Source organism: Eschscholzia californica, unplaced genomic scaffold (assembly GCF_041429995.1).
Source record: "Eschscholzia californica isolate CP2 unplaced genomic scaffold, dmEscCali1.0.p SCAF_6, whole genome shotgun sequence".
In the NCBI taxonomy this organism is placed as follows: Eukaryota; Viridiplantae; Streptophyta; class Magnoliopsida; order Ranunculales; family Papaveraceae; genus Eschscholzia; species Eschscholzia californica.
This window is the reverse complement of record NW_028238483.1, coordinates 25,166,243-25,218,040: the sequence shown is the minus strand read 5'-3', so window position 1 is coordinate 25,218,040 and position 51,798 is coordinate 25,166,243. Positions and strand designations below refer to the sequence as shown.

The 51,798-nt window shown below is 36.9% G+C and overlaps 4 protein-coding genes and 1 long non-coding RNA gene across 11 annotated transcripts; 3 read left to right on the top strand and 2 right to left on the bottom strand.

The window, feature by feature from the left end:
- Positions 1-2,287: 2,287 nt before the first annotated feature.
- LOC147532847 (QWRF motif-containing protein 2-like) lies at positions 2,288-10,437 on the top strand. The gene is made up of 6 exons (XM_086650837.1): positions 2,288-4,221; positions 7,386-7,505; positions 8,279-8,395; positions 8,499-8,588; positions 9,799-9,906; positions 9,989-10,437. Exons 1-6 carry the CDS (start codon positions 2,731-2,733, stop codon positions 10,064-10,066), a joined length of 2,004 nt encoding a protein of 667 aa, XP_086506963.1. The 5' UTR covers positions 2,288-2,730; the 3' UTR covers positions 10,067-10,437.
- Positions 10,438-11,755: 1,318 nt separating this feature from the next.
- On the bottom strand, positions 11,756-21,558 carry LOC147532845 (uncharacterized). The gene is made up of 2 exons (XR_015228343.1): positions 20,659-21,558; positions 11,756-15,432 (listed from the first exon to the last, which is right to left on the bottom strand). It is a non-coding gene; the product is annotated as an uncharacterized LOC147532845 (long non-coding RNA).
- LOC147532846 (uncharacterized) lies at positions 15,795-17,191 on the top strand. Its single transcript, XM_086646913.1, has 2 exons — positions 15,795-16,857; positions 17,157-17,191. The coding sequence occupies exons 1-2, from the start codon at positions 15,795-15,797 to the stop codon at positions 17,189-17,191; spliced, it is 1,098 nt and encodes a 365-aa protein (XP_086503039.1).
- Positions 21,559-22,735: 1,177 nt separating the features above from the next.
- On the bottom strand, positions 22,736-24,134 carry LOC147532844 (LOB domain-containing protein 37-like). Its single transcript, XM_086650836.1, has 2 exons — positions 23,617-24,134; positions 22,736-23,525 (listed from the first exon to the last, which is right to left on the bottom strand). The coding sequence occupies exons 1-2, from the start codon at positions 23,798-23,800 to the stop codon at positions 23,062-23,064; spliced, it is 648 nt and encodes a 215-aa protein (XP_086506962.1). The 5' UTR covers positions 23,801-24,134; the 3' UTR covers positions 22,736-23,061.
- A 17,241-nt stretch (positions 24,135-41,375) lies between these two features.
- On the top strand, positions 41,376-47,275 carry LOC147532843 (phototropic-responsive NPH3 family protein NPY4-like). Of its 7 annotated transcripts, none has more exons than XM_086650835.1 (5): positions 41,376-41,620; positions 43,301-43,395; positions 43,807-43,876; positions 44,388-45,554; positions 46,478-47,275. In XM_086650835.1, exons 1-5 carry the CDS (start codon positions 41,546-41,548, stop codon positions 47,054-47,056), a joined length of 1,986 nt encoding a protein of 661 aa, XP_086506961.1. In that variant the 5' UTR covers positions 41,376-41,545; the 3' UTR covers positions 47,057-47,275. The 7 variants fall into 7 exon arrangements, with proteins under 7 accessions (XP_086506961.1, XP_086506960.1, XP_086506956.1 ...); XM_086650834.1 differs by having other exon boundaries at positions 41,445-42,012; XM_086650830.1 differs by having other exon boundaries at positions 41,445-42,012; positions 42,726-43,395.
- Positions 47,276-51,798: the final 4,523 nt, after the last annotated feature.

Sequence of the window (51,798 nt, the reverse complement as noted above, 5' to 3'; positions counted from 1 at the left end):
TTATATTCTTGGTTGCTAGTTACCCATTCTCCCATGTGGGACTATTCTCACACGGATTTCTGGTTGTGGAAGGAGAAAAGGAAAGAAAAATTTATGGTGATCGGTTGTCAGCGAGGTGTCGTTTGGCTCCCGCTGACGACCCTTCTCCGACGACGGAGAGATAAAAAAGAAATATCGTTGATTTTTCAAAGGAGGGGTAAATAGAGAAGAATTAGTCAACTGTTAAAGTTGACTGAGTTAGAGAAGAAAAGATGAGAGTAAAATGCTCTGACTCAATATTGGATGCCCTAATTTGTGGATTCTCTCCTCTATCTATAGTGTTAGAAGGGCCTACTCAGGTTTGACCCAAATTAAGTCGGACTTCAAGGACATCTAGTCTAAACGAATATTTGCCATACAGACACAATCTTCTCTACCATCTCCATATTTCATCTCAGTCCCAGTTTCTATCTCAAACCAAGTCCAAACAAACTTCCCACCATCATCGTGATTCACAACAACCTTCAAACCCTAGTTCGTATTATTGACCTAGTTGGTCATACACTCATACTACTATTATTTAGGATGAATCTTCAAGGCCGATCTTTTTCGTATATGTTTTTCAATTTAATGTTAAACATGATTGCAGGGCATATGTATTTTTTTTCGTATCTCGTAGATCCACAAAATCATGACATTTCTTAGTTTAACGTTCATAATTGATGATGACTTTGTATTGAAGATAAAGATCTCTATCAGTATTTAATGGATAGGGTTTGATGTTCAATCTTTATTTTCTTGTCGTTCTTTTTCAATTTTTTTGATGGATGACCTGATACTTGGGTCATATGAAGCCTTGTTTGCTCTTCACGAGCTAATACACATGACGAACTTTGTGGAAAAAATTCTTTACTTTTGCCTGGCCTAAGCCAGTCTGCCAAGTCTAATGACGTCTGATATATTGTACCTGAACTCGAACCAATTGGAGATATCTATGGGTGGCCGAGCCCGGCACCATCCCACTCCTAGTTGGGGGTGTAGGTGTGCAACACTTTTTTTTTTTTTTTTTTTTGTTGAGAAAGGTGTGCAACACTTAATATACAATGTAAATAAACTAATGTCCAATGGTTAGGACAATATTCATTGTCCACTCCACATGGAATAAAATTAATTACACTCGAAGAGTGAGTAAAATTAGTAAAGTACTACCTTTTGGTTAGTACTAAGGTGCTGTTTGTTTTTTCAATTTTTCAGATCTGAAATCTGAATTGGACTCCAATTCAGATTTCAGATGTTTGATTTTTTATTTAAGAAATTCTGAAATCTTTGCTGAATAATTTGAACATCTGAATAGGCTGAATAAAGGCCCCCTCATTTCAGACTTGTTTCCAAGTCTGAAATGAGAGCCAACATCTGAAATTAAGCAAATGACAATTGCACCCCTGCTAAATTGAATTTTCTATTTTTCATATTTTAACACCGACCAGCCACCACCCTCACCGACCAGAACCACCAGCAATGCCACCGGCATCGACCAGAACCACTTCCAATGCCACCGGCACCGACCAGAACCACCTCCAATGCCACCGGCACCAACCAGAACCACCTCCAATGCTACCGGCACCGACCAGAACCACCACCACCTTCTCTCTATGTAGCTACAAGTATATCAAGACCAGATCTTTAACTGTTACACCTTAGAAATCTATCTTTTCTTCAATTGTTAGACCTTAGTAATCTCAAAAACTTGAAAGAAACCCCAAAGAACTTGGGAAGTTATCACATCTAACCCATATTTTTCTTCATTCAGATCAACTTGGGAAGTTATCACATTATACTGTCGCCGGATCTGGTTATGCTCCAAACCCTCGCTGGATCTAGCGAGGGTTAGCTTATAATCTTCGAGTGTAGAGATAGAGATGGAGAGAGAGAGAGATGAATCCCTACCAGGCAGCCATTGTTGAGGAGAGAGAGCAGGAAAGAGGAGAAACTTATTAGGGTTTTGTTTAAAGATAATTAGGGTTTCCTTTTTATTTGTTCACAAGACCCATAAGGGTATAAGTGTCAAATTTGTAATTCAGATTTAATGATTCAGATCAAGAAAACAAACATCTAATTTTTGAAATAATTGAGTATTTCAGATTCAGCCAATTAAGATTTAGCCAATTAAGATTCAGCCAATTAAGATTCAGACACCAGAAAAAAAACAAACAGCACCTAAGTAAGATTAACACAGATTCTCCTGAAAATGACGAAAATATCCATTACAGATCTTCATAAAAACTACTGAAATCAGAAGGGCAGTCCTGACTTTTTTTCGGGATCCTTAAAAACTGAACTTAGCGTAACGTCTCTCCAAAGATACACAAAACCCAACTCTCTCTCTCTCTCTAAAATCTAACATCTCTCCCTAATATTCGAGTAAGTTTAATTTTCCCTCATTTATGCCTTCTACCTTCGTCTAACCAACAATTCATTTTTTGCTACATTTATCCCCAAAAATCTTCCTCTCTCTCTCTAAAATCTCGCATCTCAAACCCTCTGAATATTGTTGTTTCTATCAACAGCAGCAGAATCTCCATTTGATTAACCAATCTAGAAGAGGTTTGTTTATTTTTCAACAATGTTGTTCTTGTTGTTGTGATTTGTAGGTTTTGGTGAAAATGGAGAAGCAAGAAAGAGGGGAAATGTGAGGGGTTTTAGAGAGAGAAAGTAAAATAGAGAGAGAGAAGAAGAGATCAGAAGCTCTCTATGATAATGGTGGCTGCCATTTCTACAACAGTTTCAAATACTCGTTCTTTAAACCCTAAAGATGAAACAACAACAACTTCAAATCGACATCAAACACCAACAAGAGCTCCTCTTTTACCTTCTGAAAGAGACAATGGACTTACTTCTAGAAGACCTAAATCTAAAGAAATTACTTCTAGGTATATGTCATATGCTAATTCTTCATCTTCTTCTTCTTCATCTTCATCTTCATCAAGAAGGTTTCCATCTCCTCTAACTTCTTCTTCTTCATCTACTACTACAACTACTACCACAACGCCATTACCAGTTATTAGAAGGTCTCAATCTGTTGAAAAACGAAGAACTATAACACCTAGACCTACTACGCCTCTTCCTTTCTCAAGACCTACTAACAATGTTGCTCAAGTTTCAGCTCCTTCCAAAAATTCATTCACTTCAACGAGGAGTTTAACTGTGTCATTTCAAGGAGAATCGTTTTCTCTTCCGATTAGTAAAACTAAAGCAACTCCACCGCCGATTTTGAGTAATGCCAGAAAATCTACGCCGGAGAGAAGAAGAACAGTAACGCCGATGAGAGAGAAAGTTGGAGGAGAGAGAGATCAGGTGGAAAACTCAAAACCTAGTGATCAACATCGATGGCCGGCTAGAACACGGGTGCAACAAAATCCTTTAACTAGGAGTATGGATTGTACCGTTGAGAAGAATAAAATCTTCGGATCTGGAGCTCTGATTCAAGGTTTGAATCAATCTTTGATGATTGATGATAGTAGAAGGGCTTCTTTTGACGGTAGATTGCATACGAATTCAAGCAATGCTGAGTTATTAAAATCAGTTCAAGTTGCTATTGATGATTCAAATTCAGCTCATGGATTGGGTATCACTTCTGATCTGACTGCTTCTACTTCTGATTCTGATAGTGTTTCTTCTGGTAGTAATTCAGGAACTCAAGAGTATGGGGGAATTGTTAAAGGAAGTCGTTTGTCTCGTGGAGTTAGTGTTCCAGCTAGGTTTTGGCAAGAGACAAATAGTAGATTGCGTAGACTACAGAACCCTGGTTCACCTTTATCATCAACATCTACCGGTTCTGGGGCAATGGCGCAACCGAAGCTTATTCCAGCTCGAAAACCTCTAACAGATAGTCCTATTTCATCCCCAAGTACCCTCCCAAGTAGAACATTATCATCACCATTACGAGGTCCTGCTCGGGCTGCTTCACCAAGTAGGATGATGACTCCAACGACATCATCTCCGTCCAGGGGGATGCTTAGTCCTATACGGATGAGAAATTCAGTTGGAGGAAATATGAGTAATCAATCAATTAACTCGCCTTCTATTCTTTGTTTTGCTGCTGATGTTAGGAGAGGAAAGGTAGGAGAGGCACGAGTTGTTGATGCACATTTGTCTAGGCTTTTGTATAATAGAAACTTGCAATGGCGGTTCGTGAATGCAAGAACTGATTATTCCTTATGGGTGCAGAGAATTACAACAGAGGTATGTTCTTTTACGTTCGTTTTCATTTTTTCTTCAAGTAATGAAATGAGGACCCCATCTTTGAGAAATTTGTGCAGTGTAACCATCATAATACTCAATAATGACTCGCATATAGTTATACCTTTAGTTGCTCCTATACACTTTATTAGAAGATCTCTTTATTGTTCACTGTTTATGCATTGTTATATAGACTGTAGTGCCAAAAGAATCAATTACCTTATTCAATTGTGAGTAGTTTGTCTTGCTGAACTCCGTGTGAAATATTTACACCGCAAAAGTGGGTATTAGGACTCTATGAGTTAGGAACTGTTAATTTTTCTTTATACGATTTATCAGAGATACGAGTATGAATAAAATTCGCTAAACTAATTGTGGAGTACAAACTTTTGGCAGAAGAATACATATCCATTCTGCTGCTTGTATAGGAGGTATAGATTAGAACTTTCAGTTAGTGAAAGAGCAATCTTAAAGGAGTAGCACGCCTCAAGATTGTTTTGCATAGTAAAGTATGTTCTCGTTGAACATCAATCAAGTAAATCACCACATGCTCTCTGCGTAACATTTAATATTCAGCACCATCTTTAAGTAATAAAATTCCTAAGCTGTGCCACTTAGACCTTGCAGTTTTGTGTTTGAGAAAATGTGAACGAGAACATAAGAAACAAAGTAGATTACTTGAATGAACTTTGTTAAACCTGAAAGAGAGCATCAACTGAAATGAACCTTTGGTAAACAAAGGATTGTTTAAACTTCAACCTCTTCCCTACTGTTCGGCTGGAGCATCTATAGCTAGAGCCTAGAGGACGGCATTCCCTTCTCCTACTTAGTTTCTAATTACTCTTTCTAATCTAAAAAGGAAGCCTGGTTTCAAAAGGAAACTTTCTTTCTTAGCTTAATCATGCACAACAAAATAGCAAATAAGGTAACAAAAAAGTAAGTAGACCAATAGCTCAAGTAAGGGTTGCTTGACTGGAAGCAAATCTCGAGTAGGCTCTGTACGGGCTTCTGTAGCTCGATTTGCATCACCCTCCCCTACTTGAGGATAGCTCATTCTCAAATTTAACGTGTAGTCGTGTAGGAAAATCTATGTTTGTCATACAAAAAACCTTGTCCTTGTTCTGTTATTAAAGGTGTTTCCACTGCTGTTGGAGCCTCAATTGCTGCAGCTATTGCTGTTTTCATAATCAGCAGAGTTGCTGCTCCTACTTTTACACCTTTTCCTGCTGCTTATGTAGTTATTAGTGCCCCTGTTGCTGCTGAAACAGCCATGGGACCTATTTAGGAGGTGAATCATCCTCTAATGCGCCTCAAGAGTGGGGTTCAAGGAGGCAGATGAGAACATGGGCTATTACTAACCCTTGCATCATTGTTGCTAAACCCCCATCTGCTGCATGGTATCTTCATGCTTTGTGAGATCATCCTTAAGGTTGTTGACGGAGGCTTTACATTCACTTAAACATCCCTTAGATATTACTTGTTTTTCCTTATATCCACTTGATTTAAGCCAATTTGAGGAAAAAAAGTAATTAGTGTTAATATCATTAAGAACACTTCGACCAGACCTTAAGGAAATAAAATTAAATAACCTGAATAACTTGCTAAACATGAAAAGAGCTCGGAATAGACCATAAACGGAAGAAACCTTCTATATATATGAAAACAAAATGATAATTACTTTGAAGTCAATCTTGTATCTTCACCGTATGATTTAGCTGGAGAGCATTCGTATTCCTACTTAGTTTCTAATCACTCTTTCTAATTAAAAGTGAAACCTTGTTGCAAAAGGAAGCTTGTAATTCTTATCCTAGAATTCGTGATGAATGTAGTAAATGGTAAATAAACAAATATCTAAATTAAATAGTAAAAGTAAATAAATTCTAACTGGGATCCTTAACTGGACCTAACGTCGAGTTGGCTTGAGCTTTTATAGCTCGATTTGATTCAAGCTGCTGCTAAGTGTTTCAATCTCAATTGTAATTGGTAGAAGTGTATGTTGGCTAATGGCTATCACAAGCGAAGGCCTCGACTAGGTTAGCAAGCTTAGTGCATCACAATGGCTAATGGCTATCACAAGCGAAGGCCTCGACTAGGTTAGCAAGCTTAGTGCATCACAATGGCAAGTTACGAGATTTGTATGTAGAGTAGAAAGTCATCACCTTACAGGGTACATGCAGATGGACTCAGCTTGATGGGCATCTCTCTGTCTTATGATGCCGCTAGTCGCGTAAATGATATTTTAACTATGGTCAATCTTGCATGCTGCTTGGTTGCTAAACAGGTACATATTACGTGCAAAACAACAATTTGCAATAAAGGAATCTAAACGGGTATATATTACGTGCAAAACAACAATTTGCAATAAAGGAACCTGAATGAGTTCAATTCATACACATCTAAGTGCAACGACATACGAAAGCATATGATGCCTATTAGTAGTATTTTCTGAGAAGTCCTATAAAGATCTAGAATGTAACTCTTGTTGTCATCACTCCCCTTTAACAAATTTGCAAGATGCAATTGGACCATTAACATGAAGTTGAGATCCAAATCATCATGCAATAAATATCCGAATAGGTACCCTGCTCACACCCTGGGAATGGGTTTCACCCAAAAGCATCTTGCGGTGATTGCACGTAACTTGTATCATGTATGTAATATTTTTGAATCATGTCTGATTATCCAAGCACTAGGAATTGGATTTGAATCATGTTTAGTGCTTATTATCTAGACCAGTAGCTAGCAACTATCCTTCACAGTACAAACACCGGTCCCACACAAGCCGTTTTCCAGCTTTGGCTTGGCTTACTACTCTTTATTTAACTAAGGAAATACATTTTTAGGACCGACAATACGACATCACATGCCTCAGCTACTCTGACTTCATCTCTTGCTTCATTATACTTGTGCGTAGTTATGTTAGAACCTGGACACTGTTTTAGGTCAATGGCTTATTTTTAGTTATGTAACAATATTAAAGCTTAAAGAACAAATCAAATTTAAATGCAGTACGAAATGACTGAATTCTCATAGCTTTTGCTTTTTCCGGCTCGCTGTCAGATACCAAAAAATATAAACTTATCGTGTTACATTTCTACCTGCTCATCTGATTTAATACGATTCAGCTACTTCCTCATCTTAATTTCTACTACTATTCACTGTGCCAGAAAAATCTTTATAATGCATGGGTAACTATGTCAGAGTTGCGTGATACTGTCACAGTTAAAAGGATCAAGCTACAATTGCGGAGGCAGAATTTGAAGCTAACATCTATTCTTAAGGGACAGGTCTGATTTATTGTTTTATTCTGCTTATATTTCCTATGTAAACCTGTTAAATTGCTATTTTAACTCTTTGCATACGACTTGGGTATTCACAGACGGTTCTTTTTCCTAGTGTTTCACTTTTCTTTATATGATAAAGTATTAACTTTTAACCTATTTTATAACCCTCGCGGTAGCCTGAGGTAACTTACTGTCTTACTCGACTATGGCACCTTGACCCCCTCTTTTTCATGTATTCCTTTGCATCTACATTTTCTTTTATTTTCTATATGGAACCTCGTATGGTAGTAAACAATTGTATTTTGTCCGCAAGAAATATGGCATTCTTTTATATTTTATATAGTATTATTATTGGTGTTTATCACTGTGTATGCATATATATATATATATATATATATATATACATTAACTGCATAGTCGAGTGACTCCTGACTGGTTCTCGGGGCCCAGCCTGGCGAGCCATGTCTGATCATGCATATTTGATTTGCACAAACAGTTGCAAATAATTTCTGCAAAGAAACACCCGCTCGAGTTCATTGCAAGTAATGAATACATTAAATAGAACTCACTTGCTGAAGCATATGTACTGGGTATTTATATGGAACAACTGAAAATCATTGAAGAACATTGAAATCTATTTCATTAGTCATTATTGCACAAGGTGGGCATGCATGTTACTTATAACATGGATATTCTGAACTCGATCTAATATACCTTAAGTTTGTTAATCGTATAGGTATCTTTTCACTAATATGTTATCCCACTACTGAATGCAGATGACCCACTTAGAAGAATGGGCTCTTTTGGATAGAGATCACGCTAGTTCTTTATCAGGAGCTATTGAAGCCTTGCAGTCTAGCACTCTCCGTCTTCCAGTTGTTGCTGGAGCAAGGGTATGTGAATTCTGACTTATAAAGTTGAGACTGAAATACAAAATATCAGCACATTGACTTAATGGAGTCTTATAGAACTTTCAATTACTCTTCCCTTCAACAGGCTGATATCCAAAATGTGAAGGATGCGGTTGGTTCAGCAGTTGATGTGATGCAAGCTATGGCAACTTCAATATGCTATTTACTATCAAAGGTGAAGTAACTGCCACACTTTTGTGACGAAAACTGTTCTTATGTCCTTCATTAATTTGTACTCGTTTCAAATTCATTGACAAAAAAAATGACTTGGTTCTTCCGTAAACATATCTAGTTATTAGAATTATATATCCAAAGCACCAATGCTATAGGGTTATGTATGGTGGTTGCATATCTATTAACCTGATAGCCACAAAATTAGTTAGTGGAGAATTGTCAAATACCAACACTTTGATGAAGCCACGCAATCAGTATAAAAGCAAAACTTCCATAAACATTGTTATGCAATCAATGCAAAAAGAATGTCTCAGAAAAAGGGTTGGCTAGCAACTCTTATTTTGTGGATTTTTTAGTGCAATTTGAATATGCTTCTGTACATTGAGAAGTCAGTTCTCAGTACTCTAAATATTCTAGTATAATTTCATGACAAAGATCTATTTTGTCAACTGACCTTTATGCATTGTGCCAAACCCAAAGTGTTAATGTAACTTTAAATGATTGAATTAGTTGTTAAGTTTGTGGTCATCCAACTCAAAACCAATTGGCAATGAGTGGAGAGGACCTAGACGTTATATTCTTGGTTGCTATATACCCATTCTCCTAGTTGGGGCTATTCTCACACGCCCCCTCACGTGTGGCATTTTTTGAGCTTAGCACGTGTTTTTTTCTTTTCTTTTCGGGTGACGTGGAGCACGCGTGGCTTTTAAGCCTATCACGCGCGGGCCTAGCTCTGACACCATGTTAAATTTGTGGCCATCCAACTCAAAACCAATTCGCAATGAGTGGAGAGGACCTATACATTATATTCTTGGTTGCTAGATACCCATTCTCCCATGCGGGACTATTCTCACAATCCACATTTGGATGTGAGATTATGGTTGGTCTGTCTTTTCTCTTGTTTCTTTTTACAGTCATGCAAAGTAGCATGTGCCCGTCCATATTGTATTTACTCTGTGGTTACAGCAAACACTATTCCTTATGCGTAATGTACAACCTAAGTAGTTGGGATCAACCAGTCCAATCCCATGCTTAACTCCCGAAATATTTGTTGTTTTTGAAACTTTGAACTGTTGGAATTAGTAAAGTAAAGTTGGGGGCCTGTGTATAAAAAAAAACACGCATATATTCACCAACCTGGCTTTTCGCCTAATAATCTGAAGTCGCTAACTTACTCGTGTCTGAGCATCTGCTGCATTTCTTGTATCCAGGTGGAGGAAATGAATTCATTGGTAGCTGAATTGGCAAAAATAACTTCACAAGAGCGTGGTTTGCTTGATCAATGCAAAGATCTCTTGTCTACATTAGCAGCGATGCAGGTCATTCTACCTCTCTATTTAATTTCCTTCTTCTATACCATTTTCCTCTGATCGATATTAACCGAATTTAGATCAAAAACAGGTGAAGGATTGTAGCCTGAAAACTCATTTATTACAATTAAAACGTATATCAGCAACAACCCTAACAACTCCAGTATAGTACTGATCGCAATTGACTACTCAGATTCGAAACCCTAACGTGACACTGAAACTCTCTTTTTAGTCATCCGAAGATAATAAGGGAGTAACTATATGGTTGGTAAGAGCAAGAAGCTGATTCGGAGTTGCCTTTTGAAACCCGTCAAGATTTTGACTCTGTTCATGTGTTTCTGTTCTATAGGTGAAGAAAGTAAAGCTGGTGTATATATCTGTATGATGTTTTAGATTTTCTCCAATTTCTCTAGTTTTTTTTTCTCAGCTAATTTCTTAATTTTTCTCATCTTATCTGTAGTTCTAATTATTAGTGTCAGTTTTTTTTTCCTTCTAAAATCAGTGTAATGGTGATAGTATATATAAAAGATGAACTTGGATCTTCATTTTTACTCATTGAGATTGAACAGAGATGGATTCAGCTTCTTTTGGTGGGTTCACAGGTGACTAGATGCTTTAATGGCAGATCTCAAACCATTTCCGTTTGGAAAGCAATGCAGGAAAAGGGTTCTTTTGTTGAACCATTTCATCTTTTACCACCCAGACTCTCGAAGTGCCTGCTTTCGAGATTTCTTCGCCACTTCGAAAGTCTGGGTAGCATTATGCCTGCTTTTGGGACATCTTCGGCACTTTGAGAGTCTGTGTAGCATTATCCTCCGTTTGTTACTTGCTGAAAAGGTAAGAATCCCTACCTATAATGGCATAGAAATCTATTAGTACCCGCAATGTCTTTATAACTACCTATGGGAGTTTTTTATAACTACCTATGGGAGTTTCGACTAAGGAACGGTTTTAGAGAGAGAGGGAGAAGGAGAGGTAGACATAGGAGAGACAAACGGAGAGGAGAGAACGGGTGGTGGTGGCCGGACATGTGTAAAAGACAAGAACGAAAAAGTTTTGTGACACTTGAAACTTTGAGAAAACTGAAAATTTCCTATTTAAAGTTTTGTAACTCTAATTTTTTTTATTTTAAAGTCATAGATAGGTTTTTATTGTTGCAAATTGTATATAGGTAGTTACTGAGGAAGGCTTTATTTTTTAGCTGTAGTCCTATTATTAGTGTGGATAAGAACGTAGACTAGTTTATGCATAAGAGAGTAAAAGTACAAAAAGTAATGGCCCATTTCTTCTCCCCAATTCCAACCCCACGTTTTTAAGCACCCAATGGGACGAAACGAATATATCCAACGTAATCGAGAAAAGATACACACAGTTTTTTTCAACAAAATATATAGATAGTTAAAAGAAAGAGAAAGTAGAGAGAGAGATAGGAAGTGGATGACCAGAGCCCAGAGGTGAGAGAAAGTTCTGTGGGGTCCAATTCACCACTACCCACCCGGCCACCCCAAATTGGGACGAGGCGTCTCGAGACACAAGCATTAGAGAGCCCAATATCCAGGAAAGAATCCGATTGGATCTTTCCAGCACAGTGAAAACTTGATGGGGAATTAGATATGAGAGAACGAAGTTGGTTTCTCAAGTTCCTTGTAAAGAACAGTTGAATTCTAGGGAAATTCACTGTGGATATTGCAAAGCAATATCTAATTCACGAGTAACGGGGCGCTTTAAGTTTTCTGAACAATGAGTAAAGCTCGTGCCTTTGTTCCATCATCTTTGTCTCTTCATCTACTGCAGGTCCATATCTCTACTCGTTGTTTTGCTGGTTCATAACAAGACCCTAAGAAAGATAAGATATATATTTTATTTTCAGCTCATTGCTCAATTTAATACTGTCCTTTATTTTGTTGTTTTTCTATTACTATTTTGATAACAACTTATTTCTCTAGATTGCATTCAGTCAGGACATTCTCCCATTTTTTGTGTATTTTTCAACCCCATCCCCAAACTCTCGTACCAAACCACCAACGCATGACATGTAGGTAGCTCTCTCAAGATGACCCACTCGCCTCACACCTTACAACTATAACAAAGTTTTGTCGGTAAAAGCATAAGATTTTCATTTCTACTTTGTGTCAACTAAGATATACTTGGTAAAACTTACTTGCTAACCAGCGCGGAACACACACCAAAAGTCCAATACAAGGGGAGAGACGGAGAATAGAAAACAATCGTATCTGGCGCTCACATGCGCTACACTCTTCTCTTTCTTTTTATTCTTTTTCTTCTCCTTCTGTCTGGTCTGCCCACCACAACTTGTTTTCTTTTGTACAAAGACAATTATATTAGGTTTTTCAAGTTGGGTGGAAGATGAGAGTAGCAATATTGTTTGTACTTTGTACTATATATTTATGGTGGATGGGGATAGGAATAGGGATGGGGTCCAATATAGATGGTTCCCTCTTTACCACCATCCATCTTCTGATTCCTTTCTCTATTTCAACACGCCCCTTTACATCCTCCTAGAGCCGCTTTTTTCCCCGGCACCAATCCACCAACAATATACTATGATCCGCCATCCTACATATATGAACTATATTATTTTAAAAAGACACTGTAGAATATATATTAATATACCTAAAATCTTATCCAGTTTCTTTTTTGTTGAAAATCTTATCGAGTTAACTTTCAAATTACTCTTCGATTTTAATACAAATTTGATCTTTTAGGAACTCATTCGACCTCTGTCCAGTAGGACCAATACATCAAAAAACAGGCTCACTGATAGAAAAAAAAAACCTAATTAGCTTGTTCAGGAATATAAAGATAAAAGATCTGAAAGTAAAAGCAGAGACACAAAGATTATTTAACGTGACAAATAACCTAATCAAGTAAACCCTCCTTAATTAGCTTGTTCAGAAATATAAGGAGGGACCCCACCACTTACTTCTTAATTTTATTCAAGTAGACCCTCATTTATGAGTTACCAAATCAAATAAAACGAGAAACAAAAAACTTGCTTGCCTCTTCTTTAAGACTACGTTTCCGTCGTGTCCGTAGGACGCGGCAAATGCCTCTTAGCTAACGCCGTAACATTCTCAATTTTTCGTATAGATTAACATCTTCAATAATAATTGTAGAGAAGAGAGAATTGAAGAGAGAAGAGACAGATAAATACAATCGTATATCCCTGATTGAGGGCAAGTGATTTAGTGGGAACTGAGAAGATTTGTAGGGGAAATCGTGAGAGAAGAAAGTGGGGTAGTTATTTTAGGGATATCCCAAACGTATTTATAATAAATTAATTAACGACACTATTACCCTTCCTTTTGAGTCTATTTACATAAAGAGAGATTTATACAGTCGTTGTATGTGATCTCTATTAAACACCCAACAAAAATGGATGGCTAGACTTATTCCTCCCCTAACCGACTGAGCTGTTTTATTATAATTGATGGTTATGAGTTTGTCGCATCTTGGTTTTGTTTTTAGGGCTTCTAGTTCAGAGCATCTCCAATGCAATACTCAACAAAAATTCAATGAATCCAATGTATCAAGCATGAATTGATACCCTCTTTCCTAGGTGACACTATTAAGATCCTCATTTGAAAAATGCAACACTAAAAAAACTCAACATTTACTTCAAAACTACTCTTTTATTTTTATGTTAATATATAAAAAAAATGATGTAGGTCAATTGAGATACAACAATAAGTGTTGAAATACTCAAAAAAAGAAAATTCAACAATTGAGTTTTCATTTTAATATCTCAACATTTATTGTTGCCACATCATACTGAGATTCAAGTTGAGTGTTAGAGTGGAGAGTGTTTTTTGTTAAAAATTCAAGAGCATCTCCAATGCAAAACTCAATCTTAGAAACTCGAGTGCCACATAGGATTTACTGAGTTTTTCTTAAAAAATCATCTCCAATGCAAAACTCAACTAAGATCTCAAAGATGATGTGTCGAGAGTGGAATAGAGATATCTCAAGAGGACACTCTATTTTCAAAGTGTCTTTTTGAGATATCTCTAATTGTCCAACTCATCAATATTTAAATTTCAACCAATAGAAATCAAGTCTTCGTGTATTTCCAAAATAATTAATAACCATGATACGTAAGTAAAATAAAAGAGTTTATAGTGTTGCATTGGAGACATACAAGAATTAAGGATCTCTATTTTCGACGCCCAAGAGTGAGAAGCTCAATTAGAACTTGACAAATAGGACGAATAGATATTTTTTTGAGTTTTGCATTGGAGATGCTCTAATTCTAGGTGTCAGTTTGAGTTTTTCAAGTCGAATGTTGCATCAGACACGCTCTGAGGGGGAAGTGATGCTCGCTGAAAGGTGATGAAATAATCCTACAATTGAAGAATGCCAAGTTGAGTGATAATAGAATCGATCAAAGAAGAACAAATGATAGTAGTCGATGTCAATTGAACCGTAGTCATGTTGATAATATTAATTTTTAGGTTCCTAACAAACATCTATAAAATATAAAATCCATAATATTAGATGAATAATTCATCTAACATTAACATCTAACATTACGTATATTTGACTTGGAAAGATGTAACAACTAGGTTTATCTATCTAAATAAAATTATGTTTCTGAAAGGTGATATATGTAATCGTGTCTCCAAATTTACTTGGTAATCACTCGAGTTAAGAGCACAAAAAAGGATAATTTTTGGAGACACAAAAATATAATAAGAGCAAATCTAATATAGAGGCTCGAGTTCTCAATTTTGAAAGTCCCTGAATTTTTTTAACTCCAATGTTGGGTTCCGAAATATATATTATGTACATGCATGATGTACATGTGTGAGATTTTGCTTTCAATTTTCAACCATTAAAATATTAGCTCTACAAATTTAAATTCCAATTTTGGAGGGAATTTTGAAATTCGAATTTGACTCAATTTTAGGAAGGAGTGGAATTGAAATTCGAAATTTCTTACTTTTGTTCATCTACATCTTCTCTCTATATTCTATACATTTTTTCTTTAGTTATCTTCAATGAATAATAATTATGAGTTAATGAATATGATCATTCAAGGTGACTTACTTGCTTAAGAAGATGTTGCAATTTTATATGAAATGTGTCAAGCAGAGATGAGGGATCAACCACTGCATACCCGTTATGTTTGTTCGACTTCGGGTCATCGAACTATAAATCATAACAGAGAAGGTGGTTATGAACATAGTTTCCAGATTCGGTCATCTAGAGAGCGAATCCCAATCTGGTTCGATGGTACCCTTTCAGAGTGGGTACGCGAACCAGATCAACAAATCTGGCATACCCATTGCAGGACAAATAAAGCTGAAAAACATGATATTTTTAATAAAACTCAAAGTAATGTTTACAAGAGAAGAAAGTCAGAGAAATCAGAACCTAAAACATATCTTTAAAGCACCAAATTCTTGGTGTCTTCAAAACTAGAGAAGATGTTTTTCTTTATTAGTGATTTGCTTTTTGTCGTTTTGAATTCTGAAATAAATAATTTCGGATTAAAATTTTAAGTTTTACGTCATACTATTATGGGTCTCTCACCCACACACCCGACACAAGCACCAGTCCGGCGACATCAAGGCCGACCCATACAACCCATGCAAACAAGATCTCCTCCATGATCTTAACTAACTTAGATTTGATAAATATCTTTTGTATCTCTAGTTGTACTTATCTTTAATAACCTATATATAGTATCAATTGTAACCCTAAATATACATAGAGAAATATCATTGAGTTTACTCATTTGTTTGTCTTCTCTTCCTCCTTCTCTCTCTGTCGACCGATCACTCTCTCTCTCTCTCCATTTCTCACGGTTCTATCATAATCAAAGTGAGTTCATTCACTTCACATGGTATAAGAGCCACTTTTCTTATTTTTTTTCAATGACAACTCCAAAAGATACCACCTCTGAAACAACTATGCAAGCTCCAAACCGAGTTCTATCTCCTTATGATGTTCATCCTTCCGACTCACCAACTACGGTGATGATAACGCCTCTACTTAGTGGAGATAACTATCCGTCTTGGTCTCGAGGCATGACCAAGGCCTTACGAGCTAAAGACAAGCTCGGCTTTGTCAATGGAACCATTCCAAAACCAACCAATCCAAACGACCTCCACTCGTGGGAACGTTGTAATGATTTGGTGGTTAGTTGGATCACAAATTCCATTGATCCCGATCTCCGTCAATCTGTCCTTTATGATGATGTTGCCTCAGACATATGGAAAAATTTATACGATAGGTTTTATCAAACGAACGCTCCGAAAGTGTTTCAACTTAAAAGAGCGATTTCGTCGCTTAAACAAGAAACTTCCGATGTCTCTTCCTATTTTACTCGTCTTAAGTCTCTTCAAGACGAGTTATTGTCTTTAATGGCTATTGATCCTTGCATTTGTGGTCATGGCAAATCGATCCTTGATCGAACTAATCAGGATCGTGCCATGGAATTCCTCCAAGGTCTTCACGATCGGTTCTCGGCTATTCGAAGCCAGATATTACTTATGGATCCTTTTCCATCACTTTTAAAGATCCACTCTCTTGTTAAACAAGAAGAGATTCAACAAAACATTGTGAACTCTTCCGTAATTGATGTTGAAGCGGCGTCTCTAGCCGTCTGCCATAACAATTCTCGGTTTGGAAACCGAGTGGATTCATTTGACAAACCTCGTCCGAAACGACCTCGTCCATTCTGTGATTTTTGTAAGCTTCATGGTCACCTCCAACAAACTTGTTACAAGTTACATGGTTACCCACCAAAGAACAAAACAGGTCCATTGGCAGCCACGGTTTCTTCTATTGCTCCTGACACAGGGGTGCCTACAGCAACAACTATGTCACTTGATCAATACAAGTATCTATTGACACTCCTGGACCAGAAAAGGAATACCCAAATGTCACTGTCTACAGGCGCCTCCACTATGCAAGACCCGGCGGTCAACATGACAGGTACTTCTTCTCCTTCGTTCGCCACTTGGGTCGTTGACTCGGGGGCGGCTAAAAATATTTGTTCCGATCTTTCTTATTTTTCGTCTTACTCATTGGCTCCCGACAACTATTTTGTTCGTCGTCCCGATGGTACTCGAGTGAGAGTTCACAATATAGGTTCGATTAAATTCACCCCTACATTGTTTCTTCGTAATGTTCTTCATATACCCTCTTTTAAATTTAACCTCATCTCCGTTTCCGAAACTACAAAATCACTTAATTGTGAAGTAATTTTTCGATCTTCTCATTGTGTCTTTCAGGACCTACGGAGAACAAGGACGATTGGACTTGGTGAATGTCATGAAGGACTTTACTTGCTTCGCACGGAACCTAGGATCTTTTCAATTTCTAGTTCTATTAGTAATAATCTTGTTAGTTCTTTTGATTTATGGCATTGGAGGTTAGGTCACCCTTCGGTTTCTCGTTATAAGTATTTTATTTCTCGTATTCCTTGTATGCGTTCTAGTATTATCAATAAAAATAAAGTTCCGTGTGTAATTTGTCCACAATCTAAACAAACCCGATTACCCTTCCCAATTAGCACATCTAAATCTACTCACCCCTTTCAACTTATCCACGCGGATGTGTGGGGACCATTTTCAACTCCCTCCACGTCCGGGTGTCTCTATTTCCTCACCTTAATCGATGATTTTTCTCGATGTACGTGGATATATTTAATGCATAATAAATCAGACACTACAAATTGGATCATTCATTTTTTTAACTATGTAACGACCCAATTCAATAAAAAAATCCACTCTATTTCTTCGGGAAATGGTAATACTCTTTTCCCTCAAATTCAAATATTTCGTTCCGATAATGGAACGGAATTTATGAACAAGGAGCTACAAAATTGGTTTTCCACTCAAGGAATATTACACCAACGTAGTTGCACTTACACTCCGCAACAAAATGGTGTCGTTGAGCGTAAGCACCGACACATTTTGGAAGTTGCTTGATCCCTCCGACTTCAAGCAAGCCTTCCATTATCTTTTTGGGGTGAATGCGTATTAACGGCAATCTACCTAATTAATAAGTTACCAACACCCGTTCTTCATGGTCTTTCTCCACATGAGAAACTACTTGGCTCACCACCTACCTTCTCCCACTTTCGTGTATTTGGTTGTTTGTGTTTTGTACGAACACCAAAACCCATTACCAAAATGGATCCTCGTGCTAATCCGGCAATATTTTTAGGTTACCCACATGGACAAAAAGGTTTCAAATTGTTTGATTTACGTTCCCGCCGAATTATCATTTCTCGTGATGTGGTCTTTCACGAATCCACGTTTCCCATGTCATCTAATTCTTCTATCACACCAGCATTACCACATCCCTTCATCTCTATCGAAGATGATGGCACATTCATCTTCCCACCAGTTGACCCTTCGGCCATACCAGCCACTGGGGTGCCCACAGAATGTTCTTCGTTGGCACGCCCACCTACTGGTGTGCCGATAGTACCTGACCAAACCTCGGGGCCTTCATCACCTGTTGTGCCCTCAGCCACTCTAGCTGACTCAGGCGGATCTTCTACAGGCACCGCAAGCCCGGTCTCCCCTTCACTTCCATCTGATTCTATAGGCACCTCTGCCAATTCTCCACATCATGCTTCCAAACCGATCAGCAACTCGTCTGCGATTTCAATTTCTGACCACTCTTTGGTCAATCCTTACTCAATCCCAGTCACCGAGGGACTAGTCCCAACTCGCCCTTCCAGAATTCGGCGTCCACCTTCCCACTTGGACGATTATATATGTGTCACTCCGAATTTCCCATTCTCTGATTCAAACTCCGATATTCCTTATCCATTATCACATTCTCTTTCCGATAAATTCTTATCTTCGGACCACAAAATCTTTCTTGCTTCAGTCCTTTCGAAAAATGAACCTTCATCATTTTCTCAGGCCTTGAAATTTCCACATTGGAAAGAGGCCATAGCCAAAGAAATTCAGGCTTTGGAATCAAACAACACATGGTCACTTGTTCCTCTTCCTATGAACAAACGTCCCATAGGTTGTAAATGGGTTTATAAAATAAAATTTAAACCCGATGGCTCGATCGAACGTTACAAAGCCCGGCTAGTCGCCAAAGGCTATACGCAAATAGAAGGGCTGGATTATCATGACACGTTCGCCCCAGTCGCTAAATTGGTGACTGTTCGTGTCCTTCTCTCTATTGCAGCCATCAAAAATTGGTCTCTTCATCAATTAGATGTAAATAACGCCTTTCTTCAAGGTGACTTAAATGAGGAAGTATACATGAAATTACCTCCAGGTTATTCCAACAAGGGGGAGACACGTGTTTGTCGCCTTCATAAATCAATATACGGCCTCAAACAAGAATCTAGACAATGATTCTCGAAATTTTCTTCAGTTCTCTTACAAAAAGGATTCAAACAATCCTTATCAGACTATTCCCTTTTTTCTTACTTCAAAGCCGATATTATTATTCATGTACTGGTCTATGTGGACGACATTATAATCACAGGAAATAATGAATCGGCCATTTCAAAGCTCAAATCTTTTCTTGGGGATACGTTTTCTCTTAAAAATCTTGGTTTCCTTAAGTATTTTTTAGGAATAGAGGTTTCCCGCTCTTCTTCAGGTATTTTTCTTTGTCAAAGAAAATATGCGCTTGATATTCTTCAGGATTCGGGTCTCACTGCAGCCCGGCCTTCACCATTTCCCATGGAACAGAAACTCCGTCTCACATCAACGGACGGAATCAATATTCCGGATCCGACTCCATATAGAAGATTGATGGGTCGCTTAATTTATCTTACAGTTACACGACCTGATATCTCGTTTGCGGTCAATAACTTAAGTCAATTTATGCAGCAACCAACCACTGCTCATTTAGAAGCTGCTAACCGTATTCTACGTTACATTAAAGGAACCTTATATCACGGTATTTTTCTCTCTGCAACCAGTTCTCTCCACATTTCTGGCTATTGTGATTCAGATTGGGCTGGTTGTCCTTCCTCCCGTCGATCAACGACAGGATATTTCACGATGCTTGGATCAAGTCCATTATCGTGGAAATCAAAGAAACAACACACTATAGCACGCTCCTCCGCAGAAGCAGAATATCGAGCATTGGCAACCCTTACTTGTGAGTTACAATGACTCAAATATCTCCTTACGGACATCGGAGTTGATCATCCTTCTCCTATGACGGTACACTGTGACAATCGCGCAGCTCTTCACATCGCTGACAATCCGGTATTCCACGAACGGACGAAACACATTGAAATAGATTGTCACCTGGTACGGGAAAAGCTTCAAACAAACCTCATTACAACTAAGTTTACACCGACAACGGATCAACTTGCAGATATATTCACCAAACCTTTAGGAGCTGATGCGTTTTCGAAGATTATTGGCAAGTTGGGCGTTCTTTCTATTTCCGCTCCAACTTTAGGGGGAGTATTATGGGTCTCTCACCCACACACCCGACACAAGCACCAGCCCGGCGACATCAAGGCCGACCCATGCAACCCATACAAACAAGATCTCCTCCATGATCTTAACTAACTTAGATTTGATAAATATCTTTTGTATCTCTAGTTGTACTTATCTTTAATAACCTATATATAGTATCAATTGTAACCCTAAATATACATAGAGAAATATCATTGAGTTTACTCATTTGTTTGTCTTCTCTTCCTCCTTCTCTCTCTGTCGACCGATCACTTTCTCTCTCTCTCCATTTCTCACGGTTCTATCATAATCAAAGTGAGTTCATTCACTTCACACATACATATATATTGCATAAATTTTTCAAATAATTATACCCCTAGCGAATCGGAAACGTCTAATTAACGTACCCCGTATCCTTACCGGAGCATACCACGTTTAGGTAACATTGGTTATGAACAACTTATGCGTGACCGTTTTGACGAGAATCCACTTTATGATGGTGATACATTCTGAAAGCCATGTCGGATGAGACGTATCCTCAATATGGTAGTTGCCCATAATCCCTATTTTGGAACAAACGAAAGACACCTTCGGCCGGAAAGGTTTATCGTCGTGACAAAGATGACTGCATTGTTGAGAATGCTTGCTAATGGCGATCCAACAGACGAATACGTTTGAATCTCTAAGAGAATTTGTATTAATAATCATAAATGTGTTTGTTCTGCAATACTTAAGGGCTCGGAATGAATCTGCTATTTGTAGGCTTTTAGCATTTATTGAAAAACAAGGATTTCTAGGAATGCTCGGGAGTATAGATTGCAAGCATTGGGAGTGGAAAAACTGTCCACCCGCACAGCAGAAACATTATACCGGTCATTGTCGTAGTCCAACAATTGTACTAGAAGTTGTTCCATATTTGACATGCATATTTCGGGTTGCCTGGATCATGTATCAACACCAATGTGCTGGAACACATTCAAATATTCGATGCAATCATGACAGGGTAGCCCTCCATCTGTTAATTTTGAAATTAATGGTAATCTACATAATATGGGTTATTATTTCGCTGATTTACTTTGGAATACCAAATATCGCAACTACTGAAGAATCTTTTGTCGTTACTTTACTTGTGGTTTATTGTATTTCAGTGCATAATGCACTTGAATTTAAAATCTATTTTTGTTTTTCTGGAATTTGAAGTTTTAAAAAAATTCAATAAAAACTAAATAAATAAATAAAAGTAAAATGGGGTGGATACCACAAACTAGCGTTAGAGACTCCAAACAGTAACATAAAAATGATTAGAGCTGAGCTCCCAAATTTAACTTTGGGAGCCCAACCCCCAACATTGGACATGCTCTAGGAGAACACCAAAATTTCAAGACCTTTTATTACAACCTCAGTTCAAATTTGGGAGCCCAGTCCCCAACATTCTACGTGTTCTAAGAGAAAACTAAAACTCAGACTTTTAATTTAAGCCTCATTTCAAATTTGAGGTCCGGTCCCCCCAACGTTGGGCATGCTCTTAAAGAACCCTGAAATTTCGAGACTTTTTATTTAAGCCTGATTTGTTTAAGTTTTTACCTTTTGCCCCACTCTTTAAAGATTATACTTTTTTGTGTAAGTTCAGCTTTTTAAATCAAGTGGAGATTGTTTTCTTTAGGGTTATTTCTGGCCCCCTACTTTGTGACCAGCTTCCCGCCTGGCCCCCTACTTTACGAGAAATACCCATATGGCCCCCTAAAACCGTTAACTTTAACTTTCCGTCACTCTCTCTCCTCCATCTCTTTTTCTCTCTCTGCCATGTCACGCCACCTCATCTATTAGGCCACCTCATCACCTTCTCCGACAAGGTCGCCGGCCGGCCAAATTTCCGGCCGGCGACCTTCAAATTAAATTTTTTTTTTTTTTTTTTTCTCTCCTCTCTCTCTCTCTCTAAGAACTCCGGCGAAGGGTTCCTTCGCCGGAGTTCTTAGAGAGAGAGAGAGGAGAGAGATAAAAAAAAAGTTTTTTTTTTTTTTTTTTAGTTTGAAGGTCGCCGGCCGGAAGTTTGGCCGGCCGGCGACCTCTGCCGGAGAAGGTGATGAGGTGGCCTAATAGATGAGGTGGCGTGACATGGCAGAGAGAGAAAAAGAGATGGAGGAGAGAGAGTGACGGAAAGTTAAAGTTAACAGTTTTAGGGGGCCATATGGGTATTTCTCGTAAAGTAGGGGGCCAGGCGGGAAGCTGGTCACAAAGTAGGGGGTCAGGCGGGAAGCTGGTCACAAAGTAGGGGGCCATTAGGGAAATAACCCTTTTCTTTATGGAATAGGCACCCCACTTTGTCCATTTCTAACACAAAAAAGAATGAAAACATTTTCCCTTCGGAATTCATCACGTAAATACCACCTCCTTTCCCATCCTTGCATCTCTCACCGTTCATTATAATAACATATCATTAATCAACGGCTCCTATTACACCCAAAAAATAAAAAATTTTCCAATAATCGAAAATTTTACAACATCCAAAAGAAAGGTTTTCCCCGGTAGAATTCATTTTCCCGTTCGGTAAAACGGAAATCCTTCCCCGGACCTTTTTGAAAACAAAATCTCTCACCAGATTTCAATCTAACTGGATTAAAAAGGAGAAAAATTAAATCATAATCAAGAAACTAAGAAGAAGCTATAATCAGAGAACTTCGATTCTCAGTAATTTTTAAGAGCTTCTATTTCTGGATCTAAACTTTCTCTCTCTCTAAAACTTTTACAGAAACAGATGAAGAAGTTTTTGTTCTTTAATTTGTCCTTGATGATCTCCTCCACTGTCAATAGTAGTAGTAACCGATTCTTCTGAATTCATCGAAGGTGAACCTAATCGTCGTTTATCCGACCGATTCATAATAATATCAGTACCTGAACTTGTCGTCAAACAAAGATCAAGATCATTTCTACCTTGATTATTAAATCCTTTCCTCTTTCTAATTGATCTTGAATACGGATCATTAATCATGTCCGTACAAATCAGTGATTGAGAATTTGAAACATCATCCGAAGAAGATTGACCTGTTAATAAAACTCCATTAATAGGTTTAAGAGTACCTCCTCTTAGAACAGTTTCCACAGCTTTTTGACATAATTGCCAATTACCAGTCCAAAGAAGACCTACAGCTCCATTAATAGGGTTTACAGTTCGTCCACAAGCTTCAAATAGTAAAGATTGAAACAGAGCTGAAAACAACAAATTAAAACATTCTTATCAGATCAGAATATCAGATCTCATTAGAAATTGACAGAAATCATTATAATTAATTAGGGTTACCAGGTCTGTGATTTAGAGGAACAGAAGAAATGAAAGACATAAGACCGGCACGACCGAAGAATTTGGCTACAAAAACAGTAGCATGACCTTGAGATTCAGGGGTTTCAATCCATTCTAAACAACCTCTAAGAATGCAATTTTCACTACATCCTTTTCTAAGTACTCTACATCCATTACAACTCATTTCTTCTTCTTCTTCTTCTCCTTAATTTGAGATCAATCTTTTAAAGATCATAAAAGAAACAAATTGACAGAAGATCAAAGAAATCTCTTAGGTTTTTAGAGAGAGAAAGTGTAGTAGTAGACTAGTAGTAATAGAGATTAGAGAGAGAAAGAGAAATTGCAGAGAATTCTTGAAGAAGAAGTTGGGAAGGAGAGTAGCTAGATATAGAGGTAGGTTGGAATTGGATGTGATGGAAATAAACTTAACCATGGTTAAAGTGGTTTGAGTTAAGAAGATTGGGTTCCAAAGTCCTGGGCAGGAACGGCTCCGTGTTTCCACGAAAGGTTGGTTGTTCATTTGCTGTTGGTTTTTTAACGTGGATATTTACTTACAAAGTGACCTTTCATTTTATTTAAGTGCCCCTTCCGTACTATCGTTTTAGATCTAATTTTATTTTGGACCCTAAGTATGACCAACCCGTCAAAATGACCATCTATGTCTTCGTATTCAACTCCTCTATATCTCTTCATCCTCTCACTTTCCCCCCCATCATAGAAAAAACTCCTTTGAAACCATATTCATCTAGTTTACGAATGGTCTAGTTTAGGGAAGAAGACTTTGAGTGGTTTGGATTTTGATCTCAAAATCAAATTTTGCCGAGTCGAATTAATATTGATCAACCTTAACTAGTCAAGAAGTCAACCGATTGACTTGGGCGGCACGTGTTGGATCTCTGAGTATGCATAATCGAGATTCTGACGAAACCAAAATACAAGTGGACCAAATGAACCCTGTCACTTGAGCCCTAACAGGGGAGGTCAGCATCAATTTCTCCTAAGCACCTTAAGTTCATTCATGACTTGAAAGTAATCAAAACGATGGATCCGAGTCAGCTCTTTAAACCTGAGCACTAGAAACAGGAGGTCTGCAATAGTATGCTCGACACGTCGAGCTCTGCCCCCGAGAAAAATGTCGGGTACGCGGAAGACCAAATAGCACCAAATATCTGCTTGTCTTATCTCGAGATACGATCATATCCGCTATGATAAAAAAGAATCGTCGCGATTCTCCACTATCGTGCAAGCCTATATAAACAACACAAATTTGTCCTGAAAAATTCTGATCTTTACCATTTGATTATTGACTTACAACCTACAACACTAAGTTTAATCTTGTCGAATATAGAGTCTTCACTCGCCAAACTAACCAATAGGAGTGGCATACCTTAGTTACTATTTCTTATTCAACTAAAGTCAAAGTAACTAAGTGGCAGTTCATTTGGTTCGATTGGGTCCGCGTTTGCTTGATTTAGCGTTGTTGAGCCATATAAGCAATTCCAAAATATTACATTTATTACATAATTTGATTTAAATTAATTTCATGTAGAATCCATATAAGCATGGTCAAATTGCATGTTTAAATCTTTCGACATAGAATAGATAATTTTTTTATATGGACTTACGAGTCATTACATCATCATATGACACTGATACATCATGAATATATTGCATCGTGAGTTGAATTAGCCCAATTGATAAGTGCATCTATCCGCAATGCGGAGGTCCCAGGTTCGATCTCATAGAAGTGTAAATCTAAAATATTGAACTTGAGTATAAATTAACTAGTTTTTATGGGTTTTAGACCATTTAATTTCGTCTGGTTTTTAGACCATTTAATTTCGTCGGACTTTTGGCCAGTAATAATTCAGCAATTATCGTGCTTATCACATTTATCGATGTACCAATGCTTTTGTAGCCAATAATAAAGAAAGACATTTTGGGTTTTAAGGACCATATAAAGACCCTTAAGGTCATCTTATGGGGCATGAGAACCCATTTATTCCTACATCTACCTTATTTATACTCCAGTTTTATAAATTATGGATTTTCACTTCCACGAGAATCGAACTTAGTACTTCCCTTATCCAGAGTGAGTGTCCAACCACCATATAAAGTGATGATTGACACAACAAATAGATGTCATCCTATACACAATCACGTGACAATTTTACTTCTTACCAACTTATTTTATCACAATCTTACATAATATAAGACGACAGGGCCGGCCCTCGGCCTAGACGATCCAGACGGTCGCCTAGGACCCCCAAATTTAGAGGCCTCCAATTTATAAAACATTATATATATTGATAGTGTTGTTATATTATTATATTATGCACTTATGTGTCAAATTTGTTTGGGTAGTAGAGTTGGTAGAGTAGTTGATCCTTGAAACCTAAGGTCAAGGGTTCGACTCCTATAACTTACACTGAAATTAGGTTTAAAAGAAAAAAAGTCATAACATTTAATTAACTACTCATGCAAGTCTAAAAGGCACATTAAATCTTCAATTAAATATATATTTTTATAATTTAGTTTTTTCCCTAATTTCTCTTCAATCTCACATTTCTATTTCATTTTCTAGAATCTCCACAAGGGTTTATCACACATTTATACCTGAAGAATCATTTCAAGTCAACTACTTTTTGCATATTGTTGATCAATCTATTTCATATATTAAATTTATGTTTGAACAATTTCAAGTATATGCCAAACATTTTTTGTTTTTAATTGATTTAAAGAAGTTAGATAATGAGAGTTTAAAGGTCACCAATTTAGAAAGCTTTCATAAGGATGAACAACACGTCGACATTGATGAAGATGATTTGCATTCTGAACAGAAAGTTTTAAAGAGGGTTTTGCCAGACAATGTTAAAAGACCAATTGAAGTGTTAGAATATTTGAAATTGATGGAAGGATGTCCGAATGCGTGAATCGCTTATAGAATTCTTTTGACCATTCCGGTTACTCTGTGGCTTCTGTTGAGAGAAGTTTTTCACGGTTGAAGTTAATCAAGTCTTACTTGCGATCTACCATCTCTCAAGAAAGAGTAAATGTATTAGCTTTGTTATCTATTGAACATGAATTAGCTGGGAATATTGACTACACAAATCCGATTAGTGATTTTGCATTGAAAAATGCAAGAAGAGCGGTGTTTAAGTAGTATTTATTACATGCATAAATTTAATAACTACTATAAATTTTATAAAAAATGTCAAATTGTATATTTTTTCGATTTACTGTGTAGGGGTCCCCGTCGATACGTTCGCCTAGGGCCCCCCGAAAGTCAGGGCTGGTACTGTAAGTTGGTTCCCTTTGGTCAGTTTTCAAATAAGTCGACGACAACAGACCAAACCTACTTGACTTGGTTTAGTTTAGCCAACAAATCATCAATTTAATTTGGTTGGGATGGTTTTTCTCCACCAAAAACTAACCAAGGAATTCATATTTCTCCCAATTCTCGATTTTGCCATACGCCTACTTTGGAGTCCTTCATCCCCATAAACCACAAACATTTTCTTCTTAAGGTTATAAAGTGTAATAGGCCTGCGCTGTTTGGGATGAGAAAGTTATGAGCATGAGCTATAAACGTGCGCTCAAATTTAGTAAGAGTCGAAATTTTTAAGTGGACTTGTGAAACTTTCGTCAAGAACAAAACTCCATACTCGTAGTGTAAGGGTTTGGGTCTAAAACTGCAGAATATTGATAATCTGCTAAGGCTTAAGACTTTACAACGAGGACGCTCATCTCCAAGGATGGAGATGTAATAGTCTCACATCATTTGGGATAACATTAGGAGTTGCCCGAGCTATAGATGCGTACTCTAGCTTAAAAACTATCATGGCTTTTTGGTTGAGCTTTGAAATCTTTCCAAAGATCAAAATCCCGTCTGTTGCACACGAGACTGCTATAAAAAACTGGAACAATATCAATAACTGTTATGGCTTGGGACGCTGCATGTACTGACTACCGTATGTTTTTTTTGGTTGAAAGCATGTGTTGTTATTCCTAGCATTTTTTTTTACATATTTATCAAAATCATACATAATTGTCCCTCTCCTCAATACACTCATATAGTTGACACTCCCCTAAAAGACATAGAAAGAACTCTCAAGGCCATCTTAAGAGACCTTGAAGTCTTAAGTCTATGTAGACTTCATCTACTCTATTAAGTGCTTCCATTATATATATATATATATTAATCTTTTCACAAAACGTAGTGATGACATGATGGGGGACCATCTTGTGGTATGGGGCAGGCAACCTAATCAGGGTCTCTGTTGTTTCACTTTAGGATGCAACCATATTAGGTAATAGGTATCAAAGGAATATTTTCTATTTATGAGTTTGATATAGTCTAGCATAACTCTACAAGTAGAGGGCTTTCACTTCTTGTTATTTCGCATATTAGATATATGAATTAAATCATTGGTTGTTTTTATGTCTTTCCGTAGTGCAATTTCTCCGTATTTATGTTTTTTTTGTTGAACTGTGAAATATTATTAAGTAACCGAAGTACCATTACAATACGTAGTAACTAAAAAGTACGGTACATTAGTCCAAATCTTAGATCTATTCTTCTTGCGGGTCCATTTAGCTAGTTTGTTTGCCTGGATATTTAGCATTCTCTTGGCATCGCTGAATTTGACGCTTTCAAGACGGTTCCTGATTTCTTTGATTCTTATAATGTGGATCATCGATTGCCATTGAATTTTATGTCTTGGGTTTTTCAGGTGCTTGATGAGGTTGATATTATAGCTTTGATCAATTATTGTGTTGTGTTGGTTTTCCTCTGCCCAGGTAAGCGCCTAGAGAATAGCAACTGTCTCACTTTCTTCACTGTTTCTAGCTCGAGTCGATGTTACCTTTGCTTCCATGAATTTTGAATGATCATTGTGAACTAAAAGTCTGGTATCGACATTAGAGTTAATATTTGTAAAAGATGCATCAACATTAATTTTCAAGTAAGGTGACATCGGGGGTTGCCATTTTTCCACCCGACTGGAAGCCCGTTGTATTATAGCTTTGCTGGTTTTAGAAAAAGCCAAAATCAATTTTATAACTGCACTAGTGTTATTGATTGTATGCTGAAAACAATGATCACATCGAGTTTTCCATATATGCCATAGGATAGTAGCGAAATAAATATTGTTAGATGTATAACTGTTTTCATTCTGATCCTGCCATGAAAAAATCCAATCGATTAACGAAGTAATGTTAGACGAAAGTATATTAAAATAAAACCTAATATTTTTCGCTAATGATCAATGTAAAAGTGCATGTTTTATGGTTTCTGTATCCGTGCAATTCGGGCATGCAAGATTGTTATCTATTTACTTACCGCTTCACTCCCTGACTGGGAGTGCTTTAGTGCAAATTTTCCAGATAAAAAGTTGCATTCTTGGGATAGTAGGAATAGACCAAATAAAATTCCATTTAAACGACTGAGGTGGTTGAGGAGGGTGCATATTATTGTTGATATTTTTTTTGTTGAAAGATTATTGTTGATACTCAAGTGTTTTTACATTATGTTAAAATTTGAAGTAGTTCTGAAATAGTCTCGATATTTTATATTTTGGACAATACACTGTTAAGTTTAGCTATCTAACTAGTTGTTTTTCGGTGGCAATTAGGCCATCTAAAATTTCATAACTCTATCCAAATATATTTCCATCTTCACCATCATCTCTAAAAAGATACAATTCTTAAATATTTTTCACAATTGCGGTTTCTTGTTCTAAATCTTCAACATATGTGCACTCATTGGCCTTTTATGTCTTGCTAGCCGTCTTTCTAAATGTGTCAAAAGAAGATGTAAACAATCGACAATTAAGTGGCGGGCAACCTTGTTGATGAGGCTGGAGTTGCCAAGATTTAGATGGAATAAAAATTCAAAACATGAGCTCCGAGAAAAGTCTGGTACTGGGATATCCAAGAAAAACTAATATATTTGGTTCGAGGACTAGTGAAAAGCGCCTATTAGTTGTTGCAATATCAATAGCACTAGTAATCCAAAAATGATCAAATGGACAAATAAGAGAGGTCCCAAAATCTTCATCAAAAAAAAAAAAAAAAAAAAAAAGAGAGGTCCCAAAATTTATGGAGGAAAAAGTAATTTTATAGTAGCCTCACAATGTGGACCAATTTATACTTTTGCTTATCATTGATGATGTATTGTCCTTATCTATTAAAAGGAACGAATTGCATATCTAGTTGTAAACGATAATTTCATAAAGGATGTCCCTGTGAACTAGTAGGTGGAATATTTTATTTTATTTTGTTGAAAGAACTAGTAGGTGGAATAGGGTTGTGTAACATCAAACATCTACTCTATTTTTAAGAAAAATGTCTTTTGTTTTCCTGGGTTTATTAAGATCAATGATTTGAGACCATCTAAGAAGAAATCTAAATCCTTCATCAAAAAAAAAAAAGGAAGAAATCTAAATTGGTCCATTATAAATTAATTCCACCTTGTTTTAAAGTTACAATGTTCAAAGAAAATCCCTAATTGCCGAAAAATGCAGTCCAAATTAGCTTTTGTGGCTTTCCTAAAAGATTGTGAACGAATAGTTTACTATTAATTATGTACACAAGTATCACTTTAGACCATCTCTAATGCAAACTTAAATATAGTATCTCAAATAGTCTTGTTGTTAAGTCTAGAGTGTCTCATATTTAGTCATATAATCAATTTGGTTAAGTTCTCCAATACAAAACTTTAAAACTCAAGTTTTGTTGCAACGTACCATAAACCAATTTCATAGTTAAAATATTAATTCAAATGTTAGATTTTCTTCAATTTTACGCGAAAAAACTAGTAATTTTTTGTCTACCTCTAATGTAACAATTAAGATAAGAAGCTTCAATATGGCTGGTTAAGAATTTATGGCTAAAACAAGGTGATGTTTTTTATAGTTAATTACAAGTCTTGAGGAAATTGTAAAAGTAATTACGAGATCTATTTGTCTCTAACCTTCGCCCTTGTCTTGAGGAATAACACATGGTTTACTGATTGATACAAAAAGTAGGATTTAAAAGAAAAATTTAGAAAAGAGAGTAGAGGTCATTTTAAATGCACTCACCATTACTGCTATATGCACTCCCATCAAAAGTATTTTTTGTTCAAATTAGAATAGATGTCAGTGTCCTTCATCAAAAAAAAAAAAAAAAATAGATGTCAGTGCATATAACAAAAATGGCAAATGTATTTAACAGTTCTCTATTTCGGGAAAATTTATGGAATAGATAACGACAGACGCCAAGCGGCACAAATAGCGGGCCTACCGCAGACCAAAAGCCAATGAGGCGGGTTCCCATTGGACATTCGTGTGGAGAGAGAAATGGCCCGTCCATTGGATCCGCTACGTCGGCTTTTGGCATGTACTCTTTTGAGGCCGTTTAGCATGGTTGATATATAATTAGGTCATAAAGATCATCGAGTGCTGAAATAGGAGAAAAAAATTGGTAAACTAATAGAGAGTTGGCAACTCATAACATTTAAATGTTTCTGCAAGAGTAACTTTTTTACCATTATGTAGAAAAAGCCCTTGGAGTTGCTCTTACTAAGCCACATAGAGTTGGGTGACTTGGGTCTAATAAATTAGGAGTGCCAATAGACTTTTGTCAGGTATGGAAGTTCTTTCGTGGGCCTAGCACTCTTAGGTTTTCAGCCTTATATACACACTGTTTTTGTTTAGGGAAATTTTAAATGCACTCACCGTTTGTGTTATATACACTCACATCTAAGGTAACTTTTGTTGAAGTCAAAGGACCCATTTCCTCTCTCTCTCTCTCTCTCTCTCTCTCTCTCTCTCTCTCTCTCTCTCACAGATCTGAGTTTTTTTTTCCGGCGAAGGGTCCTCCTTCGCTGGAACCCTTTTACCTTTCTTTAGTAGTTTGTTATCCCTCCAGGACCCTTCGCTGGAACCCTTTTACCTTTCATTAGTAGTTTGTTATCCCTCCATAAATAGGTTCTTGGGTCCCAGGTCGGTGTGGTAGTCGTTGTGTTCTTGATGAGGTGGTGGTTAGATTTATGGTTTATGATGGTGGCGAAGGATTGAACGGAAGGAAGGGTGGTCTGCTTGGCGTGGTATGGTGGTAGCGGGGATTGAACGAAAGTGATAGTGATGGTTTGAGTTGCTGGTTTTGTGGTGGTGGTGCATTGAATAAAAGAGATGGTGGTGGCTTGAGTTAGGGTTCTTGGTGGTTTTCCAGTGGTTTTGTGGTATGATATGGTGGTGGGTTTCAATGGGGATGGTGGAAGTCTGTTTTTGTGGTATGCTATATTGATGGTTTTGTGGTTTGGATCATGGTGGTTTGCGGTAGTGACGATGGTTTTTCTCGTAATGACGACGGCTCTTCAGTGGCGGCGACACTTTCCCGTTAATGGCGGCGGTGGTTCTCTCGGCTTGGGGCACCTTTAATCTTTGTACAATAACTTTGTCGACCTTTAGGGTCTTTTCATTCTCGATCTCGAAGATCTTTTTCTTTGTTCAACCTTTAGGGTTTTTTCTTTTTAGTTGTGTCTTCTTATTCCTTTCCCTTCATGGGGCACTTTACGTTCGAAAGTTCTGCGAAAAACTTTACTTCGCAGAACTTTACTTATGTAACTCTCATTTAGTTCTTAGAGGAATTAACAATCGAATACCATGTAATGATGTGGATCAATTCACTTATGAATGTAATTCTGGTTTTAAGCAAAAAAACAAAAAGGAGATGCGAGTGTGGCAGGTAAAAATGGTAAGTGTATATAACATTTCTCTTTTTGTTATATACACCTACCTCTCCTTTTAACTTGAGCAAAAAATACATTTGATGAGTGTAGATAACAAAAAATGATAAGTGCATTTAACATTTCCCATTCTCTTCTCCTTCCTTCAAACTCATTCCTAATGGAGAGTTCTGAAGGCGCTTCCTCCTGTTTTTGGCTACGGGGGAAGGAGAAGATTTCAACCCTAGTTTCTCAAACCACATCGACACATATATTACCATTCCACCAAAGTGAGTTCAACTTAGAGCATCTCTAATGCAAAACTCATAAAAATCTCTATTCATCCCATGTGTAGTGTTCCAATTGAGATTCTCACTTCTAGGTGGCCTTAATAGAGACTCAATTTTTTTTTTTTTTTTGTCCCCAATGCAAAACTCTTAAACTTATCTTATTTACTTATGTGGCATAGTTATTTTTGTCAATAAATAATTAGTTATTTTAGAAAATATAGAAGACTCGATTTCTATTGGTTAAAAATCAAATATTGATGAATTGGACAATTAAAGATATCTCAAGAGGACACTCTGGAAATAGAGTATCCTCTTGAGATATCTCTATTCCACCCTCGACATGTCATCTTAGAGATCCAAATAGAGCGTTGCATTGGAGAGGAGTTTTAAAAAAAAACTCTAAAAATCCTAGGTGGCACTCAGAGTTTCTAAGATTGAGTGTTGCATTGGAGATGCTCTAATCTTTTACAAAATACTTTGGCCAACGCTTTGGGGAAAGCAAAATAGTTTCCGGGGTGTAAAGACTTGGTCAAAAATTGATCAATTTTGTTTGACAATTTTATTTAGGGGAAAGCAAAATAACTTCTCCACCTCAGCTCCCTCTCTCTCCACCTCACTTCTCTTTCTCCACCTCATCTTCTCTCTCCCCACCACTCTCTCTCTTCTTCGACAAGATCGGCGGCCGGAAAATATTCCGGCCGGCCACCATTAAAAAAAATAAAAAAATTTCACTCTCTTTCCTCCTCTCTCTCTCTCTAACAAATTTTTTTTTTTTTTTTTTTTTTTTTTTCTTCTCTCTCTCTCTAGAACAATTTCTAGAGAGAGAGAGAGAGATCTGTTGAAGGTCCCGAACAGGACCTTCAACAGATCTGTTGAAGGCCCGTTCGGGACCTTCAACCTGATCTGTTGAAGGTCCTGTTCGGGACCTTCAACCAGATCTGTTGAAGGTCCCGAACAGGACCTTCAACAGATCTGTTGAAGGTCCGTTCGGGACCTTCAACATATCTGATGAAGGTCCCGAACGGACCTTCAACCGATCTGTTGAAGGTCCTGTTCGGGACCTTCAACAGATCTTCTCTCTCTCTAGATTTGTTCTAGAGAGAGAGAGAAGGAAAAAAAAAAAAAAAAAAAAAAAAAAAAAAAAAAAAAAAATTGTTAGAGAGAGAGAGAGAGGAGGGAAAGAGAGTGAAATTTTTTTATTTTTTTTTAATGGGCGCCGGCCGGAATATTTTCCGGCCGGCGATCTTGTCGGAGAAGAGAGAGAGGTGAGGTGGTGAGAGAGAGGTGAGGTGGAGAGAGAGAGAGGTGAGGTGGAGAGAGAGTGAGGTGAGGTGGAGTGTTTTTTTTTATTTCCCCTTAAAATTTATTTCCCCGGAAAATTTCTAAAATTTTACATATTCCCTTTAAAATTTCACACCCCGGAAACTATTTAGCTTTCCCCAAAGCGCTGGCCAATACTTTTTAACTGCAATTTCGGAAGTGTGTACAAAATCTTAATTACTCATTTCAAATTTCACTAACTAATTATTACGCCTCTTTCATTTTGAAGCCAACTATGAAATAGATCTATCTAGCAAATCCAGCGGACTAAATGAAATTTATCACCATGAAATTTCATCTCACATTTTTCACCGTCCAATTGAAAGTTCAAAGACTATGTGAATTGTTTTCTATGTGGAAATTAAATTTTAAGAACCAAGAGATTCATCATAACTTTGTACTCATTACTTACTTTCTAAAAAGCATATCAAAAGAAGAATTGACTGAAGATCTTAAACTATATCAACAAAAAAGAAAAAAAAAAAAGCTTAAACAAGAGAAAAGTAATAAAACAAACTGGATTCCAAGACTTTGGACCAAAAACATTTTTAGGGTAAAGGCAATCATACAATATCATCATAAAAAAATATGAAATTCATACAGAATCATTACATGGCTGCACAACACTACATTACTCCTTAGCTTTTCTTATTTACTTTTAAAAGGCTGTGAGCCTGCAAATGCAATAGGAATAATAGAGAGACAAAGAAGAACCAATAATACAAATCAAAAGTAGCTTTATTAAACTTTTTCATGAGTATATATAATAATTTAAATTAGGGTTTACAAGAGATTACAAATACGAGAAACACAATAAAATAGAAACACAAGAGTTTAGGAAACAAAAAATTCTCTCTGTCTCTTCTTTCTCTTTGAACCGGTTGGTGGAGGGTGCCCATAGACTCTGCCCCCTTCTAATTAGAAACCCTCCGCAAGTTAGAGCAGAGGAAGAAATATGAGCAAGCTCAACTTCGATAGCCACAAGTGAAACTAGTCAGAGTCAAGCGGTTTGGTGAAAAGGTTAGCTACTTGATCATCATACTTGAGATGGCAAGTTTGAATAAAACTTGAAGCAAGTTTCTCATGAACGAAGTGACAATCAATTCAATATGTTTAGTTCATGAACGGAAAACTGTATTGGCACCAACATGTGAAGTTGCCTGATTGTCTCAGGACACCTTAAAAGGTCCTCGAATGTCAACTCATAGATCGAGAACCAAGTATTGCAACCAATGAAGCCCTGCAATAAGAAAACAATGATACAATATTCTGCCTCGACAAAAGACCAGGTTATAGTCGGGTGTTTCTTGGAACGCCAAAACAACGGACTCACACAAAGCATGGTAAAATACCCAATGGTGGAATGACAGTAATGGGACAATTGGCCCAGTCAGAGTCAGTAAAACTTGACATAATCGGAGAACTAGAAGAATAAAGAATGATCCCATGATCGAGAGTCCTTTTGGATAACGTAGTACCCATATTGCTGCATCCATATGATTTAAGCGAGGATGCTCCATGAAATGACTTAGATAAATAACAGAGATACCTATATCAAGACGTGTAACAGTCATATAAACAAGTTGACCAATGAGGCGACGGAAAGACGTTAGATCATCTAGTGGAGAACCATCCGTCGGTAACAATTTTAGACGTTATTCTAGAGGAGAGATACATGGTTTTGAACCGAGTATACCAAAATTCTGAAGAATGTCTAAGGTATATAATCGTTGTCAGAGAAATATGCCCTTAGGAGACCAAAAAACCTTAAGGCCAAGAAAGTATTGGAGATGCCCGATATTATTTACAGAAACGTTTTTCGAGACATCGCCGAAGATAGTGTATTTCAATATCACCATTGCTTGTGGTGACGATATCGTCAACATAGACAAGAACGTAAATTGGCGTCGAACCTAAGAATGTTGAGAAGGGAATAATCAGAAGTGGACTTAGTAAAACCTTCATCCAGTAAGTCAAATGAAAATTTGGTATCGAGAAGCCTATTTCATTATGTATAACGATTTGTTTAACCAACAAACTCGATGTTCTCTTGATTTGTCAAAACCAGGAGGGATAGTCATATATAGCTCTTCATCCAAGTTTCTTTAACGAAAGTATTATTAGCAACTTATTGATGTAAAGTCCAACCTAGTCAAAACAAGGAAGAGAAAAGCACACACTGTAATTAACTTAGCAACGGGAGCAAAAGTGTACTGATATTTGATGCCTTTTGATTGGGTATAATCCTTTGCAGCTGGCGTTCGATAGAACCATCTGTGCTATAATTTTTTCTGAAATGATTTGTAATCAATCGGTTTCTTGTCCAAAGCCAGAGAAGTCAAAGTCTAAGTATTATTTGTCTGTAGGACTGCAAACTTCTGTGCCATGGGCACCCACCAGGTGGGAGAAGTAGAAGCAGTCTTATAAAACGTGGATTCATCTGTAGTTAAAATAAAAGTGGGAAAAGCCCTCTAAGAGGGGCTAAAATTGTCGACCAGTGGATAAAGAGTCAGAAGACCAAATGATGTCGCACAAGAATGTAATTAGTTAAGTAAGCAGGCCAGTTCCATTCCGAACGGGTTCAGATGGGAGCACGAGCAGAAACAGGTGAGTAATTAGCTAGAAAATGCTAGAAACAGACGAGAAAAAAACAGAAGTGTCAGGATGCGTATCGTCCAATGAGGTAGAGGAAATACCAAATCCCCAGAAGATGAGACGGTTGGGTTCTGTCTTCGGTGATGCAAACTAGGTGACAAATAATGAAGCCACCTTTAGACGGTAAGATTCCAACTCTAATTTTGTAGTGGGAGGTTTTTCTGTTTGGACCCCCTTTTGTATAATTGACTTGTTTTTTGGATTCTCTTTTTTCAGTGTTGCACTTTGGAGTTTGGACTCTCTTTTCACGGAATCACAAGGGAATATTCCGTCTCTAAAGTTATATTTTAAAAAAAATCCGACTTTATCCTTATACAATCAATATTGAACTTAATTTGAACCCCCCCCCCCCCCCCCCCCCCCCCCCCCCCAAAATTTATTTAACTCAAGATGACTGTTGGGACATGTTTGAACCGACTCAACCCGGATTCTTCTTCTATTGAACTCATCTTTCATCTTCTTACTTGGTTACAAAAATGTCAACAAGAGGTAATAAGTCAATTCAGTCCAGAAAGATGGTGTTTTTTAAATCTGAATTCTTCGTTGGCACCTCAATCAAACTCAATATATATTTAACTACTAAAACAAGATTATGAATAAAAGTTTTTTTTTTGAAGTTTCATGAATAAAAGTTAGAGAGGGAATGTATGTTTGTCTCATGGCAAGTGCCAATAAACGGGGATAAAATCAGTTCACAAATTAATTAACTTCAAACTCAGAAGAATAACAATCGAAACTTCTAAAGATGTAGTGGCATTAATAGGCTTTGTGAATGAATGGGGATAAAATCAGTTCACAAATTCCTATGAAAAACCCTCAAACTCTCTTTCCAAATCACGCACACAACGAACTCAATACATTTGGACCACCAAAACTTGACGAGATCGGAACTAGAAACTAGTTATGAAAACGTGTAAGAAATGGTGGCAGGGTGAAATGAAAACGTTGGGTTTGCTTCCTCATCAGGATTTTTCTCTCTCTTCTGATAAATTCCTTACTTAGAAATCAAGAACAACAATCAAACATAAGAACTGACAAAATATGTTAGATCTGAAAGAGAAACCCTAAACTATCGACATGGGAGAACTGAATCTTTCTCAATCCTAAGTCGCATCCAATCTCCCAATTGAAGAAGAAGAAGAGGAAGAAGCTACCGGGTTAGCTCGCGGGGTTACTACTTGGGTTTAGTTAACTCGTGAGTTAACTACTTAGGTTGGATGAGATTACGTAGAGGGTAAAATAATATTTTCATCTCCTATTTATTTTTAAACTGTTATATTTAGTTTTTATTCTGAAAAAGGGAGTCCAAAATGGAACACTGCAAAAAATGAGTCTAAGCAGCAAGTCAATTATATGAAAGGGGGTCTAAACAGCACATCTCCCTTTTGTAGTTAAAGAGACCTGTGTTATCATTCAACCAAAATACTTTTCTATTACCCTTTTTCAAGAGTTTACTAAATTTATTTACGTACTCTTTTTTAATTTTTCATAAACTAATTTTATGTCTTTTGCATTTAGAAGTTAGGGAAATGCTAGAGTTACAAAAGATTTTAATAAAAGAAAGTTCTCATGTGGCGGTTGTGATATTCATCTCTGAAGGGTCTAGATTTGGTCAAAGTTTCAAACCTGACTATCGAGCAAATCCTGCGGACTAAATGACATTTTTCATATGAAATTTCATCTTCCACCCCTACTGAAAATTAGAAGATTATCAGAAAAGTTTTCTATGTGGAAATTATACTACAAGAACTAAGAGATTCATTAGTTACTCTCTGAAAAGCATATCAAAAAAAGAATTGAGTACTGGAGAGCAATAAACTAGAGCAAAATAAAAGAACAAGCTTATGATTCCAAGACTTTGGGACAAAGACTTTTTTAGGGTTTAAAGGAGATAATTCATCATCACCAAAAATATGAGATTCATGTAGAATCAATACATGCCTACCCAATACAATATTAGTACTTGGTTTTTTCTATCCTCTATTTACTTTTAAAAGGCTGCCTTGAAGTATGAACTTCATGTGGAATCATTCATTGTATGACGATACAAATTACAATACAATATTTTAGTACTTGGTTTTTCTCATTGCTTTTATTCTATCTTTTTCCAAGATATCTAATAGAATCTCAATCTCTAGTACGATTTCCTTGCCACGGTCTAAACCTACGTTGACAAACACATGTTCATTCGTGATATACAAACGGCCCCATAGTTGATCGTCTGACTCTTGCTAACGTGTCATCGTTTCATTACTAATATTTTATGGTAAATTAAAATCAAAAGGTAAAATAAGAATATGAAGAGATTAGCATCGTTCTTGGATTCCAAGGAATATACCTTATTCTTCATCAAAAAAAAAAAAAGGAATATACCTTATGAAACAATTCTCTTTCTCTCAAGTAAACCATGAAACTCATGGGATATATATCCACCACCAGATTAGATCTGTGCACTCTAATATTTGAAGAAAATCGACTCTCAATAGGTTATGTTTCAAACACCGAGAATGCTTCAGACGGGCTTCGAGTGAAGAACGTAATCCAAGTGTGTTTACAATAATTCTTTTACACAAATGTCAATACTGGTTTGAAATGCAAGTACCCTATTTGCAATAGCTAATTCTGATTTAATCTTATCAAATTGTTTGCGAACGGATAAAGAGTTACAATGCAAGTATGATGTTGTAAATATGATCCCAATAGTTGGGTATCCCTACTGATGGAGACCATCAAGATGGGCCTCACGGCCGAACTAGTTAGAGGGCCTCATGGCCGAGTCCATTAGGGTTAGAGTTTAGGAGTTTCCATATTTTAGTATTTCCTACTAAGTCTAGGTTTAGAAGTTTCTATATTTGAGTATCTTTGATATTTAGGAATCCTAATTTGAGTCTATCTAGAAGTTTCTAAGTTCCTATAAAAGGAAGTCAGGTATGTCCTTGTTATTCAGATCAGAGAATATTATCAACCAAGTTTATTATCAATCAAGTTTATTGTTTATCGTTATTTTATCAGTTTTATTTCGTTAGTTTAGTTTATTAACAATGGTGGATTCCATTACTTTTACGCTTCCGCAACAATCTACATCAGCTGGTATTCAGAGCTTTAAGAATCTGGGAACAGATAACTTTTTTTTAAATACTTCTCATCTTGAATGTTGGAATAATCTTCCGCGTTTAGGTTGGGATCCTTTAAGAGATGCACAACAACTCTATGTTGATCGAAAAGATCAAAACAAAATTAATGTCGATTCCAAAATTCCTATGTTTGATTATCAATATCATATAGATTTTTTGATTCAACAGATGGAAGATTGGTTTATAAACCAAGAAGTCCATGACGAAGATAAGGTTTTTGTCATCTAACAACACTTGTCTAAAAGAGTCTATGAAAAATTCAACGAGATGCAATGGAGACTCATTGATCAAGGAAAAAAATTCGTCGACGATTGGACTACATTGAAAAGCATCTTTAGGTATGTTTTTCTTCCTTTAGATGAATATTTTTCATATGTGGAGACAAAGATTGAATCCAGTAGACAGTTCTCGAATGTTACTTCGGTCACCATGTTCGATGGTATTGAAGAAGTTCTTGACAAAAAAAATAAAATTTTCTCAATGACGGAGGAACAAGAAGAACAAAGTGAAGTATCCTCTTTTAGCTTGAAAAGGTCAGTTCATTCTAGTTTAGATTTGATTAAGCCATATTCGAGTTTGGTTTATAAGCAACACGAAGATGAACGCGGGAAGATCGTTCAAGTGAAGAAATTCAAGGTTGATTTTTCCATAAAATATTATGTGGTGTTTGTGGTCTTCTTCATCAAATTAAAAGATGACGGGAGATGTTGCAATTTGTTGGAAGTTTCTTTCCTACATTTATTTTTGCAAGATTCTTTGCACTATGAGATTGAAGCTAATGATTTCGTCCAAGTGGGTGTCCTTTGACCCCAATGCACCGTTCGCTCGAAGTGGGAATTAAGGATTGCATTGTTGAGTCTCACTTGAGGGCAAGTTCGTTCTCGGTCGGGGAGTATGATGGAGACCATCAAGATGGGCCTCACGGCCGAACTAGTTAGAGGGCCTCATGGCCGAGTCCATTAGGGTTAGAGTTTAGGAGTTTCCATGTTTTAGTATTTCCTACTAAGTCTAGGTTTAGAAGTTTCTATATTTGAGTATCTTTGATATTTAGGAATCCTAATTTGAGTCTATCTAGAAGTTTCTAAGTTCCTATAAAAGGAAGTCAGGTCTGTCCTTGTTATTCAGATCAGAGAATATTATCAACCAAGTTTATTATCAATCAAGTTTATTGTTTATCGTTATTTTATCAGTTTTCTTTCGTTAGTTTAGTTTATTAACAATGGTGGATTCCATTACTTTTACGCTTCCGCAACAATCTACATCACCTACCCACCATGTCCTCCAAAAAAGGGAATCCTCAATATTAGCTATGTTTGGATTGGAATGGGATTACAAAAACAACTTTGTTATGTAAACTCTTCATAATCGTAACCTTACTGTTTTGTTTGGTTTGGTGCAGTGTCCGTAGATTATTTAATTGATGATTCTAAAAGAAGTGAATTGCAAACTCATAACCTTTGTGTTCAGGAAAAGATGAATAGTAATCTTCCTGTGCATTTTGACATACCAAACACCATTGTGGAATGTCATTCATGATTTCGCATTTCAACATGTGTGCGCCCAAGTGGATTAAACCGTTTCAACAAAAAAAAAATGTGGATTAGACCAAAAATCCAAATAGAAAACACCCCATAGTATTTCATTAACATTGGATACCATTTATGCCAAAAAAGTGTGGTAATTAAACTTATACATAGAATAGTAATGGGTATTTGTGATAACTGAGAAGAAGGTCGACGTTATGGGGAGCAAGTATAGTTTAGATGTCAGCTTGGCGTGCATAACATTAGAATGAGAGAGAGGAAGTAGTGGGCTGGTTGATGAATGAAACACTTCACTCTCTGTCTTTAACTATAAAGAAGAGAAATGAAGTAATTAAAGAAATAAAGAAAAAGGTGGACTTTTCTGTTTGTTTTGTTTTCTTGTTTCTAAAAAGATTGAATTCTCCATATCTACAAAAAAGAAGAGAAACTACAAAAAAAAAAAAAAAGTGACAGAACAGGGGACTAGTACTAGTGGTGGTGGACCTAGGTTTTGTTATTTGTTGTGGGGGATGGTGCTGGTGATTCTAACCAGACCTTGAAACATTCTCAGATTTGCTTTTTCTTTTATGTTTGATTGTTGGGTTGGATTAAATTGATGAAAAAGTAAAAAAAAAAAAAAAAAAAACAATCTTCAATAAAATGGGTGGGTTGGGTTTAATAATTATTGTTTATAAGGATTAATGGTTTGCAGAGAGGGGGGAAGGTGGTTTGTCAGGACAAAATAATGATCATGAATCAATGAGGTACGGTTGTTATTATTATGGGCAATAACTTTTGTTTCATAAAACCCTTTCTTTGCATTTAGAGGAACAAATAGACTGTCACTCACTATTAACATATCAACAACAAGACTCTAGATTTTTACTTCCACTCCCAAGAACAAGTTTGTAAGGTTATTTCAGTATTTTTTTTATGGGTTTATAGTTCATATTATTTATTCTTCATTGTTATGAAACTCATTTTTCTAGCATGGGTTTTGGGTAATTTGAGGTGGGTTTTTTTACAAATTTTTTTTACAAAAATTTGGTTAATTTTAAATATAATTGTTGATTTGAAATCAATTTTGGGTTGTTTTCTTTTAGGGATTTTGGTTCATTTCTAGATGATTTATTATTATTAATCTTGTTCTCTAAATGGGTTTGATTAGTTTGTTGTTTTTCTTATGAAGTATAAGAAATAATCTAGTACTTTTAGGCTAGTTTTTTGCCCTAGCTCATTGTTATGGTTATTTTGTGTATGAAAAAAAATGTTATAGACAGTATTTCTTGGAGATTGTCTAGTTCAATGGCTGCAATTTTTAAGTTGATTCTGCTTGACCCAAGTTTGATTTTCTTCTTCTTCTTTTTTCATTCACTTGTTTTGTTTTTCCCTAAGTGGTATTTTCTTCTTATTTTTGTTACATCATTATTATGATTTCTATTATCAACTCTAACCCCAATATTGTTTTCTATTGCAGGTGAAAGATAATTAAATTAGAAATGAAGGAGTTTTGATTCTAGGGTTTATAGGAACTTGAACTTATTAAACCTTTTCAAAATAGATAAAAGAAGGGAAAAAAATTGTTTTAAAAACTAAGTTTGTGTCAGCTTCTGGTGGTGGTATCTCTGAAATTGGATTAATTTAGTGTTCTAAATGTCTCTGGGGCTGATCATGGACGCCCGAGGTCTGTGAGCATTGCCATCGACCGAGGAAACAATCTATCTCTTGAGTACCTTAGCATTTAAGAGAAGTCTATCTTTAATGAGAAAAAAAATATTTCAGACCCACACACTATTTACTGCTATTCTTGAAATCCCATTAAACTAATACTCTCCTTCATCGATTGTTTCGAAAGATTCGATCTTATAATATACTATATATCTTCCCCTTTGATCCCATTCTTATTCCACTTCAACTCACATTAACAATTAGTTTGTACCCATAAAACTGGTTTTGATTTGTTTTAAGTTATTTCTGTATGGGTATGTGTGGTTCTTCGGCGAGCTAATATGGTGGTGGTGGTATTGATATTGGATGTTGTGTTGTGATTAGAGAAAGAAGAAACAGATCTTTTCATTTTGCAAGATGAAGTTTATGAAACTTGGATCAAAACCTGATTCATTTCAGACTGATAGAAATAATGTCAGGTGATTTCCTTTGGATTTTGTTTTTGTCGAAGTATTCTTCTTTAGCTGTTCATTATATCTTTAGAATGTATGAAACTTATGTTGTTTCTTAGTCTATTGGGTTACTGCACTTTGAAGGTTCTATCCTATCTTTGGGTTGCTAATGGGTATTTTCGTATCAAATCTAAATGTGTTTTATTCATTTATAGCTCTAAACTACTAGAACTGGTTCGATTTAGTATTTAGACTTATCTTAGGAATGATGTTACTTTTGGATGTCAGAATCTTTCTATATTATCCTTAGTCTAACATCTTCATTAGCCGTTTAGTAGAAGAATCCCGTGTTCTATTAGTATATGATTTTTCTTGTCAATAGATGTATAAATCAAGATTTTCCTGTATTTAACCGAAAATAGTGGATCTTTTTTGCAGATATGTAGCTACGGAACTAGCAAATGACATCATTATTAAAGTAGACACTGTGAAATTTTATCTGCACAAGGTATGCCTGGTTTATAACCCCATTTTTACATACAACTTCTTATGTTGGGTTTCCTTGTTTCGCAATAAACTAGTACAAAATTTTCTGCTCAATTAGGTTTTGATATCACAAAACTTCTGTCACTGGAAAGTATCGGACACTGTTGGTTTTGATGTGCTTAAGGAATTCCCAAGTTTAGTAACTCGATGGGAGAAATTTTTAGTATTCTAACTTCTGTTTTTCACGACGAGCTCCAAAATAGACCCTGTCTCTGAACCACTTCTTTTAATATGTTTGAAATCAGGTGCAAACGAAAAAAAGAAGACACTTCATTGTTTTTCTTTTTCAAAATACTTCGAAAGGAATAAAACATAAAAGAAGTACTTTTTCTGTCATAAAAGCAATCTGTAACTCGATGTTTATATCGGAAATTGACCGAGACAAGTTTAGTCTCAATATTGGTTAATATGTCCTCTAACAATAACAATTCTCATGGTAATCCTAACTAGCTACTTACATATTTGTTTTGTAGTTTCCGCTTTTGTCTAAGAGTGGCAGCTTACAGAAATTAGTAGCAACAAGAAACAATGAGAATGAAGAAATCCTCATACCGGATATTCCCGGTGGATCTCCTGCCTTTGAAATATGTGTGAAATTCTCTTACGGGATGAAAGTTACTCTTAATGCTTACAATGTAGTTGCAGTTCGCTGTGCTGCTGAGTATTTGGAAATGCATGAAACTATTGAGAAAGGAAATCTTGTATATAAGATTGATGTCTTCCTCAATTCTAGCCTCCTTCGGAGCTGGAAAGACTCGATTATCGTTCTTCAAACTACAAAGTGTCTTAAAAACTTGCCTGAGGATTTGAAGCTTTTGAACCGTTGCATCGGGTCAATAGCTTCTATTGCTTCCACTGATCCTTCCAAAGTAGATTGGTCCTACACTTATAAACGGAAGAAACCTCCAGTAGAAAATGGGATTCAACCGGAACAGGATGGTGTCAAGAAAGAACGACAGAAAGTACCAAAGGACTGGTGGGTTGAAGACATATGTGAGCTCGAGCTTGAGTTTTTCAAGAGAGTAATAGAGAAAATTAAAACCAAGGGTAGAGTATCAAGTGACATAATTGGCGAAGCCTTAAAAGCTTATGCACTGAAAAGGATGCCGAGTTTCAGTAAGAGTTCCACCAAGGGTGTTAGTTTTCCGAAGTACAAATCGTTAGTGGAGACAATCGTCTGGTTGATGCCGGTAAAAAGTGGTAGTGTCCCTTGCAGTTTTTTATTGAAGCTGTTGAAAGCTGCAGTCTTACTTGATTCGGGAGAGAAGACGAAGAGAGGGTTAGTTCGGAGAATTGGTCGACAACTTGAAGAGGCTTCGGTTAGTGATCTTCTTCTTCCTGCCCCAGCTGCTGAAATTACTTTGTATGATGTCGATATAATACAGAGCATAGTGGAGGAGTTTTTGATGCAAGAACAAGGACTAATGAGTGAAGATGAATTCCAGGAGATTAGAAGCCCGAAATTTATTCCTGATACATCAAAGCTTATAGTAGCAAAACTAGTTGATGGTTATCTTATTGAAATTTCGAAAGACCGAAATCTTCCTTTATCGAAGTTTACTGATCTTGCTCGATTGGTATCAGGTTTCCCCAGGCCAGTTCATGACAAACTTTACCGTGCCGTCGACATGTATCTCAAAGTAAGTGTCTGAACTTCTGGTGTTCTGTTTCAATCGTTCGAACCTTAAAACTGCAATTTGATCTTGCAATTAGTCATGCCGATGTTGTCATTATACTTCAGTATGTTGCAAATTATCTTCTGAACAGTGATAAGCATCCCTAGATATCTCCTTTATAGCCTTGCAGAACACAATTAGGTTGTTATTTTTTAGTAAGAATACTTCGTTCGTTTATAGTTTATCGACTTCAAATCTTCAATTGCTCTTCCCGACAACCAACATGAGAATCTTTAGCTTGGCGTGTACTAATTGATAAAGAAAGAGAAAAGAAGCATGAACTGTTTCTCTTTTTTTGAATTGTCACCGTACCTCGAACCCTTGATCTTTAACCTCGAACCCTTGATCTTTAACGTGGAAGCCTAAACCTCTTACCACTCCTACCAAGGGTTGTTGGCATGAATTGTTTCTCATATCATACTTGGATGAGTCTAGCAATTGTTGGGTGGTCTTGGGCCTCTCTCGCCATATAAGGTAGCTCAAGAAGTTAGGCTTTCCCTCAAACTTATAAGCCAACCACCTGCCCCTTCCACAGCCACCAATGTGAGAGAATCTTAACGACTATCTCCCCCTTACTACTCGGTTTTTAACTGTGATAGACTACTTTGATGATACTTTTAATGTTGTGGGCTCTGATGCCATTGTTGGGCGGTCTTCGGCCTCACCCCAAACCTAGCTCAAGAGGTGAGGCTTTCCTCGACACTTACAAATTGACCATCTGCTGCTTCCACAGCCAATGTTGGATTATCCTATACCAATTACATTGTTGGCCTCGAATTCTCAAGCATTTGCCATTCAAATACTAGGAAGCATCAATGCTGCATTTTTCCTTTTGTTTTAGGACTTGCATAACTAGACATTCTTAAACCAATCCTGTTCTGGTACAGGAGCATCCATTGACGAGCAAGAGCGAGAGGAAGAAGATATGCAGGCTGATGGACTGCAGAAAGCTCTCCGAGGAAGCGAGGATCCATGCAATGCAAAATGAACGACTACCCATGAGAGTTGTTGTTCAGGTTCTTTTCTTCGAACAAATCAGAGATTCCAAGTCTTCAGATGGTGCCCCAAAAACTAATCTCCATGAAAATCTTTGTAAACTACTTCGAGTGGAAAATAGAGGTTCACATGGAAGCTCAAGAACTGCAACTACCAACACAGAGGAAGACTTAGATTCAGTTCCAACAGTTGCAGAGCTCAAGGTTCTTAAAGGGGAGCTAGATTCACTTGTCTTTGGAGCTAAAAAAAGTTTGAAAAATGATGAGAAAGATAGGAAAAGCCTTGAAAAGGTTGGTACTGTTAAGGTTCAAGGATCGGTCCCGACGAAGAAGATGTTTACTAAGTTATGGTCAAACAAAGGACATGATGAATATAGCAACACTAATACATCTGGGAGTTCAGGATCTGCTACAAAAGAAGAACCCAAATCATCATCACCCTCCAGAAACAGGAGGTTTTCAGTTTCTTAGGAAAGAGAGAGAGAGAGAGATGGAGAGAGTAGAGAGAAGTGGGTGGCTAGTTAAGCTAGCTTCTATTTCTCTCTAATTCTCTCAATAATAAGCTTGACTTAGGACTCTTAAACTCTGTTAACATGTAATTGAAGAAGTTCAAATGGTGAAACTTAGAAGAAACAGAGGCAAATATTTGCAAGAAGCTATTATAGTCTAATTGATTTCCTTTCTTGGTCACTCACTCGTTTTACGGTATCACCATTTCGACATAGTTTTATCAGTTGTGCTTTGAAATCTTAATACTCTCAATTCCAAAGTAGAGATTGTACTATCAATAATTTGAGTAGGCTTCAAAGCAATTCTAGCATTTTAATGACTACTTCACAGCCAAATGTACACTTAACTTCACTGAGAGCATCTCTAATGGGAGACTCTGATCTCTAAATCTTAAGATGATGTGGAGTTAGAGCATCTCGAATGCAACACTCAAATTGAAAAACTCAAAGTGTCACCTAGGACTTTTTGAGTTTTTTACAAAAAAACTCTCTCCAATGCAACACTCAATTTCGATCTTAAAATGATGTGGCATCATTTAATGTTGAGATATCTCAAGAAGAAACTCAATATTTGAGATTTCTTTTGAGGATCTCTGGCCATTCAATATTAAAAGTAAATATGTCCATTTAGGAAATAACACCTAAGTTATTTTTAAGTTTTTAGAGTGTTGCATTAGAGATGTCTTTTGAATTGAGGATCTCAATATTGACATGTAGGAAAGAGAAATTCAATTGAGCCTTGACACGGATAAATTGAGTTTCTTTTAAGTTTTGCGCTGAAGATGCTCTTAGTTATTATAGGGATTCTCAAGAGGACACTCTGAATTAAGAGTATTTTCCTGAGATCTCGAAGTGTCCTAGTCATTAAACTTTAGAGCTAAACCACTAGAAAAATTTGTTTCATAGTTTTTCTTATTAAACTTGGTAGTAACATCTCTATTAAATGTTGTTATTTTATAAAGAGATGGATAAATCTAAGGCCCAAAAAAGGAGCCCAAATAGGAAATCCAACCCAATAGGGAATAATATCTATAAAAAAACCCAAAAAGTGATTTTACCTTCCTATCCACCCAAAAGAAATACTTACCTCTTATGTCCCTCACCCATTTCCCTCCCAAACGCCCTTCCTCTCTGTCATTTGCGTCAGCCAAACACATGCCTCTCTCTTTCTCTCTCTAGTCTGAGTGATTAGACACTAAAACCCTAAGACTCTCTCTCTCTCTTCATTCAAAACGTCCTTCCTCTCAAAACGCTCTCTCTCTCTCTACAGCCTTGATTAGAAACTAAAACCCTCTCTAGTTTCTTCATTCAAAACGTTTTGGTGTCTCTCTCTCTCTCTCTCTCTCTCTATCTCGATCAAACGAAACCAAATCCTGTGATTCTCTCTCTTGTTCGAGCATCTTGATCTTCTCATCTCTCTCTCTATTTCACTCTCTTTCAATAAGCAACTTGATCTTCTCATCTCTCTCTCTATTTCGCTCTCTTTCAACAAATCCGGTGATTTCTCTCTCTTGTTCGAGCATCATCAAACCCTAATTTCTGTTCGTCAGAGTTTAACACACAGGTACGTCTCTGTTCTTCCTCTAAATCTTCTTCCTCTCTCTGTTGTTGGTCAAGTTTTAGGGTTGTTTGAACATTTTGGGTTGTTTTCAAAAAATTAGGGTTTCGTCTTTCAGATTTAGTATTTTGATCTTGATTTTTGGGTTTAACTTGCTCTAAAGTTGTTGTTCTTCGTGATTGTTGTCGACATTTTGGTTTGTGATAAAACATTTATGGATCTTGTTTGTGATTTCAGAATCATGCATCTTCACAGAAGGTAATTTTGGGGTTTATGGTTCTTCATCAAGTTTCTAGGTTAGGTTTGTTGTAACATTTTGGGTTGTGATCAGAAAATTAAGTTTCCGTGGAGACATTTAGTACTTTGTTTTCGATTTTTGGGTGTTTGTCTTTCTTGATGAAATGAATGGTTTGTTTTAAAATTCTGGGTTGTGTTAAAGAAATTAGGGTTATGTTGAGACATTTGGGTTCTGTTCTTGGTAAATATTGGAGAGCTTTTTTTTAAAAAAAAAAAACAAATTGGATGGGTGTTGATGCATTTTGTGGTTTTTACCCCCTGAAACTTGATATGATGTAACATCTTGGTCAAGTTTTAGGGTTTTTGGTGGTGAAATTATGAGTTTGTTTTGACATTTTGGGTTGTTTTCAAAAAATTAGGGTTTCGTTTCACACCTTTAGTACTTTGATTCTGATTTTGGGGGTTTAACTTGCTCTTAAGTTGTTGTTCTTCGTGATTGTTGAAAACATTTTGGTTTGTGATAAAACATTTATGGATTTTGTTTTTGATTTCGGAATCATGCATCTTCACAGAAGGTAATTTTGGGGTTTATGGTTCTTCATCAAGTTTTTAGGTTAGGTTTGGTGATGATATTATGGGTTTGTTGTTACATTTTGGGTTGTGATGAGAAAAATAGGTTTCTGTGGAGACATTTAGTACTTTGTTTTTTATTTTTGGTTGTTTGTCTTTGTTGATGAAATGAATGGTTTGTTTTAGAATTCTGGGTTCTGTTAAAGAAATTAGGGTTATGTTGAGACATTTTGGGTTCTGTTCTTGGTAAATATTGGAGACATTTTGTTTTTTTTATAAAAAACTTTGTTGGGTGTTGATGCATTTGGTGGTTTTTACCCCTGAAACTTGATATGATGTAACATTTTGGGTTGTGTAGAAACATTTTTGGTTTGTTTCAAACATGTGGGGGTATCTTACAAACATTTCAATTTGTGCATAAAACATATAAAAGATAGTGAAGAGCCAACTACCGCTGGGCCTAGTAAAAAAGGCAAGAAAATGATGAATGTGACATCATCACAGACAAAGGTATGATATTCTATAAATATTTCAAACAATTTTTAAGCATTTTACATAATTTCGAGACATTTTGGAGTTTGTCCTCTCAGTATTGTTTGTGGTCTCGCATTTCGTATAATGTTTTGGCATAATTGCTAGTGTGTTGTCATTCTGTAAAATGGTGCTTCACTTATTCATACTCTTATTCCTAGGGTTTTGTGAAAAGTTCTGAAAACCATTGGCATCAGCTTACAGTGTTATAGCATTTGTAGTCGTGTTGGACCATTTTGCTGATGATCTAACATATCTATTACTGTGTGTTTGAAGCATCGATCTGCGACATCCAAATTGAAAGAGCAGATGGTGGAGGCTTGATGTGACACGAAAATGTCACATTTGGAGAGCCTAACTTAGACTAATTAGTCCCTTTTCGAGTGTTATCAATAATATTTTATGTGTTTTTCATGTTAGGTACCTATTTTGGAGTTAACCATGTAAATCGGAATAAAGGAAACGAATTGTCACTATCATTTCATGTGTCGAAAACGAGAGAAAAAGGCTTCAACCAAATCAAATGACAAGAAGAGTCAAAGGCGAGTCCAACGGTGAAAACGGAAGTCCATTCCGAGTTCGGACGGGGAAGTTGTGAAAGAAAGAAGTCGAGGTTCGGTCTTAAAACAAAGATTCTATGAAGGCACCCCCTTGATTTCCAAGTGTAGATTAAAGCCTAAGTCTAAAACCCAAGAGCCTAGATATGAAGGAATAAAACCCAAGCCCAAAGAAGATGAAAGAAGGAAGAGATTTTGGAGGCACCCAATGGACCCAAGTTTGAGTCAAAGTCAAGGTTGACTAAGTCTAGGGTTTGGGTCAAATACACTATTCATCTTCTTCCTCATGGATCATTGAACAAACAATACACAAGTTGGAGGGGAGAGAAAAGAGGCTAGAGAGGGTGGCTAGGGTTGAGTGTTCTTGAAGCTTGAAGTTGGGTTGAGTGAAAGAGAGAGAAAAGGGGAGCAAGAGGAACCGGCCTAAGCTTGTCCGGCCAAGGCTAGGCCTAGCTTAGGCCGGTCGAGCAGCAGCTCGGGAAGGAGGAGCTCGGGAGCTGCTCAGGTACGGGATCTTCAGCCACAGCACGGGACGAGAGCAGCCGTTGCACGAGATTTTCAAGCACAGCACGGGACAGCACGTCCCCAGCTCGGCCGGAACTGTGGCTGCTCGGGCTTCCAAGAACAGCTCAGGCAGGAAGCTATCACGGCTCGGACGTGCAAGGACAAGCATCTCACGGCTCGGGACAGTGGCCTTTTGGCCGGGACACACATTTTGGCCGGATTCCATGGATTTTGACCGGATTTCTTCATATCTTGGCCGGACTTTTCTAGGGTTTCCGGGCACTTTTTTGGCCGGAAACCTTAGGGCTTTTGTTCCCCATGTCTTGATCTTGCTTCCCATGTGGTTTGATTTGATTTTGGTTGAAGATTGCTAGAGAGAGAAAGCTAGGGTTTAGCTTTAATGGAGGTTTGTGATAAATGGAGAAGATGATGGTGGTCGCTATGGGGAACCCAGAAATTTGCTAAGGGGAGATCGGCTGCACCTTAGAGACTCATATTTTCCGACGATCTTAGCCTCGAACCACATCGAAAAAGGGGGATTCTCTCATCATTTTCTTTCCATTTCTTATTCAATCACCATGTTTAGCTAACTTTAGTGTGACGATTATATGAGATGAAATGTGATGAATTTGTGATTATGTTTAATATGATTTGATATTTTGATTATGAATTGATGTTCATTTGATTCGATTATCGTTTTGATCGTATTTTCATGTGTCTTGTCAAGCACTTCGCATAGTTAATAGA

Excerpts from the sequence above, each read along its gene's own strand:
- LOC147532847 (XM_086650837.1), top strand. The coding sequence starts at position 2,731 with ATGATAATGGTGGCTGCCATTTCTACAACAGTTTCAAATACTCGTTCT. Across the intron at positions 4,222-7,385 it reads TGCAGAGAATTACAACAGAG|AAAAATCTTTATAATGCATG; the intron begins GTATGTTCTTTT and ends TCACTGTGCCAG. Across the intron at positions 8,589-9,798 it reads TATGCTATTTACTATCAAAG|GTGGAGGAAATGAATTCATT; the intron begins GTGAAGTAACTG and ends TCTTGTATCCAG.
- LOC147532846 (XM_086646913.1), top strand. The coding sequence starts at position 15,795 with ATGACAACTCCAAAAGATACCACCTCTGAAACAACTATGCAAGCTCCA. Across the intron at positions 16,858-17,156 it reads CCCGGCGGTCAACATGACAG|GACCTACGGAGAACAAGGAC; the intron begins GTACTTCTTCTC and ends TGTGTCTTTCAG.
- LOC147532844 (XM_086650836.1), bottom strand. The coding sequence starts at position 23,800 with ATGAGTTGTAATGGATGTAGAGTACTTAGAAAAGGATGTAGTGAAAAT. Across the intron at positions 23,526-23,616 it reads TCCTCTAAATCACAGACCTG|CTCTGTTTCAATCTTTACTA; the intron begins GTAACCCTAATT and ends TGTTGTTTTCAG.
- LOC147532843 (XM_086650835.1), top strand. The coding sequence starts at position 41,546 with ATGAATGAAACACTTCACTCTCTGTCTTTAACTATAAAGAAGAGAAAT. Across the intron at positions 43,396-43,806 it reads ACTGATAGAAATAATGTCAG|ATATGTAGCTACGGAACTAG; the intron begins GTGATTTCCTTT and ends TCTTTTTTGCAG. Across the intron at positions 43,877-44,387 it reads TGAAATTTTATCTGCACAAG|TTTCCGCTTTTGTCTAAGAG; the intron begins GTATGCCTGGTT and ends TTTGTTTTGTAG.